Genomic DNA, 72,089 nt, shown 5'->3' on the forward strand with positions numbered 1-72,089 from the left:
GTGTAACATACTGGCCTTTAAGAATACGTGCACAAGTGCTTGTATGAGGCAGAACTGATGTTTTTAAAGATAACACTAATATATGACTTAATATTATGTATTTGAAGAAATGTCTGTTCAGTTATGAGCATATATAATATATTTATGAAAATATGCATTTAATTCTAAATTTATACCAATGTCCAGAAGGTGAGATAAATTCTCTTTTCATGTGGTCCAAAACAGTTCAGTCAAAAATAAGTCCAGCAACTGTACACAAATAGGTTAGTTAACACATTCAACTAAAAAAGAATGAACTTGGAATAATTCTTCAGTATTTCGATGTTAAAGAAATTAAAAGGTAAATGTTTCGTATATTTATTTTCTGTACTAAAGTGCAGAATGGAGAAAAGGGAATAATTTCCAGCTAAGATCTATATTTTACATCATAAGCAGCAAACATTACAGATTTATATCATACTTACATTTTACTAAACGCTTTTGAATCCTAATATAGGCTGAGGCATACTGAAATGTATGCAGAGGGTGATTAAAAATACACATGGGACTTCTATTTTATGGGGATTTGTAGGGAAACTAAAGACAGATGGTATATATACAGGGTGAGTCATAATTATGTACTATAAAGTACTGCACAGTATTCTATACACCAAAATAAACATATTTTGTCATAAAAACGTATAGCTGATCACGGCTGACTTGATGCTCGCTTTGCTTCTTCCTCACTGGCCTTGACAATTCATGTTGATCCCTGTGTTAAAGCTGTAATCGAGAAAATATGAAATTTCCGCTAGATGGCATTAGCTGCCAAGGTTCGCTGAGGAATGTGTGTATGGTTTCTTGTGCGATTATACTAAAATATTGTGCTTCTTTCTACTGGTAAGTGAGTTTATTGTGATGTGATTCAAAATGACGAATTGTTGTGTACCATTGTGTACTTCGAATAGAAAAAAGAGAGGAGGAACAATATCATTCCACGAATTTCCGAGTGATAGAGAAAGATGCGAAAAATGGCTTAAAGTGATTTCACGCCAAGACTTCGTTCCAAACAGCAACTCCCCGTCTTCAGTCGTTTGTAGTCTACATTTCAAGGAAGAAGATTATTCTAATAATGGAAAATTTAGACGATTAAAACCAAATGCTGTGCCAACAATATTCCATCATTATCCTAGGTATAAAGTGACAAATATCAAAAGACCAAGAAGAACGATTACTAAAACTGATGTCCCTCCACAAAAGAAATGCAAATCTTTTAGTAATATTGGTTTTTCACTATTTGAACAAGATGTCCCGAGTGACTCAACATCAGTTAGTGACATTTCCTTCTTGCCAGTTGAAAATGACCATAAAGCCACGCAAACAGACCCTGTCAACATTGACGAGCTAAAAAGAAATATTAACAGATTGCGTGTGAAAATTACACGACTTAATCGGGTGTTACATAAGAAGCAAGATGAGATAACGAAAACAACCGAAAAACTCCAACTAATTGAAAGAGATCTGTTACATAAGGAATTGGAAAATGTAAAGAAAGAGGCAGATGAAGGCAGTATGTTATTATTACTCTTTAATCATTTATTTTAATTCATATTGAGTATTTCTTCTGTGGACACCAGAGCTTGGCAGACAGTGCCTCGTGGTGGAATTGAGAAATTATCCAATTTCAAGAAAATATTACTATTGTCAAGGCCATATACAAAAAAGCGAAGGGAACATCAAGTCGGCCGTGAGCTGATACTACATTGTTATCAAGATATGGCAACATTGCGTTATTTCAAAGCTAGTATACCAATTATCTGTGGCTAAAATCGGAACTAAAACTCGGTGTTGTTTTGTGGTTAAAAAGAAATGTATTCATAGTTGGCCATGTCTTGTATTTATGGTGATGTTTGTTGATTCGAGATTACTGAGTACTGTAATTGAGATTAGTGCTATTTTTACTTTACTGAATTGCATAACGTAACAGTTGGCACTAATACAGAATGGAGGAACCATACACAAACAGTGAAATGACTGATATGATCTTGATTTACGGTGAAGTAAGAAACAATTCTACTGCTGCTGCTTGCATCTACGCTGAACATTTTCCTGCCTGACGACAACCAACTCCAAAAACATTTGTAGCAGTGGAACGTTGCCTTAGGAAAACCAGTTGCTTTGCACCTGTGATGAACAATGCCAGTATCCCCAATTACACCCATCCAGATATTGATGGAGAACTGATGTTGCGAATGTATTTCTTCAATAGCATTTGGATTCTGGTATGCCCAGACATGTTGGTTGTGGCAATTGAAGATACCATATTTGGTGAATGTTGCTTCATCCAGTACCAGCTTTGAAGTAACGCAATGTTGCCATATCTTGATAACAATGCATATCAGTTATATGCAGGGCTGGGCAGTATTTGAAATACATTTGTATTTTGTAATTTGTAAGGATTTTAGAAAGTATTTTGTATTTAAATACATAAAATTGATGTATTTTGTATTTCAAATACTCAAAATACTTTCTTCTTCTTGTCCAAGTTTTGGATTTGAATTTGAAGAATGAGCTTTTGTATTATTTGCCTACACATTTCAGATGTGCTAGCCATACACTTAGTTTTTTTGCCACAACTGATTTCCTTAATGCCATAAAGAAATTTCCAAGAGCATCAAGGATCCATCACCCAACACTTGCTAAATGTTCAGCATTATGGAATGCGTCTAGGAGACACAAATCCTCAGAAATTATATCAGACGTCTTGAAATATTCATTAAAGTTTCCTTGCCCAACTCGATGGAATTCTCTTTATGACTCAATCTCTGAAATATTGGAATTCAAACATGATATAAACAGTATATGTGAAAAACTGGGATTTTCATCCTTCAAAGTTGTTGAATTTCAGTACCTTGAAGAATACTGTGCAGTTCTGAAACCCATTGTCGTAGCCTTTGATTTAATGCAAAATGAGAAGACGTGCTATTACGGCCAACTTTTGCCCACATTAATTTCCCTTAAAAACAGATTACATATTCTGTTATCTAGTAATCTACGCCATCTATTCCAAGTAACTCCAATCCTAATAAGTTCGCTTTCATCAATATTTAAAGCAATGTTTGATCTGAACCCAGAAGCAAATTGAGCTATTTTGGCAGTTTGCTTCCATCCATCATTTAAGATGGATGGCTGGCTACCTGGCACTGCCTTACCAAATGATAAGAAGAGGACACAGAATATGTGCGTGAAATCAGCTGGGCAGTTCTCTGCTAAACCTTTGGTCAGTTCAGATGATGAAAACAATTCTTATGTTTTCAACTCAAGTACAACAGACTTTGAAAAGCAAAAAGAAAAGAACTTGTCTCCTGCAGAGTATGAGCTCACACAATTCTTCAATTGTAAGGGACAACCCTGTGCACTCTGCAGAATTATCCAACGATGAAACAAGCTTTTATAGAGAATAATACAAGTTTGTGGTCTTCTGCACCTGTAGAAAGACTGTTCTGTTTTGCTGGATTTATTCATTCACAAGCAAGGGGATCCTTATCTGATAAACTTTTTGAGACAGTGGTTTTTTGAAAGGGAGCAGTAATTATTCATATATGGCATAATTTCATTGCTGACTGGGAAAAGAAAGAATGTTCAGTTACAGTGTTTATATAAAACTTCGAGGTAAGAATATTTAGATTTCTAGTAATATTCTTATTTCTTTATATATTGTATCGAGTATTTGAAATACAAATGTATTTTGGTTAATTTTTAAAAAGTATTTTGTATTTGTATTTCAAATACTATTCTTTGAAGTATTTTGTATTTGTATTTGAAATACTTAGATGTCAGTATTTTGCCCAGCCCTGGTTATATGTTTATATGACAAAATATATTTGCTTTGGTGTATAGAATACTTTGCAATACTTTATAGTACATAATTATGACTCATCCTGCATACAGAAGAAATTAATATTTGTTTCTTGAAATAAAAGAATGGCTTAAACATTAATGAATTAGTATTTATTTTACTCATAGCCTTTGGAAATTATTCTCAATATCCAGGCCTCAACAATAGGAAATATTAACCACTGCCTCCTTGAGTGTCAATATCATTAGGATGACTTGAAATCCGTGCATTTTTAATTGATGTCTGTGTAAATTCTATTATTCTAAGATGAATACAGCAAGACTTAAACAAATTCTTGTCTTGTATGTAAACAAAGACTGTAGAGTAAAAATACCAATTGGGATTAAAACAATATTAAAAGCAAAAAGTATCCTTTAAATGCACTAAATGTGAAACATATCTCTCTCTTAATCTAAGAATATTCTGGCTAGTTATTTATTCTATAAGATACAAGAACTACTATGACAGCTCCTATGAATGTGAGGATTGATAATAAAATTATCCTAATTGGATTACCCTTACTAATAAATAAATTTCCAGTCTTTGACCTATCTATTTCATTGCAAGATACAATTTACATTGCTGTAGTAACCTTAAAGCCACATTTTTCTGATGTGTCCTTCAGCCACTTCTGAAAGTACACAAAACGAGTCAGCAGTATTCCTGTTTTTGTTGAGAATTTTAATGCTACTCAGGCTAATTTTAAGTGTAATATTTATAAATCGGGCAGTCTAAGTTCATACAAGTGCATCTTTGGCATAAGGCAGGGCAATATAAAATTTCAAACCTTCACATTTACTGGTTAGCCTACTGCTTGTTAACAACGTAGTGGATAACTATCAAGAGTCATTTTCGTGGCAAACACACTTTAAGTTCATTTAAATAGCATACTGTCAGTATAGATAATGAAGAAATAAATACATGTGAAGCCATAGTTTAATAATTTGTAAATGATGCTCCACCACAACTTATCTTTCAGATCTGAGGTGCAGACATTAAGACACAGGTGAAAACTTGGATCCTTTCTGCACATTTGCAGTTATTGCAATTAAAGCATATGGATTATCAGATGAATAAGTGTTTCTGAAGCTGATTTCGTCTGAGCAAAAGTGAATATATCAGGTAAGTTGAGTTCATTATTTCAAGCATAAAAGACTTTTTAGGAAAATCATTATATATATTCTATATTTCTTTTATCGAGGTTCAATTCAAACAGTACAAAGACTTTATGACTATCACAAGCTCTTGTACACATACTCAACAAGACCATGGACAACATCCATTCACATGCTGTTTCAGTAAACATGATTACGAAAGAAATGCTTAAGAAATTATGGTTCAAATTTTCACGAAGTGAAAAAGAAAACTGATGCAACTTAAAAGTTCCATAAATAATACTAAATTAAAGTCATAATTTGGTCATCTTTCTTCCATTTTAGTTAGATGAATTGACCTTAGTAAAGTAATTATCTTCAGTTTACGAGGGAAGAATAACAACCAAATTGATCCTGCTGTCTGCCAGGGAACTTCTTATCAACAGCACAAATTATATCGCCATCCTGCTGATTTTTCGAGACAAATGTCCATCACAACGAGACTCCTCCTTTTCACTCAGATGGTGTGAGATCTTTTTCAGTCTCGCCCTCTGTAAGCAGCTGCAGTAGTAATTCGTACACTGGCTCAAATGCTTTCCGGTAGCCAGAGTTTGTTAGATGAAGATAATCGTGCATATCGTGATGACTAATGGTTCCGTCTTGCTGGATAAATTCCTTGTCAATCGCAACTATCTCACACTTTGGCACTGTAGAAATTTTGGAGTTCACTATTTTATTTACCTGAGCATTACGTTCTCTCAGTGGATTTGGGTGTTGCCCTCTTGGAAGCAATGTCTGTAAAGATGGAAATAACAATACATCAAATTCTGCAGAATGATCACTAGGTTAATGTTTTCACAAAAGAATGCAGCTTGGCTTTTAATGCTCAAACTTCAAAGAACATACATAAGTTTATATCTATAAAAAAAATCAGGGCCAATATTTGTATAAGGGGAAAGGGTACAGCATATAAACTGTGTCATTTCACACAAAACAAATGTTTGTTTCTAACAATATACACTAAAACCCTACTAATCCAGACCAACCGGGACAAAAAGAGGAGTTGAATTGTGAAATAGCATTAGTATTTAGTATTTATTTATTTAACCTGGTAGAGATAAGGCCGTCAGGCCTTCTCTGCCCCTCTACCAGGGGATTACAACTATAATATGAACAATAAAATTACAATTACTATTAAATTTACAATTACAATTACAATAAAAATTAAAGTACGACAAGATTACCTGATTAATGAAAGCTAGACATTTTATCATAGAAGTTAAGAACAAAAAATATTTTTGCATTTACTGAATTACAAATTAAACCTACAATAACAAAAATCTATACTGATGAAATTACCGGATATTGAAATATTTTGTGATAGATTAAGAGAACTATTTACAAGAAACCATGTCTGAACGAGTCTCAATTACTGACCAACTGCCTAGTAAGTTTGCGTTTGAATTGAATTTTATTTCGACAGTCCCTGATGCTAGCAGGTAACGAATTCCAGAATCTTGGCAGGGCTATTGTGAAAGAGGATGAGTATAAGGAGGTGCGATGGGATGGTATTGTTAGTATTGTTTCATGGCGAGAGCGTGTGTTCAGATTGTGGTGGGAAGAAAGGTAAGTGAAGCGAGACGACAGGTATGAAGGAATAGAAGAGTTCAAGATTTCGAAGAGAAGGAGAAGTGAATGTAAATTTCTTTTCTTATCTATTTAAGCCAACCTATTGTTTCCAGGGATGGGGCAATATGATCATATTTACGAACACTGCTTACAAAACGTACACACAAGTTATGAATAGTTATGAAATAGGTGTGGCAGACAGAAAGGGATGGATGGGGTGGAAAGTACAGAGCCTCGAGTGAGTATAGTAATTTCTTTTCAAATTTTCTGTACAGAACACCTGTCCAGATTAAATTAGATCTGCTTTAACGAGGTTTTACGTCTGTATGAACTATTTGGCGATCACTAATCAGGAAACAATGCTTTATGCGTTTTACATACCGGTACTGAGAAGTGAAATCAGTCAGAGTTATCTCTGAAATCTTCTAAGTACGTTGCTGTGAAACAAGTACAGGTTGTAACAGCTAGTCTTCACTCCTGCTCTTGGTTGCATTTCCAGAGCACCCCTACATGTCACTACTGGTTTTTCCCAACATTTCTACGTGCTTTCGCTTTTCCAACTTTGTTTCATCTTGTTTCTCTAAAAAGTGAGACTGTATGAGCTGTCTTTTCACCTACAAACTGTGCTCCATATTTTTCGATAGTAGGCTACATCATCCGTAAAACATGTGATGAAACACATCTATAGTGTATTCTTAAGTCTCGTGCACTGTAAGATCAAATAAACAATGTTTTGAGCTAGTTAGCGCGGAAATTAAGTTGCTCAATTAGTTGTTGAATGCGACCATGCTCAAGAGTACAATACATGTTAAAACATCTGTAAGAGGAATGAAGTTACAGGAGAATGCAGAAAGTTACACAACACACAACTGCATGCATTGTATTCTTCACCTAACATAATCAGGAACATTAAATCCAGACGTTTTGGATGGTCAGGGCATGTAGCATGCATGAGTGAATACAGAAATGCATATAGAATGTTAGTTGGAAGACCTGAGGGAAAAACACCTTTGGGGAGTTGAGTTATCTGTTTGGAACAATTAACTTATTTGTACACATTTTGTTTAATAAATATTTAAGTTTTCGACTCGACTGAGTCATCTTCAGAAATTATGCCAATGAATACATAAATACATCTGTTTAAATATACAGTACATGTGTGCAGGGGCGATTTCTCAGGGCATGCTATGCTTGCTGCGCAAGCACAATATTTTCGTAGGATGTGTATTTCTCAAAATGGGATTACGTACATTAAAATTTTTTAGATTTTTGGATTATTGTATAGGCGTAATACCATCGGCAGGCTGCACACGCAAGTATCGCAATGCTTGCTTGTTTCTCGGAGCTACAGGAAAGACGTAGAAATAGCGAGAATATGATGTGCGCGCAAGTGCCTTCCTCCTTAGTCCGTCCTAGGCGCACATGCTTCTGTTATGTGTTGTTTGAAGCTCTGGTCCGAGAGCTACACCAACGAATGTTTAACGTTACACAGAGCAGTACTGACAGCGGGAATATGCTGTGATTTGCGAGTGCAATGTAATTGTATGAACGGAATGCATGTGTTAGCTACTGCATGTATTATTAATTCTTAAACATTAATTTAAAGTTTTGCAATGAGTTCGGAATTGTGTGTTATTGAAACCTTATTATTAAATCCATTTTCCCGAAAGACTATTGAAGAGAAGACAGACATTACAGAGAATATGTGCGCTCGTTCAGCGCAGCTCAATACAACAATATGCATTGGTTGGCAGGGTCGAAAAAACTAAATAAACTGTTTTGTTGGCCATGTTTGTTATATTATATCGAACTTCTACATCTGATAAGCGAATATGATCCAAGACTCATAATGATTTCATAATTATAAAATAAATTATTTATGTGGGTCTGATTATTTTTATTAATTATGAATTATTATATCCTCCCATCTTCCCCTATGAATAAAAGAGCAAGCCTAACTTTCGTGACTAGCATTCGTCCCTGCATGTGTGTAATCTAATGCAATGTGAAACACTGTTAAAATTGAACGGAGTGCAAACATCTGTTGTGAAACAATACAAATCTGAAATTTATTTATTTTTTTTTTTTTAATTTAACATTGATAAAAATGCATGTATAAACTGTAATATAAGTGAAATAATAAGAAATGAAGTACAAACTACGATGTGTTGTACAGTCTATGGCAGAACATGGAAATTCATATGATTCCAGAGTAGTTGCTTGTATGAAGATTGAACACAAATGGACTGAAGTATAAAATCTTGTCACAAGTTTTTGCGAAGCGAAGTGTGGATGTGGGCACATGAAACAGTTACTGTCTTGAATAAAATGAGCATCATGGTGATGATTCCAATGTCTTCTATGCAAAGCATAGGAAGCCATCTGTCAACCAAGTTCTTAATTTTTTTCTCGTAAGAGCTATAATTTTGCTAGTCAGGGGGTGTAACTCAGTGGTAGAGTGTATGTTCGCATGCAGGAAGTCCTGGGTTCAAATCTCAGCTCTTCCATAATTTTTTATAAATTTGCATTGTTGTGTTGTGCAATAACAGCTCATTGCACAGATTTTTTATTTTTACCTATTATATTCTGGCTGACTTCATCCAGATGTAAATAGCATAAACTTACCGGCAGAACAATGTATGCTTCAGGCTGTTTTTCCCGAATTACTCTTACTATTTCCATAATTCCTTCTGCAATTTGTTCTGCAGTGAATGTAAAATTATTTGTTCCTACTAACACCACAACCACCTGCAAAGAAAAAAAATTACTAAATTAAGAGATTAATTCAAAATATTAATTTTTCACATAAAATATACCTAAGCTTATGTTAATTACCAGACCTCGGATTTTTGGGCACTTAAAAACTAACTTTCAGACACCTAAAACAGGCCTTGAATTTATCAAAATAGGTAGGCCTACTAAAATATAGATTTAGGCAACTAAAACTGTAATTTCAAGTAGCTAAAAATACTATTTTATGCAGATACTACCTATAAAGTGTTTTTTTTTCTTTTGTTAATCACGGTTGTATAGACTATATTAATATCATTTTTACGTAGGCTAGTATCACTTTGACTAGATCTATGCAAAAAAAAAAATCAGAAAGATAAAAATACCTTGGGATTAATATGATCCAACTCTCCATTTTCAATTCTCCATAACACATGCTGAGTTTGGTCCCCGCCTATACCAAAATTGAGTGTGTGCATGGGTGCGAAGTAGTTGTTCCACATTTCAGTGTGGACCAATCTTTGTATTAGAGAATCACCAATGAATAAAACATCGGGTTCCTTTTCTTTTGTTTCCGTCAAGAAACGTTTGTGCTGAAAAACAAAATATTATGTACTGGTACCAGTAACTTAAGTATTTGTCTTCTTCAAATCCAACACAATGTTAGTAAAACTTAAAATGAGGTTAGCACACAAACTAGTTAACATATCAGCTTAATAACCCTTAAAACATGTGTGAAATACAAAATTTATTGTAAGCGTACTATAAAATGTCAAATCTTAGCAAATAATCGAACAAGAGTTTGCTTAAAAATTAAATTCTATAATTCTATAAAGTTCGTGCAAAATTTAACAATATTATGACACATATTAGCCCTAGTCATGAGTATTAAATGTTAGATATAATGATAATATACCGGTAGCGTACAAATTTTAGGTACGGTATGTAATGAGAACAAGAACACAGGAGTGATTACGATTTTAGGTCCCAAATTTTAATTCTTCAATAAAATGTGCCTTCTCTCTTAAAAACAGCAAAGATGAGATGTATCGATGTGTGTTTACATTTTCATTAATAGCTAATTACTAAGATTTTGTGGTTGTGTTAATTCTACGTGAATACACTTTTTATGTCATATTTCCTTGATATAACAATCTTACTCATTAATTACTCACATAGATATACCTACTGTACATCATTATACGGATTAAATACATATTACACAGGATATTGTGTGAACTGAAATATTGCCTATGGTTTTCTTTTCATGATAGAATTCCCTCCACGACATATTTCTCTGAAGTTTAAGATAAATTTATTCTTGCATTTGTAATAATAAGACAATATGATGTTTAAATCATTGCACTTCAACGCTTTAAAAGCCTTACTATCATAGCTAGGTTATATTAACAAAAAATGAAGGGTTGAATACTAATATGACATGTCCGGCAGCTCGTTTCTATTTACATCTTTCGTTTCGTTTGACAACACACATCACTGTAACTATCTTATAACTTTAAATTGAATTTCCTGAAATCTTCAAACACACAATCATACGTGTATTTACACAAAGACTTGATTGAAAGTGAATCGTGCGTCAAATTTCTACAAACAGGTTAGGTTCCAAAATACTAACTATATGGGAATACGTATATTCCTTTACCATACTCATCCATCTCCCATCTCCCTGTATGTCCTCAACGGGAGTTGGTATAGCTGCAGGATTCATATTTGAACAAATTTTAATATAAGAACCCTTCCAATTCGGAATTCTAATTTATGTCACAAATTGAACAAGTTTGTCTATTACCGCATAAGGTCACATCAATGATTTATACTGTGTATGGATCCGCCGGAAATATACAGGCATAGAATGACAAGCGACCAAAGATTATATAGAACTATTTCTACGAAACAAGCATTTCATAGTACAAATAATAGTCTTTGGACATATTGTTCCTCAAGAATTCCATAGATGTCGGGCTATGAAGTCACTATAATGTCAAAGCAAATGGTATTTCATACAGAAACGCGATCCCTTTTGAGGGGGAACTATTTTATAAAGATCATTAACGTAAAATATGATGGGTTGATCTAGTTGAAAGGTAGCATTCCATCATATTATAGATGAGATCACGATATCATCTATGGAATCATGGACGTAGTTCATATCTACACCAGCAGAGTTGATGTGTAAATTAAACACGGGGAGCGGGGATTTTGAACCCTGAAAACCGTCACTCGTGACATGTCCACAGTCCACCCTTCCAATTCGAAATTTTAATTTATGTCACAAATTGAACAAGTTTGTCTATTCTAACGCAATTGACTTAGTTTACAATCATCATTCACGGCAAAATCAAATGTTTCGGATAGGTAATGATTTTTACATTATACAAAAATGCTCAAAAAGAAGAAAAATACCTGCTCTGGGAGACTTAAAAATTAGGGGCAAATACGGGAGATCCCGGGAAATATGGGTGCCCCCCCACCGTTGGCAACCCTAATGAAGATTGTAGCATTGCACTCAGCACACATTGTTCTTAACATCAAGTTATGTTTTCAGCAGAAAATATAATTCATTTCAGGAAATGGATCAGTGGCGGTTCCTCGGGGGAGGGAAGGGAGGAACGTCCTCCTCACATTTTTCTTCTTTTGAAAGTAAATACCAAATAAAATATGTGCCTTGAAATTCAAGGAAGATTCGATAATTTTTAAGTTCACAGCTTTAAGAAAACCTCGGTTGATCGAGTTTTAAACGATGCGCGCTCATGTGTTGCTAGAAAACTGTGAGAAAGATGCGTGATTGTTTGTGTTGAGGAAAGCCAATCCATTCCTCCTTTACTGCAGTTAGCACTCATAGACAACAGCGCACTAGCGGCCAGAGAAAGAAGCAGAGTTTTAAAGCAAGTAAATGAACGGAGAGGGAGGAGATCCTCCTCTGAATCATCGCATGGACGGGAAATAGATACCGACTGGTCGTGCAGCAAGCTCGCTACCGCTGCCATCTAACGATCTTGCATTCAACCAGACTATATAGGAGGAGGCACAATAAAACAGTCTTAACACAACGCTATGAAAGATACCATACAAACTTTTGTTTTAATTATATATAAAAAATTTTATCCATTGCACTTTATATAGGCTACTATTCATGGTTTGAAACTTTCAAGGATATTTGAAAGTTAAAGTCGGGTTTATATAAAACAAAGAGGAAGTGGTTCTACGTTAGTATCGCAGATCTTTTTGGCCCCTGAAATTCACTTCCATTCATTGTGTACTAGACAGGGCAACAGCCAAGTTGTCAGTTTTGTACAAATATATTTGAAATTGAAAGTAGGTACTCCAAACTGCATTATTTTTAACATAAAAAATTAATCGGCCACCGGCAACTTTGAACAATAATGGTAGTATGACTTTACAAGAACTGATATCTCCAAAAGCATGTGATACTAAACTTGTAAAATGTACATGTGGCAACACAGACCACGTGGGTGGGTGCAGTGTTCTCGCTTTCCTCAGATTATTTCCCATTCCCATTTTCGTGGTTCCGATTACGTGTTAGTAGCTGTAGTCTCTTCCAAGACGTGTGATGCTGTAGTGTGCTCGAAAAATGCTGCGAGGTGAATTTCCTTGTAATTGTTAATTTGTGCAGTTATTCAACAATGAATGGAAGTGAAAATATTATGTATTATGGAAAATTTAGGAAACTCAGTTTACAAGAACAGATTATTGCTGCACAGAAGGGAAGGCCAATCCCAACTCTACCTGGTCTCACATGTGTGCATGTTGGCTAATTTGTAGCATGTTTCATTCAAGAAGGTGTCATTTCGTCCTGTTACCTTCTTTCCTCCTCTTAAGAAATACGCAGGAGCCGCCACTGAAATGGATGTTGCAACAAATATGCTAGGTGATAGTTGAGATGTCTTCATGTGAACTTTGGAAGATTCTATGAAGATATCCAATACAAATTTGACAAATGAACTACCTCACAAAACGTGGATAATACAGTTATTTTACTCGTCTCCAGTCAAAATAAAGGAAAAGTGATAATAGCCCCATGTTCGTTTGGTACTGGTGCGAACAAGTCCTTTCACCCTGGTGATTTTTTTTAAACAATGTCCGGACATGTTATGTGAAATACGTACAGTAGGGCCCAAAAGTATTTTGTAGTTAAGGTTTTATGTTGTCAGTAATGTTTACATGCATGCAAAGCACACAGCTGTCATGTTGCTGTGGTTACGTATCTAGGAAACAGGCAAGTTCATAGAATAACAATATATATTTAATGTATAATCCATTAGCTCATAAGTAGTTTGTGGTTTGATTTGGTGGCATGGTATATACTAAATATTGAAAATGGTGTTTAGGTATTTAGACAGTGCTTGTGTATTTGTACAGGCCATTACAAGCATACCAAAACAAAAGGAATACTCTGTGGATGTGAGAAAAGCTGTTTTAAACGCTTTGAAGAAGGGAAAATCGCAGTTTAGCATTGCTAAATATTTTGGTAGGCTATATCACAACAACTCATAAGTGTGTGAAGTCGACGGCAAAAGCAAGAAGGGTCAGTAGACAATAAGCCAACGTCTAGTCGTCCTCGAAAAACAACAGTGAGGGAGGACAGAATCATTTGTAAGCAGTCGGTTGCTGATCCACAAAAATCGGTTCGACAAATTCGGGATGATCTAGAGCAACACCATGGACTGAACCTACATGTCTTTACTGTGAAACGTCGCCTAGTAGCTGGTAATTTAAATGGTAGACAATCATCACAAAAACTATTCATAAATCCAAAGAATAGGAAGGCCAAGTAAGAGTTTGCAAAAATATATCAAACATGGAACACTACAGACTGGTATAAGATGTTATGGAGTAATGAGAGTAATTTAATTTCTGTTGGTCTGCAGTATGTACGTCGACCAAAACACCAAAGAGACAACAAAAAGTACCAGGTACCGACTATTAAGCACAGTGGTGGTAGCATCATGGTGTGGGGATGTTTTTCTAGAAGTGGAGTTGGTCCTCTAGTCCAAATAGAAAGGAATGTGGATCGTTTTTTGTATTGTAACATTTTAGAAAAAAATATGGTTCTGTATGGGAGGAAGAATATGCCACGTAAATGGATTTTTCAGTATGACAATGATCCAAAACACACTTTCAGCCATTTAAAAAATTCTTTGCAGATAAAAAAATCAAACTTTTGGATTGACCAAGCCAGAATCTTATTGAACATCTCTGGGACAAATTGGATCAACGTGTTCGTCGTAGAAATTACTCAAATAAGGACCAGTTCTTTGCTGCCTTATTGGAAGAATGGTCACAACTGCCACACAAGCGAATGCAAAATCTTGTGGATTCAATGTCAAACAGATGTGCTGCTGTGATCAAAGCTCAGGGGTGTGCAACGAAGTACTGATTTTTTTCTCATACTCCAGAATATTTTTGTTGTATTATTACATACTTGGACTTACAAATTACTTTTGATCCAGAAGAATTTTCATTTTTTTTTTTTACGCAAGATAACTCTGTTTAAACTAAATATATTTTCGTACTAAATTGATTAGAAATAAGTACATACTTTTCAATTATCCACTGGCATTTTTTTCTATTCAATACTTATTATCTGTATGTAATTGTGACATATGTTTTCTACAAAATACTTTTGAGTGCTACTGTAGTTAACTAATATGTTAAAACAGTTACGGTAATCTAATATATAAAAGTGAATGTGGGTATATATGTTCTCAGTACAAATCTACACGCTTTGACCGATATGTGCCAAAGTTTACACATTTAACCTTATTATCCAGGAGAAAAACATAGGCTACATTAAAATTGTGCAAATGGACGTTAAATTAATTAAACAATAAAAAATTAAAAATAAGTACGATCAAACATTCATGTTTAATAGGTACTAAATTGCTATCTTCTATAGTCAATTGTTTTTTATTATTGTCTGTTATATTCAACATCGACTTTCACGAGGCCATGGAAATTATAACACGAAATTAAATTACATTGTTGATACAGCATGAAGGCTAAAATCTAGGCAATTCACGCAATAAATATCTTTACGCAGTCCAGGACCATATTATGAATTTCTCGTTGCAGTTGTAGATAGTGAGCAGGCTGTGTTTTAGTCAACTGAATTCTTGAATTCTTTGAGACTACAAGGATTGCTACCATATAATACATTTTTTACTATAATTATTTATTTACTGTGCCACCTTTGCTTATCTTAAAGTTAATAATTTACATTAACGTTTTCGATACATATGTATTATCTTCAGATGTAGAGTGTTAGGTGAACATTTATGATGAAAACCTTGCCTTATGGTATGGAACTTATTATGATTTTCGGATCTTGCTAAAGTGAATTGCTCTAACTTAACCTAAATGTTCACCTAACACTCTACATCTGAAGATGATACATATGTATCGAAAACGTTAATGTAAATTATTAACTTTAAGATAAGTAAAGGTGGCACAGTAAATAAATAATTATAGTCACAACATTAATAGCTTATCGACATACCACAATATGAAACTGTTATAATAAATTGTTTTAATACTTGATATTGAATCACCAATAGAACTATTGCGAAATATTGACCCACCAAAATCATGCAATGGAACAAGAATTGGTGTGAAAAAAGTCATTGGAAACAATATTAACTGGAAAAATGAAACGAGAAGATGTTTTTATCTCACGTATTCCTATGATACCCACTAACATCCCTTTCGATTTTAAGTAATTGCAATTTCAGAGCGACTAGCATTTGTAATGGCCATATTAAAATTATCATCAAGGACAGTCGCTCAAAGTAGCAGACATTAACTTAAAAACGGCGTGTTTTTCACATTCTTAACTATATTTTATATAAAGAAGTAGGGGAAAAAAAGATTTTATACACATCAAAAAGCAATTCAATGATACTTTTGTCATATTGCTAATGTAGTATGTGAATGCACGTAAGGCGACTGAAAATAACACTGTACTAATTCTAAAATATACGTCTCTCAAAATATTGTTGTTCATGTCAAAAAATGTGTTACTACGAAATTCTAACTACATAATTACGTTGCGAATGTAGTATGTTTTGCGTTGTGGAAATAATAATCTCTTAATTTCTAAAAAATAAAAACCGGTATATACATCCCTGAGAATATTAGTCTTTATGTTAAAAAATGACTTATTGCGAATTTATATTGTATCTGTATTCTGTGTATAAAATAAGAATTAATATTATATGTTCTGAATTTGTGAGATATAGTTTCTCAAGTCATATTAAAGAATAGGCGTACAGCGGTTAAGGGTAAAATATCTTTTAATATAAATTAAATTATATACGTATATATTGATTCTTTGGTATGATCGATAGAGAGAAAATTTTGGTTCTCGATGACACCCCAACGAGTTCAGACTGGGAACAAGGGAATTCCCTGTTTATTGTCAGCTGTCTCTGAAATGCAAGTGAAAGCACACACAAACATGAAATTATGTGAAATGTACAGCTTCAGATCAATGTACAGATCTTATAATTATTTTACCTCTGCCTCTGTGCAACGTCACATTTGCGGGGGAGGAAAGGAGACAGCAGAAATATTGTAATGCTTTTTAATACTTTGACTCCCATGACTAAGATAAGCCACTTGAAATTTAACAGTCACTGACCAGCAGAGATAAAATGTAAGATCTGTAGAACATTGATACAATGCTAAGTGTGCCTATAGTGACCGAGGAGTGTATTTTTGTTTTGCTGAACATCAAGACATTGCTAATGCATTTAAAGTTTGTGTGACTGTAGCCTGTATATTATATGTTCGTTTGGTTTTACTTTATGTATAGTTTGGTTTCTTTATTATTTTATTTGTATTTCTGCTGATGTGGAAGAGAAGGCCTGATGGCCTTAATTACGCCAGAATAAATAAATAAACACACACACACATATATACATATATATATGTATACAGTATATATACATACATATTAAAACACATTTGAAAGTAAGGCCAGTGATGAAATGTTTCCTTTCGTTGCCTGATCTGTAGTTGTTTTAAATTGAGCTAATCCTTTGAGGCATTTGGCTAAGAAGTTCATTAATTCATGTTAGTGACGGTATGTAAAGATTGATCTTTATGGACGAGGAAGCTTATTGAAGAGAATTCGTTTTGATTGTCTATAGTTGAGTTTCTGAGATTTCCGAAAAGTCTAACAACCAGTTTAATTAAAAAAAAAGAAGCGAAAAGGACAACCCGGGCAACGCCGGGTGCTTTCAGCTAGTCAGTTATAAAACAAATATAAGTAATTCCTTATTGTAGTTATGTCATTTGAACTCGGCAACAGTCGACCTCGAATGTAACATAAATATGAGTGTAAACAAATAAAAATTAATAAAAACTCAAAACTAAGTGTAGTAATGACAGGGCTCTGACTGAGCATCACATGAGTTTGAGTACTACCCGATAACTCACGAATTCCTTCCTGTCCTCGTGCTTAAAATCAAAGTCTGCGCCTATGGACTTATTGTAACAAAGGAATAATGACTTGAAAATTAAACTTAGAACTGTTAACATTCTCAATTATATAGGATGCGGCATACAAATGCATACTAAGATAATTACATATGTACAGAGTGATTATAAAGTTTTTACATCTTGATTACACAACTTTTAACACTGTATCACTTCGGAATATGTATGATAAGAACTTTCTTGTGTTAAATTTTAACATACCTTGTTAACATGTTTCGATCTATTTTGGGTCATCTTCAGAACTGGTCGTTTTTGGTCTTGGCGCCTCTTGTTTCCTGTGAGGGTACATTCGTAGTGTAGAGTCAAAGAGTGTATGTGTTTTGAAATTGAGTTGTGTGTTGAGAATATCGTTGGGGTGTGTTTTCGTGTGTCTGTATATTTCATATTGTTCTAGTGTGTTGAGTTTCTGGGTTCTTGGTTGGATGTGCAGTATATGCAGAACACATCACAAATGCCAACCACACGTACAGAGACATCAACACAGACATGGAAATACTGCACATCCAACCAAAAAGCCAGAAACTCAACACACTAGAACAATATGAAATATACAGACACACGAAAACACACCCCAACGATATTCTCAACACACAACTCAATTTCAAAACACATACACTCTTTGACTCTACACTACGAACACATTCTCACAGGAAACAAGAGGCGCCAAAACCAACAACGACCAGTTCTGAAGATGACCTAAAATAGGTCGAAACATGTTAACAAGGTATGTTAAAATTTAACACAAGAAAGTTCTTATCATACATATTCCGAATATAAAGTTTTGATACATTTTGAGAAAACGGCTCATTATGTGTTTCTTTTCTCGGTGATACGAAAGATTCAAACTAACAAAGGGAGAATAGCTGTGGTGTGTGTTGTGGGAATTACCCTATCAGGAGGTTCAGACTGACTTCAGACTGCTAAGGGGTCGGGCATGCATTCTTTCTACCTGCATTTAGTGTTAGTTTGTCTTCTGTAAAATCAATTTAATGCTGTTTATTTCCTTACCTTAAGACATAAGATTTCAAAATGACCTCCACCAGCTTCAATACAACGCTCACACCGGCGAAGAAGATGCTAAAATATGCGATCCAATTTCTGCTTTGAAATGCTGGGGATCACAGTCCGTATATTTTTTTGAAGTTCCTCTAATGTATGAGGATTGTTCACATACAATTTATGTTTTAATATATATAATATTAATACAGTCAAACCTCGATAAGACTCGCCCGCTTATTACGCTATTCTGTGTAATACGATTTTTTTGTCTGATCCCTGAACATTTCATATATAATGCCTTTATAAAATACCCCGTTTGTTGCGCTCAAGTCCCGCATAATACGCTGTTTTTGTTGAATATTTTCGATGTAATTTTCAGCAATGTACTGTAACAGCAATGAAACATCTTGGTCATTGAACTCACTGATGCCATTAACCTGAAAAGTATTGGTATTCGACCCTTTACCTGCGCATTTAAACCTTCATACTTCATATCTCACCCTCTTGTTACGCTCTCTTATTCGACTCCTTACCTGCGTGGTTAAAGCCTACATACAGTTACAATACCTCACCCTCTTGCTAACCCTCTCTCTCAAACAGCATTCCTCACTCGGCTGTAACAAAATTCTGGAAATTTTTGCTGGGCAGTTTGTTGTCCTTTAGTGTATTGAAGTGTCTGTGAATGTGATTACAATGAGTGTTAAACAAAAAGCGCTTTCTGTGTCGGAAAAATTGGAAATCTTACGAAAGTACGATGAGAACAGTACTCTTACTCAGAAACAACTCTCTGATTCATTAGGAATCCCATCATTGACATTAAGATTCAATCACTACAGCTGCGATGTCGGGAGGATGTAATCGCAGGAAACTGAAGTGTGGTAAACATGAGGACTTGGAGAACACGCACATGGCAAACAACTATAAATGACTTTTTCCGAAAGAATTAAGTATAGTACATACTGTAAATGTCTTTGACGTACAGTACAGTAATTACATAATGGAGTAATACTGTATTACCTTTCATGAATCATGTATTTCAATAAAGAAAAATGCTAATAGATACTGTATATAAGTCAAAATTAGTACACCCGCCTAATACGTGGTCCTGGTTAATATGCGGTTTACACACAGTCCCTTGAACAGCGTCTTATCGGGTTTTTACTGTAAATATATTGTAACATACCAGTAATAATAATACACAAAATTTAAAATACCGGTAATGACAAAATTCTGCGTACACCACTGTTGGAAACAAACTGTCTCTTATTGTATGGATTCATAATTCTTTTCTACAGAAACTGGCTGGAACTGCTATAGATACATATAATTTAATCTTGTTTTGGTTCTTGTTAGATTGATTGTTAAATATTGCTATTACCTACATGAAAAGTATATTTAAAAAATATTTGTGATTTTTGTGCTTGAAAAGAGTTTAATTCTTATACAAGGCATAAATACATAATTATGCAATAAATAAAAATTGTAGTTCATTCAGTGCAAGTTACAGCAAATCTAAGTAAGATTATTTGTACATAATAAAGATACCTTAATTACTTGGGCTATCAATTTGGCACATTTGATGTCACATTATGACGTATGCTGTTTCGAGCCTAATATAGAACATGATAAGCCTTTGACACAAATCATATTCAATTTGTGAAATATTTGTACAGTATAAAAATTATTACTAATTTCTTTCACCTAACGCTGATAAAAACGCATTTATCTTGTAGGATATCTGTTCTATAAACATAATACACTAGGTAATGATAATTGTCCATTCTCAATTCAACCTCAATCACATTAATACTGATTCAGAGTTATTGTTGTTTTCACTGACAGCTAATCCAATAATGTAAGGAATCATGCTTATGGTCTTGATAGAACTAGCCAACTGCATTGGACCAGTAAAATGCACAACGGATGATGTGTAGAAATGTTACAAAATGTCTGTTAGATTCTGTATGGCCTTCACATCTTGTCTCCTTCAGGTTTAGCTGGTGTTTCTGCCATCGGTTCAGCTGGTGCCTTTTCAGGAACCGCGTCTGATTCCTCCTGGCTAGCGGGTTTGTTAGAATTGTCCTCCACTATGGCTGGAGCCACTTCTGCAGGCTTCTCAGCCTCCATTGTCTGCCCAGCTTCATCACTGCTGGGTTCAGGAGGCATCATCTCCACGGCCGGGGTTTTTACTTCTGAGACAGACACCGATCTGGTTGCGGAGTCAGCTGCAGGTTTCTTGGGATCAGAGTCAGGTTTTGGGTTTGATGTTGGAACGACATCGGGAGCTTCCGCACTTACGTCACAATCCTTGTGTTCAGTCTTCACGAAGAATGAGCGAGGGATGGCGTACTCGTCGAGCACTCCATAAGCTAACTGCATGACAGTTCCAGGAGGGTTTCTCTCTCGAGTCATCAGCCAGGCATTTTCTGCAATTCAAAAGTGTTTAAGTAGTTGTGTGCAGAACATTTCGAGAACTGAACCTCTAAAGAAGGAGAAGAGATGGATGAAGACAATAGAAACAATAAGAACAGGAAGGAGACGAGATGGAGGAAAGGAAAAGGAGAAAAAAGATAAAAATGGATGGAGGAGGTTATAATAATTAAAGATAAATAATAACAAGGAAAAATTGGGATGGATTGGAAAGACAGGAAGCTATTAAGGGCATTTAGTCATGAGTAAAGCTCGGATTTCTAAGCACAATTAAACAGTAAAATAAGCAAGCAAATAAGCACAAAAAATGGTGAAAATAAGCACCAAAATAAACAAAAACGAATACACGGAAACAGTAAAATAAGCACGAAAAATAGTGAAGATAAGCAAAAACGAATCTATACTAATAATAAATCTGTAGACGAAATTTTTCTGGTAATTTTCGATTTTCCAAAAATAATTGGTCCTAACATATATAATTAACCACCCTGAAACCGAAAATCGCTTTTTTGAAATTTTTGTTTGTATGTCTGTCTGTCTGTATATTTGTTACCTTTTCACGCGATAATGGCTGAACGGATTTCGATGAAAATTGGAATATAAATTAAGTTCGTTGTAACTTAGATTTTAGGCTATAAGGGGGCCTGAATTAAATAAATCGAAATATCTCGCTTATTATTGATTTTTGTGAAAAATATTACATAACAAAAGTTTCTTTAAAAATAATTTGCGATAAGTTTTATTCCTTGAAAAATTTTGATAGGACTGATATTTAATGAGATAAATGAGTTTAAAATTAAAATAACTGCCATCTAAGGCCGTGTAATGAATTAAAAAACAAATGACTTCGTCTATAAGGGGCCTTGGAAGCAACAATCGAAAGCTATGAAAGATAGCCTACAGAGAATGTTTCTGTGTTTGTATGAAGTAATATTGGAAGCTAAATTAACCGATTTGTATAATTAATTATTACTTCACCATTGGAAAGTGTAGTTTCTCTAGATGGACATAATGCTATAATGTTATTACAGTAACTTCTGATATAATATAATATAATATAATATAATATAATATAATATAATATAATATAATATAATATAATATAATATAATATAATATGTAATATTATATAATATAATCTAAGTTATTTGAAGGGTTCAGAACCATAGTGGGCCAAGCGCCATTTACTGAATACGTAGAAAACAAGGGTTAAAATTAAGTTATTACCATAATTCAATGGAAACCTATAACAAGTAAAATAAAATATACACATTAAATCTAAATGATGTCAATCTTCATTAAACTATGGTTGCATGTAATAAAAATTAAGAAACATGTTAAAGGAATTGTCATTGCACCAAATGATCGCATTTTAATTATTTGGATACAATTTAAATTAAGTAACATATTAAACGATTTATTCTTCTATCAAACACGAATGTTCCCTGGATTAAATGTCCTATTTTAATTATGTAATTACTTTATATTTATTTCTAACGGGTGCAGCGGAGTGTACGGGTACGGCTAGTAGTTAATATTTTAGGAGAAAAATTCGCTCCGGCACCGGGGATCGGACTCGGGACCTTAGTTTTACGTACCAAGTGCTCTAACCACTAAGCTACGCCGAATTCAATCTACAGCACAGGATCGAATCCTCCCCCTTCGATGTTTTTCTTTTTGGCCTGACTCCAGGTAAGGCATATATGTGTTGACATGTATCCAATGTCAACTGCCATTATACTAGGAGCGCACTCAGCTGAGTGACTTGTTGGCCGGGAATCGAAGGGGGAGGATTCGATCCGGTGCTGTGGATTGAATTCGGCGTAGCTCAGTGGTTAGAGCGCTTGGTATGTAGAACCAAGAACCCGAGTTCGATCCCCGGCTCTGGAGCAAATTTTTCTCCTAAAATATTAAGTGTCAATATTACAGATAAATTCTGTAAGACAAATTAATATATCTATAATAAAAACGAATAGGCCTACACAGAAATATGATGATAAGTTATTTGTTTCATAGAATGCTGATTGAGAGGTTTTTGTGGGTGGCATTCCTTAAGTACAACAGCGAGCAATCACACACACCTAATTGAACAAACGCGTGTTGCACAACTTGCACACTGCAGCTTGAAACTTGGGGATTCACATCCATGCACATGACATCATTCTGATAAGTGCGATAACCGATTGACCTGCCTAGTCACAGAAGCTTGGCGGGGAATCCCAAGGTTCTCTCCTAATTAGAACTACGCAGTATTATTTCACAACATCCTGGGTCATACCCTAGCATTGCTTTCTTACGCATTCGACTGAAGTTAATTTTTTTAGCCCATAAAAAAAAGGGAATCAATGATAAATGAGGGCTAGGAGTGAAGTATGCACTTTTAAAATTACAGTTTTGGGTAAAATATGCCGTTTTAGTTAAAAATCGTAAAATAAGTAAGCAACAGTGGTGGCTCCTGCATATTTCTTCAGAGGAGGAAAGAAGTTAACAGCACGAAATGACACCTTCTTGAATGAAACATGCTATAAATTAGCCTACATGCATACATGTAAGACCAGGTAGTGTTGGGGTTGGCCTTCCCTTCTGTATAGCAATAATCTGTTCTTGTAAACTGAGTTTCCTAAATTGTCCAAAATATATTATGTTTTCACTTCCATTCATTGTTGAATAATTGCGAAAATTAACAATTACAAGGAAATTGACAACTTCGTAGCATTTTTCGTGCACACTACAGCATCACACGTGTTGGAAGAGACTAGCTACTAACTCGTAACTGGAACCGTTTTACGGAAATGGAAATGGGAAATAATCTGAGGAAAGCGAGAACACTGCATCCACCCACGTGTTCTGTGTTGCCACAAGTACATTTTACAAGTTCAGTATCACATGCTTTTGAAGAATGTCAGTTCTTGTAAAGTCATACTATCATTATTGTTCAAAGCTGCCAGTGGCCGATTAATTTTTTATGTTAAAAATGATGTAGTTTGGAGTAACCTACTTTCAGTTTCAAATATATTTGTACAAAACTGACAGCTTGGCTGTTGCCCTGTCTAGTAAACAATGAATAGAAATGAATTTCAGGGGCCAACTACGTAGAACTATTTCCTCTTTGTTTTACATAAACCCGACTTTAACTTTCAAATATCCACGAAAGTTTCAAACCATGAATAGTAGCCTATATAAAGTGCAATGAATAATATTTTTGATTTATAATTAAAAAAAAGTTTACATGGTGTCTTTCATAGCGTTGCGTTAAAACTGTTTTTGTTGTGTCTCCTCCTAGATGTGTTACAGTTCGGTTGAATGCAACATCGTTAGGTGGCAGCGGTAGCGAGCTTGCTGCACGACCAGTTGGTTTCTATTTCCCGCCCATGACTGATTCAGAGGAGGATCTCCTCCCTCTCCGTTCATTTACTTGCTTTAAAACTCTGCTTCTTTCTCTGACCGCTAGTGCGCTGTTGTCTATGTGTGTTAACCGCAGTACAGGAGGAATGGAGTGCCTTTCCTCCACACAGACAATCTCGCATCTTTCTCACAGTTTTCTACAGCACATGAGCGCGCGTCGTTTAAAACTCGATCAACCGAGTTTTTCTTACAGCTGTGAACTTAAAAATTATCGAATATTCCTCGAATTTCAAGGTACATATTTTATTTGATATTTACTTTCAAAAGAAGAAAATGTGAGGAGGACGTTCCTCCCTTCCCTCCCCGAGGAACCGCCACTGGTAAGCAAATACGTTTTCTTGCGAAATAAGCATTTATAAGCACTAACAAACATACTTAAAACTGCTTATCTAGGTGTGTCTTACGAAGTATAACCTTTCTGCTTACCTTTAAAAGTGTGGAAAAGAATATGCATTTGCTTAGAAATCCGGGCTTTAGTCATGAGCATGCAGTGAAATGATGCGAAATCAACAACAGACATTTGTCACTCTAACTACCATAATATTGAAGACAGAATTTTACAAATTTTACTGTGTGAAGTCAAAACCTTACTAATTCAAATTAAAGGCACTTCATTAGATTTAGATTACTAGTTTGTTGAGATATTTTTTTAAATCGAGTCATTTTCCAAGGACTTGCTGAAACATGCCATTACATAGATACCTACACACTACTGTAAAACTACTGATACCAATGTTTCAAAATTTTTACCACTCATTAAATAGGTTCAGACACGACTATAGTACATAATATGTTCATTTCAATAGTCACTAACAATGCCCCTGAATGTTAATTTGGCCTTTTGAATGACATCCAATATTTACTTACTGTTTTTGTTATTATAATACACGAAGAAAAAACAATTTTAACCTATATTACTCTTACTTACTTAGGTCCCTATCCTGAGCAATACCAATCCAGTCTCTATCATCATATCCCACCTCCCTCAAATCCATTTTAATATTATCCTCCCATCTACGTCTCGGCCTCCCCAAAGGTCTTTTTCATTCCGGCCTCCCAACTAACACTCTATATGCATTTCTGGATTCGCCCATACGTGCTACATGCCCAGCCCATCTCAAACGTCTGGATTTAATGTTCCTAATTATGTCAGGTGAAGAATACAATGCATGCAGTTCTGTGTTGTGTAACTTTCTCCATTCTCCTGTAACTTCATCCCTCTTAGCCCCAAATATTTTCCTAAGCACCTTATTCTCAAACACCCTTAACCTATGTTCCTCTCTCAAAGTAAGAGTCCAAGTTTCACACCCATAAAGAACAACCGGTAATATAACTGTTTTATAAATTCTAACTTTCAGATTTTTTGACAGCAGACTGGATGATAAAAGCTTCTCAACCGAATAATTATATTACTCTAGAAAACAAAACTTTGCGACAAGGAAGAAGATGGAAATAAAAACAGAACGAAAGAAACGAAACAATCAAATAAGCATCGAAGGTTTATACTTCAGTTGTTATAAATGCTATTTTACATTAAATAGTGCAATGATTTTTATTTGTTAAGTTTATTTATACACGCTTTAACATCTGTGTTCATAGTATACCAGTAGGCTGTTTTCACTATTGTTGAGTTCCTGTTTCTGTTGTGCGTTATAGTGGCTTGTATTTATGTAACTGATTACCGGTATGGACTTCGATTAATGTTTATGACATTGATGATTAAGGCGGTGATGGATCATGACATGCAAATTTCCAATCTGGTATTTTTCCCCATGGCTAAAAGAAACCATAAAAAACCCCAGTCACATTGGTCGGGACCTCCCAATCTGAGTCTCAAACGCTACTGTCTGAGCCAACTCGCTCTGTTATTTTACATTTTATAATTCTTTATAGATTCATTACTTACGTGCATTAAGGAATCCAATGGACACACAGTTCCAGAGCACTGCGAAGTTATCATAGTCAGTCTTAAGAATATCGTATGTTGTCTCCCAAGGAACTGTAAATAATGAAAATTTATGTTAAAATTTTATGAACTTTCGCCATCCTTGTTATAAATAAATTATATTCTTACAAAACTACCTCAGTTTTTTGTCAATTCATCCTGGTTGAGTTATGAAATAGATGGCATAATTGAATTTGATAGCCAAAATGTGACTACTGAGCAATTTTACATTAAACGTAATAGTATCTAGTTTTTAGAGCTAGACATTATTTACGAATATCAGCAAATGAACCTCGGATTCTTAGGTTTTGTTCCTACATTGTTGATCTCTAATTGATTGAAGTCTTACATATTACGCTTCAAGTTCTAATGGACAAATTATGGGATTTAAATAATTAATACGTAAAGGATTTCATTTGGAGTGTAGGACCCAAAAATCTTCATTTAACTTGTACTTTTTTTTTAATGTTATTTATTGTTTGTGTACCGGTATTTTGTTGTTATTTTTTAAAGAAAACAACTGTGAAATGATTGGTTTGAATTGAGAATGAGGATTTTCACGTTGTGTGAAAAGTATATTGTGATAGGATTAAATACTGTAAAAAATTAAACTATTAAAATGTGAAACTATTAGAAGATAAGGCACAATCATTAAATGCTTTACATATAAAAAGTTTTAAGCCCCGCATGACAATTTCGCAATATCAAAAAAATTAAGTTTCTTATCTTAATCTACAGATGAGTCAGCCAGTAACTGATGAGTAATTTACCTGGAAGTGCATATCTGATGCTAATTTTTCCTTCACTTGCTTTGCCTGCAGCTTTCAGTTCACCTTGCACTACTCGTTTAACACTAGGCCTGTAATAAGAAATATTTTTACATCGGAGTGCAATTAAATCTTTATTATTAATACTTTATTAATAATTATGCAATTTAAATATTTTATTAAGTGTAAAAACAAATATAATAATCACATTTTTGTCATTTTAAGATAGAAATATTATCAGTGACGTTGTGTGTTTAAATATGGTATGTAAACACAGAGTGGCCCAAAGAAAAAGTAGACACTGTTTAATTGCCCATAACTTTCAAATTAATTAACGGAAACGTCTCATTTTTGGTAATTTAATAGTTTAATATTCTGTTGTTAGATGGCAATCACCACATAAGCATTGTTTTGTTTTGTTGTAGGTTAGATAGCAACTGCCGCCATTGTTAATTACATGAGTAAACATGGCTGGTGCAAGGCTGACTTAATGAAAGGAAGGCAGTTTTGATATGGTACATTAAGTACGAAAACATTAATGAGGTTCATTGCCAATGGCGAAATGAGTTTTCAACACAGCCAATGACACGTGTAGCAATTATGCATATTCGAGACAAATTTGAAGCCGAAGGTTTTGTTAAAAATGTGTACAAACAACGTTCTGGAGAAGCTTGTGACATCCATTTTACTTGCCATCCGAGAGCTGTATGCGGATGAAAGGTTTTACTTGCAACAAGATGGTGCCCCATCCCACTACCATAATGTTGTCAGGGGGTATCTCAACGAAAATCTACCCATATGATGGATAGGTCGAAGAAGTGCTGTCGAGTACCCACCACGTTCCCCAGACTTACTTTTACCTATGGGGGACACTAAAGGGCGTCGTTTATCGACAAAAGCCACGCACATTGGTTGAGCTACGAGAATCCACCATATGTTCCTGTGCAGATATCCAACTAGACACGTTACAGTCGGTAGTTCGTTCAGGAGTTTGGCGGCATTGCCTGTGTATGGATGATATTGGTGACCACTTCGAACACCTTCACTGATTTCAATACTTTGAACATTAAGCTACACTTTCACCGAAAATCAGACGTTTCCGTTAATCAATTTTGAAAGTTATTGGCAGCTAAACAGTGTATAGTATAGTCGTCTGCAATAATCTTGTACTGAGGACATGAACAAATTATTGCATCACGAAGAAAAATGAAAGACAACTTTAATTTGTCATATACTTACTTACAAATGGCTTTTAAGGAACCCGAAGGTTCATTGCCGCCCTCACATAAGCCCGCCATCGGTCCCTATCCTGTGCAAGATTAAGCCAGTCTCTATCATCATACCCCACCTCCCTCAAATCCATTTTAATATTATCCTCCCATCTACGTCTCGGCCTCCCTAAAGGTCTTTTTCCCTCCGGTCTCCCAACTAACACTCTATATGCATTTCTGGATTCGCCCATACGTGCTACATGCCCTGCCCATCTCAAACGTCTGGATTTCAAGTTCCTAATCATGTCAGGTGAAGAATACAATGCGTGCAGTTCTGTGTTGTGTAACTTTCTCCATTCTCCTGTAACTTCATCCCGCTTAGCCCCAAATATTTTCCTAAGCACCTTATTCTCAAACACCCTTAACCTATGTTCCTCTCTCAGAGTGAGAGTCCAAGTTTCACAGCCATATAGAAGAACCGGTAATATAACTGTTTTATAAATTCTAACTTTCAGATTTTTGGACAGCAGACTGGATGATAAGAGCTTCTCAACCGAATAATAACACGCATTTCCCATATTTATTCTGCGTTTAATTTCTTCCCGAGTGTCATTTATATTTGTTACTGTTGCTCCAAGATATTTGAATTTTTCTACCTCTTCGAAGGATAAATCTCCAATATTTATATTTCCATTTCGTACAATATTCCCGTCACGAGACATAATCATATACTTTGTCTTTTCGGGATTTACTTCCAAACCGATCGCTTTACTTGCTTCAAGTAAAATTTCCGTGTTTTCCCTAACCGTTTGTGTATTTTCTCCTAACATATTCACGTCATCTGCATAGACAAGAAGCTGATGTAGCCCGTTCAATTCCAAACCCTGCCTGTTATCCTGAACTTTCCTAATGGCATATTCTAAAGCGAAGTTAAAAAGTAAAGGTGATAGTGCATCTCCCTGCTTTAGCCCGCAGTGAATTGGAAAAGCATCAGATAGAAACTGACCTATACGGACTCTGCTGTATGTTTCACTGAGACACATTTTAATTAATCGAACTAGTTTCTTGGGAATACCAAATTCAATAAGAATATCATATAATACTTCCCTCTTAACCGAGTCATAATTTGTAATTTGTCATATACCATGATTATGTAATTGAATAATTTTTGTGCTATAATGAAGTTCCTTGTTGAAAATAATATGGTGATTAATGAATGTAGAACCTTAAGAAACACACACATACACCATAGAAACAAAAAACTTGTACTTTTTGTGTTACATTGAAATGTATAGTTACTTACACGGCTGTCATTATCTCATTCTCAACATGTATCTTGCCATCAGCTGTTTTAGTGTAATTATTTTTCACACAGCTGGCACCAGCTTCGAAGATGTTTAAAGATCTCTCCGCCTCATACCAAACTCCCATAAACTGAAACAAAATAATGTTTTAAGTACTGGTAACTCTTCCATTATGTATCAAAACAGTCAAATAGATACAGATTCTATAATTCTTTTGATGATAATAAGAAATAGTGGCACAAGAGAGCACTCTATTGAATTTGTGTTACAGGAGTTACCAGTTTCATTATAAAGTGTTATGCTCATCATTTACTTCAATTTTAATGGTTATTTATGATACAAATGTTAAAATTCTATTTTATTTTTTTTAGACAGCTGTTTATCCGAGCTCGTATAAAGTTAATTTCCCCGAATTCTCCACTGCTGCATTCTCTCGTTCAAGACTTCCTCCAAAGTTTAATTCCGTATCTGTACATTCATAGTAGGCAACACTATGATGATCTAGGACATCATTCATCTAAAGATGGGATACATACTGCAATCATGTAACATCCTAATGAAAAGAATGGAGCACAATGAATATAACTGCAACATATCCCTTGTGCTCCAAACCAAAGAGCTGACTAGTGAAGTAGTTTTTCTTTACACCTCTATAATGGAGCATCTATTTGAGTAACAAATAAGGGAATAAAGGGAAATTTTGGCTACACTCTCCTATGTTTAACTCAAATATTTTGAAAAGTGTACTTATAACCCTTGTGCTTTAGACCCTATATATATCCACCTGCAACTAGTCATCATCGAAAAGATGTGTCTAAAATTCTTAAATAAAAACTTATGAAATGTTAAATATATATTTGAAAACAAGAATTAATTGTTGAAATCTTATTATTAGATACATCGTCTTCATCATCATCATCATCATCATCATCATCATCATAAACGTGTGTGGATTATGTCCTTTGTGACCTGTTGTCTTATGGCTCTTGAAGATGTGCTTGGCTGTCCATATTTGTTGTGGTTGGTCTGTATCCCTCTTTCCATGGTTGATACCCACATCCATAATAATTTTGATACGGGATTTGAATTAATTCTTTATAACTGCTAGCCACTTTTACTGGTGAATTTGTATCTCTTCTTTAATATTATTCGCTTTAAGTTTTCCTCGAATATCTGAATTTTGTTGTTGATCCATCTAAAAAATATTATCTCTATGCATCTAGTTTTTCTCCATCGCTTTTGTTCAACACCAAACTTTCACTACCATAAGGAAGAGCCGATTTTGATATAATATTATGGCGACGCAAATCTGTTTCAGTTAACATTTGTTTACCAAAATGTAGAGCTAATTTAATCATTTCGTTTATTTTATTGTATTTCTGGAAATTTTACGGTTATGTCTTTTTCGTCATTTGTTATTAGATTTCCCAGATGAGTGAAATTAGAGACTTATTCTATTATCTTGCCATCAATAATAATTTTTACCTATTCCCTGAATATCTTTTCCACATAATCACATTGATTTTTTTTATTTTGAAAATTTCATGTCATATATTTCTTACAGTTTTGTTCAATTCATTAATTGTTATCTGTAGCCTAATTCATCTTCTGATTTTACAGTTTATTAGAATTACATATCAGTACATAAATTCGTAAAAATAAAATGTATCATCTTATTCTTAATATCTGTATCATTATTAGTATTGACTTTTTATACGAAGTATCGTATTTAATTTAAATAAATAATAGCATCACATTCTTACAGACCTTATTTTGTGAATTTAAAAAAGACGGATATGTGTAAGAACATATTACCTACTGTTACTAACAGATTAATATTTTCATTATTCCCCTTGGAGTTTTATTTTTAATTATTTGTTTTGGTTTAATTTTTTGTTAATTAGTTGAAGCCCGAAATCTTCAAAGAAATAGTGTTATACACTGTAATTATTATAAAATATAAAATTACTCACCCTTGACAGGTCAAAGTCTGGCATAGGTGTATTCTTTTCTGGACAGCCTCCAAAGCTCGGCCTTTGGGAATTTACCATCAGTACACAGCCCAGGAACAAGATAAGAATTCTCGACCGATCCATTCTGCAATTTCACAACACCAGTAACGTACTGAAGGTTTCAGAGCCATAGTGGGCCAAGCGCCATTTATTAAAAACGGAGAAAGCAAGGGTTAAAGTTAAGTGAATACCATAGTTTAATAAATATTGACATATTATTTAGTTTTAATGTGTATACTTTATATTACTTGCTACATGTTTCCATTGAATTATGGTAATAACTTAATTTTGACCCTTGTTTTCTACGGTTTTAGTAAATGGCGCTTGGCCCACTATGGTTCTGAGCCCTTCATTTAGTTTAATAATACGTATTTAACAATATTTGCAGAATCTGAAAAGTATAAAGAAATAAATAACTAGGCTATTGTAAACAAAAATGTCATATTTGGTTAGAAGTAAAATTTTTAATTTAAATTATGGTTTATTTAACGACGCTCACAACTGCCGAGGTTATATATCAACGTCGCCGGTGTGCGGGAATTTTGTCTCGCAGAAGTTCTTTTACAGGCCAGTAAATCTACTGACATGAACCTGTCACATTTAAGCACACTTAAATGCCATCGACCTGGGCCAGGATCGAACTCGCAACCTCGACTATGCAAGGCAGGACGACGGTTAGAATTTTTCTATTTACAAGTAAGGATGCTTTTCTTTTATTTCTTGCTATATGAATTGGAACAAAATTGATTTTGAAATTATTATGCACATGTGACAGGAATTTTTGAGGGGTCACTTACAGTACTTATTTATGACGTTTAAGGAACCCAGAGGTTCATCACCGCCCTCACACAAGCCCGTCATTGGTCATAGGGATTAATCCAGTCTCTATCACCATATCCCACAAATCCATTTTAATATTATCCTTCCATCTACGTCTCGGCCTCCCCAAATGTCTTTTTCACTCCGGCCTCCAAACTAACACTCTATATGCATTTCTGGATTCTCCCATACGTGCTACATGCCCTTCCCTCTCAAACGACACGATTTAATGTTCCTAATTATGTCAGGTGAAGAATACAATGCGTGCAGTTTTGCGTTGTGTAACTTTCTCCATTCTCCTGTAACTTCATACCTCTTAGCCACAAATATTTTCCTAAGAACCTTATTCTCAAGCACCCTGAACCTCTGTTCCTCTCTCAAAGTGAGAGTCCAAGCTTCACAACCATACAGAACAACCGGTAATATAACTGTTTTATAAATTCTAATTTTCAGCTTTTTTGAGAACTGACTGGATGACAAAAGCTTCTCAACCGAATAATAATAGGAATTTCCCATATTTATTATGCGTTTAATTTCCACCCGAGTGTCATTTATATTTATTACTGTTGCTCCAAGATATTTGAATTTCTCCACCTCCAATGTTTATATTTCCATTTCGTACAATATTCTGGTCACGAGACATAATCATATACTTTGTCTTTTCGGGATTTACTTCCAAACCTATCGCTTTACTTGCCTCAAGTAAAATTCCCGTGTTTTCTCTAATAGTTTGTGGATTTTCTCCTAACACATTCACTCATCCATATACACAAGCAGCTGATGTAACCCTTTCTGTTATCCTGGACTTTGCTAATGGCATGCTCTAGAGCAGTGGTCGTCAGCACTCGCTGAAATGGATAAAGGGTAAGTGGAGCGACGTGTTGTGCTCCGTCGTGCAGCAGGAAGAGGCAGACAGCATACCTGCCAGCAGCTAAGAATGCACCATAGTGCAGTGTCTTCTCCGTGGGTAAAAGACGCTAGCCCGAGGGTGTAGTGTGCTGAGGATCGCTGCTCTAGAGCAAATTAAAAAAATAAAGGTGATAGTGCATCTCCTTTCTTCAGCCCGCAGTGATTTGAAATTTGTGTGTTAGTGTTATAAATAATTTGTAGCTGTCAGATTCATAGTTACAACGGCTTGGGTATATATAGCATCAGAAACGGTTAAGAAACTATGTTTTCTCTTATTTGTACTATCACTGTAGATCCTATTAATAATAATGGTTTCGCTCATTACTTGTAATCGGATTCGAATTAGTATTATAGTCGAGAGAAGGAATATAGACGGATGATGCCATTTCCCTTCCAGCTATACTAATCCACGGTTTGCCCCTCGTAAAAGATATTGAACACTATTCATTTTCTTCGTAAACGAACACTGGCCACACTCACAGATGAATATATTAAGACTAAAACACCAAAACGACCATTCTTACGTTACCGCCATTGCGTGTCGACTGTCTCACTATTACGTCACTGAACAGCTACGCTCAGCGCAGTGCGCATGCATATGTTTCCCCTGCAGCATTCCCCCCTTACCTTTCGCCCCGAACGAAAGTCCAGAAGCTGGCTCGGCGAGGTTCAGAGAAGAAATTGAACCTCGTAAATATATATTCGATCTCTGCGCTTTATAGGTTGTCATACGACAAAAATACATCGGAGCCCCAAGTAAACTTATTAAAGATGAGGAAAAAACAAAGAATGATAGTGTAAATTATAAATAAATTTATTAAAAAAATTAAATTGTTCTTCCTGGGAGTTCTTTGAACCATTGAACGCATAAGACGCACCGCCATTGATTTTAACACAAAATATTAACACAATAATATTTAGCGAAACTTGTAGTTAGTTTTCTTGTATTTTCTTTCTTTGTTATTATTACTGTGTTGTGATTTTAATATTATTGTTTTACAAATTCTAACTTTAAGGTTTTTTGAGAGTAGACTGGATGAGATAAGCTTCTCAACCGAATAATAGCAGGCGTTTCCCAATTTATTCTGCGTTTAATTTCCTCCCGAGTGTTATTTATGCTTTCTTAAACTGACTGAGCATATTGGAAATTAAATCAATGGCTTTCCCAAAACACGCTATGGAATGTTTCATATAAAACAATTTTTATCTCGAAAATAAATAAAAAAAAACGAGCAAACTTACAGTAAACTTTTTTGTTTGAAATATCTCAAAGAATAACTCTCTGAAATTAATGACATTACTTACATTTCACTTTGTATATATAAATCTTTAACAATAATTGTAAAAGCATGTTCTTATGATCAGCTTTTCAAAAAGCAATAACTTTTCTGCAAAATGTTTAGGCTAGTACAAAAAATGCCGACATCTCGAGAATTCACTGAGAATAGCAGTTGTGGATCCTTCTCCCATTTTAACTTAAACAAATGTTACTTAGATCATTATCTTTGTTAAATGATAATAATTTTATATTGCGGCCCGCGAACCATAGTTCGAGAAACGCTGAACTGTGGGACTTACCTGGAGGTACACCTGGAACTGTCTGGTGCAGTGAATGAAGTGACTGAAGATGGTCATTGCCCTTGTCTTATATATGGGCTTCAAGTTGTTATGGTCCATCCCGGGGTGGGGGGAAGCGGGAGGAGCAGACAGTGAACTCTGTGCGCCGCTTGACTTGCTTCCAGGAGGTCAACCCGCAGTTACGAGAAGACAGGAGAGGATAATGATCGGAAAAAACAGGAATGAATTATCATTAACTAAAGAGTTGTGCGGGAACGCTGTTCACCAAACCTGCTATTGGCTGCCTTGCCACATGCCAGGAATTTTACATAACAGTCGATTTGGTATTTTGATTCGTAAGCAATTCCTAGATACAGTCGATCTTGCGGTCGGATTTTTTAGACTGCGTCTGTAATAACTAGGGACCGGATTTTTATGTAATATCAAGGTGTGAAATATGTACATATTTATGTAAGAAAAATAAGCTGAATATGTACCAAAATATGTAAAATCATGAAAATATTTAATTTCAATATCTGGCAGATAGGCTATAGGATAGGTAAGACTATCCAGTTGTGATTTCATAGAGCACCCGACTTTTTTACGCACACTTGACATATTACTATTTTTCCATCTGTAGTAAAATCTTCGTCCATCGCAATCCACGATTTTATTTTTGTCTTTAGGGTTGAAGATACAGGGGCCAATTTAGTTAGTTAAAATCAGTAGATAAAACTCACTTGCATTTTATATTGTAATTACTAAAACTAGATGAGGGACATATGCATTTTAGCTGCTCCCTGTAAGGAACAAAGTACATACTAAAATCTCAAACTATAGGCATTTACAAACTATTGTTTGCAAAGTGACATTCCTATCTCATTCAGAAGGGTAGGATTATTCCAGTCGAGAACCATACTTAATAATTGCTCGGAAAATCCCATTTCCGTATAGATCTACTAAATTTAAAGTAACTAAGAATGTTATGTTTCATCCCGAAATATGTCCTTTCTTGCGTAAGTAAAGAGGCTTTTTAAATCTGTGTATTTCAAATTGTAAACTTCCCCAGAAGTTTTTTTTTTTTTTTTTTCCTTTTAGAGAAGTAAAAATGAATAAAACCCCTAAATATGTAGATTTATGCAATACCAAGCCATAATATGTAATGTGGGGTAAATATGTAAAAATATGTAGTAGGCCTATCAAATTTTAATATATTAACGGTAATTACAAGATTCGCAAAGATGTGCTACTTATATACGGTTAGGTGGAAAGAAATGTAATATGTAGGTAATTACATAAAAATCCGGTCCCTAGCAATAACATTTTTTTTTCTTTTTTACGGTAGACTCTATTATCCCTCATATTGTCATAGCATGATGTAAAAGGTGAAATTATCCCTATTATAGGTCATGGAGGCCTTCAGAGTTGCGGGAAGTTAAGGCTCCCACATTTTCTAACAATCGGCGTTAGTAACAGTAGGGATATCAGTCCTACGTGTACGCCGCCTTTACCCCAAGGAAGTACCCCTGGTATTCATTTCTGTTAGAGAAGTTGAGTACACCCCAGGGCCATAGTGCGGCTGGAAGGATTAGATCAGCGGAGAAAATCTTTGACCCCATAGGAAATCGAATCCTCGACCTTTCCACTTTACAGCGCAACACCTCCATACTATGAAGTACTAATGTAATACATGGTATAATATGAAGGATTCAGAGCCATAGTGGGGCAAGCGCCATTTATTAAAAACAAGGGTTAAAGTTAAGTGAATACCATAGTTTAATGAAGACTGACATATCATTTAGGGTACGGTAGTTTTAATATATATACTTTATATTACTTGCTATACGTTTCCATTGAATGATGGTAATAACTTCATTTTAACCCTTGTTTTCTACGGTTTTAGGAAATGGCGCTTGGCCCACTATGGTTCTGAACCCTTCATATAATATTCATTCATTCATAGCTTTCTACCCAAGGCCAGGTCCTTCATTGCAAACCCAGCATTCTCCATTCTTTCCTCTTTTCTGCCTTCCTCTTCGTCTCAGTATACGATCCATAATATTTGGTATTTTACCTCAGTGACTAATTCGGCATGATTTATTACCATTTTCAAACTTATGAGATTTTGCACATTCTTCCGGTTTCTTCTTGCTTGTTGTCATGTGGGGATGGATGACGTGTTGGTAATGGTGGAGGTGTGTTTGCAATTGGTAGTTCGAAAAGAGTGTGCGCTCTGAAATTAAGTTAGTATTGATGTGCTCTACTAGTATTTTTTGTGTCTATATATTTCGTATTGTTCTAGTATGGTTATTTTTGGCTTTTGGGTTCAATGTGTAAAATTTTTATCTCTGTTTCTGTATTGTAATCTTAATTGAAGTTGGTGATATGTTCTGCGTTGGTCGATGCGTTGTGTGACTTGGTTATGGCTGCAATGTGTTTGTTGTATCATGTTTGAAAAATCTCCCAGTTTTTCCGATGTAGAAGCCGTTACAATTGTTGCATGTTAATTTATAAACAACTGTTGGGTTGTATTTGTTTGTCTTGTTTGTGTGTTGTGATGGTTATGTAACGTGCTCTGTATGCAATGTTGTACTTTAATTTCCTGAAAGAAGATACAATCTTGCATGTGTTTTTATTCTCATAGGCCTATGTTAGTGTGATCTACTTGTTATTTTGTGCTTGGGTTGTGCTTCTGTGTTTCTTGTTATTAAGGTTAGTATTTTTATGACGTCTATTATTTTGAGGTTACATCCATTCTCTTATGCTGTATATTTGATTGTGTGCACTTCTTCGTTATACAGGGTTAGTAAAAAGTCTCGCACCACCTAAATAACTTCTAAAGTATTTGGTTCAGTGACATGAAACTCGGTGTGTGAGTATAGCCGTAAACTAAGAACTCAATAATGGTATTACCGAGTTTTTCTATTTCCCGGTTTAAGCGGAATTAATTCAAATTCTCTTATTTTAAATGGAATACCCAATATATTTTTATATTTTCGAATAATGCTCATTAAGAGCTTTTCAAAAAGTACCCAGACTAGATACTTCTGTACTAATTTATTATTGCTAAATAAAGAAAACAGAAAAGTGTATCGAATAATTAAATAATAAATACTCGGGAAGTTATGGATCGACACTGGCACTACCCAGGCAGGCCACGCATGCATGGCTAGTGCCCGATCTCGGCCAGGAGCCGAATGGGACGCTTTGTACGTGTTCCGTTATTTAAGAATGATTATATTAAGTAGACATTCGCTGAAGTTAGCAATCCAAAAAGACGAATACAGCACGAATAATGCAAATGCATGTGCCACCATATAGTTTTAATTAATATACTAGCACGTTGGCCAGTCGATGAATTATTTTACAAACGGCTCACGTAGCTAAATAGAACTACGTCGTCACCTTGCTCGCACTTGAACAGTCATTTTTTTTTTCTGTTCTGGTGTTTCCAAATAGGTTATATGACGCTATCGTTGGGCAATGACAATGCAGTGACAGACTCAGGCACTCGAATAACACTCACTTCATCGAATATATGGGATGCTTAACCTTCACAAATGAACTCAGCGTGTGTTCGGAGTGATATAAACACCTTGCAGGTCGTTACTCCTGAAGGGAGCGGTACCAGCTAGAAGTTCTTCAAATTACCGCACATGCAATGCACAAGTCATGAAATGAAGATTGCTTTATGAGAAGTACTGTAATATCTGCCTTCCACTATTGCTTGTTTCCACTGGCTTTCGAACGGGTTATCATATTAGAGACGGAACATAAAATAATATTAAAAAAATAATTTACCGTTTAAAATTTAAGCAAAGTGCCTGCCAGAACAAATTTTATGGCTTCAATGTTAAACATATTAACTGAGTAAGAAACGACAAATCGCGTTATATAGGAAATGCCTATTTTATACAGAAGACCTTTCGAGAATTTTATTGAAAGTAAAATATACAAGAATCACATTCATAACAAACGAAATCTGGCGACCGTTTGTTTATATTGCATATTTTTGCATATTCTTAACATAAAATAATGCCTTGCTTTATTGTGAATTGTATTTTTTTTTCTAACTTTTGACATTAAAATACAGTTCTTTAAATTATAGGTACTGATGTTTAAACTTGAAGTTAAGGATATCCGCCTTATACGTCATGAAGGCGCTTGATGGGCACGGAGGTAGAGCCCCGTGCTTTCATAACCTCGGCACTAAAATGAGGTGGTGTGGTCAGCACCACGCTTCGACGGTCTTTCACCTCCGGAAAGATCCAGTACTCACTCAATTTGATAGGGGGCTGCGTGAATCAGAGCCGTTCTGGATGTTTTGGCAACGAGAAAATTCCATCATCACCTGGTACTGAATCCGGGACCTTCCAGTCCGTAGCCAGTTGCTGTAGGCCTACCAACTGAGCTACTCGATCGCAAAGTAAATTTCAAGAGAGAAAAATATAATAATAATAATAATAATAATAATAATAATAATAATAATAATAATAATAATAATAATAATTACCTTATTTAACCTGGCAGAGTTAAGGCCGTAAGAAAAATGTATATATTATGGTTTCAAATAAGAATGACTAGTCAAGAATTTTTAGGAGAAGTGGAGATCAGACTTTTTCCAATACCGGTAACTATGTTTAAATCAGGTAACAAAGTTCGCCAAATTCTACCTAGTAACAAATCTAAATCGAATTCATGGATACTAGGGACTGAATTTGCAACATCCCTTGTGGAAGTAGTCTAAAAGTCGCAGTGCTACAGCCTGTCGTCTAGCTGATCAATGTGCACTCCTCGTAACAGCCACTCTTACTCGCTCAAAGTTCTCTGGCGTTCGTACACTTCGAACGTGTCCTAGTGGTTTCTTCTTGCAAGCTGATGCTGATAATCGAAAGTTTTGTATCCATCTCAATATGGTATTGCGAGCTGGAACGGCTCCGTGGCGGCCAACATTAATTTGGAGACGAAAGGCGCGCTGAATTTCCACAACTGAATCACCATTCTTGAAAAATTTCTCGATAACGAAAGCACGATGCTTCGAGCTCCATACTTCCATGATTACACAAAATGGCATCAAAAATGCTAACAAACGACGGTCGATCAATATCCATAACCCCTCATGTTGGTCAGTAAACAGCCTTCTGAATCCGTCCGATTCCTTTGCTGCACCTTATAGAAGGTCGCAAACAAATTTATTGCACAAAAATGGGTTGTGCTTTCAAAAAGTTTGAGAGTCACTGCTTTATGTAGAAGTAGGGTGACCAGACATCCTCTTTTGTCCGGACATGTCCTCCTTTTTAGGCCTTTGTCCGGGGTCCGGCCGGATTTTTGAAAACAAATCAAGAAATGTCCTCTTTTTCGTAACTTGTATGCCTGATAGTTTGAAATTATCTCATTTGACGCCTCTTTCAAGTAATTTGCCTGTAGGTGGCAGCATCGACGGAATATACTCTTTGCCAACATCATAACTCTTTTTACTCCTTGTTATGGTCGTTGCTCACAATCGAGATGTGAATGTAAGTTCGTTTCCGCATTCTCACCTCGCAATCTGTCCATTCTGCACATTTTCTGTCCTCTTTAATAATTATATAGTCGCGACGCTGTTATTCCCGGCGTGACTCCTCCTCTTTGTTTACAACTTAGGAAGTGAAGGCTCTATAAAGTCTAGGTAGGTAGTATCGTTCGCCATTTTTGTTGTTTTTTTTTTTTTCGTTGCCGAGCTACCAGACGAGGAATTTATTTGCCGCACCGTTAAACATTATCATGTCGTAGCTCCTATGGTAATAAATCAAACGCACTGTAATTCAGCAAATAATTGAGCGGCAAATAACGTCATGTGCTTTCTGCGAACGCCAACAAAAGAGCATAACGTCATCATCAGCGAATCACAAGACGCACACGTTTGAATGTAGCCGACCTGCAACGTGATTGGCTGCCGGAAATAAGAGCGACAGGACTATAGTTCCCGTGACTTTCATGCTAACTGTAAAATAATTATTAATTTAAGTTTTATCTTAATTATTTTGTAATAAAATAGATATTGACGTAATTTAAAGTAGCTATAATATATGCCTAAGCCTAAATCTACGTGCATATTTTCTGTCCTCTTTTTTTCGAAGGATGTCCTCCTTTTTGAAGCTTTATGTCCTCTTTTGTATCGATGTGAATCTTATCACCCTATGTAGAAGGATGATAGAGGCGGTGGTGGACAGTCTTTTGCCCACCCTGTATATTGTTCACTTGTAGTTAGTGTGTTCATGTCATGATAATATACTGTAGTCAATAATGCATGTAGTCCACTTGTTTGGCATCATTTCAAATAATCCCAGTCTGCAGCATTAAGATACACAATTAACTTGTACTGTATACTTGTTATGCAGTCTTGTTTATCTCACCCAGTTACATTGCCATCGATACTGTCTTAATTAAACCAGGTGGACAGTTAACATCTTGGCAAATGTAGTAAACAGCAAAAAAACATTACAGCTTGTTGGTACGTATATGCATTGGATAATGTGCAACATCAGTGAAGCATGGAAGAAGGCACGGCCATGTGTAGAAATCTCGCCAAGGGCAAGAATGTTTGTGATCAATGTAATTCGCTATGTTGTCTCAAGTAGAGGCCAGATGTTGTGGTGGTCTCATTGTACGGCATACCCACTTTGTGTATGTTTAAAAAGTGTCTGAAACAAACAAGTTTAGATATGATTAATAAGAGGGGACATGAATTTCACTTAAGCTACACGTGAACATGGAATGTAGTGGAGTTTCGGCAGGGGAGCAGTACGACAAAGCACTGAGGCCTTTGAAGATATATTGCGATAACCCCCAAGCATTCCCAAAACCACACCGGCTGACTACACTAAGGTTCGCTGTGTGTCCAGGTTTCGAGCAGGCAACCCCACTCGTCCCTAGGCCAGCCCCCTCCGTGCGTCGCCAGCCGGCGTTCGGAGAATGCTATGGAATTATGACGAAATGGAGAAATGTTGACGGAATGATGTAGATGCCTAATATGGGGAAACGCCGCAAGTGTCACTATGGGGTTTTCAATGGAAAATCTCAGGCCTGACCAGGACTCGAACCCGGGCTGCCTGCATGACAGCCTGAAGGTCTGAGCACTCAGCCACCACAGGTCCTACACACAGACATAATTATGTGTTTGTTTTAATCTTCTTTCCCATTTAGGACAGTCCGTCATTAACAGGGTAAAAAATTGCAACTTCTTTATTTGCTTATATTAAAGGGCGTTCTTTTGTGAATAATTATATGTACGATATATTCCGAGAATATTTGTATTCAATAAATGTACTTATTCATATCGTGGCGTCCTAATGACCAATTTGAGCTACATTGTGAAATAGTGAGGATGTCTCACCAGATGTATAATAATGCTACCTTATCAGATTTATTGAAATATAGCTATGTATTAAAATTATTCTGACGTGCATTTTGTTATATAAGAAAAAATACAATTTTAAGTAATTAAAAATTTAAATATACTCCAGGACCACAATATTTAAAATCTGAAATTTATCGAAAGAGAAAATTGTACCAATGCATGTGCATGTATTGTAAATATTAATTAAAAACATAAAATTACTTAGTCATACGTTAAAAATTTTCACACTTCTTAATGCATGACTAAGTAATTTTATGTTTTTAACAAACAAAGTGTTAACGTGAACTTTAATCAATATATTAATTAAAACTTAATTATTAATATTTTCCAAGAAGTAAAGCAGTGTATCAGAACTTCTTGAACATATTTAAAGAGCAGAAAGAAGATATAATAAGCAAAAAAATAAAAATAAATGAAAAATCGAGTAGTTGTGAATATTAGAACTTAAGCCATGACAAAATAAAATGTAGTTAGGGGAGAGTCGGGTAGTATCGGACATCGGGTAGTATCGGACAGTGCGTTTCTTTCATCTACCATCATATGGTAGTACCTGAATGACATGGTTACGTTTCTCTATGCGACATCACAGAAACGTAACCATGTCAATCAGGTACTATCATCGTGTGGTAGATGAAAGAAACTCACTGTCCGATATTACCCGATGTCCGATACTACCCGACTCTCCCCTATATTTTCACAACTTTCACATTTCTTAGCAACCAACTCTCCGTAATGCGGTTATGTCCATTTTTCGGCTTTTCCTCTTTTAAAAATATCTCTAGGTTCCTTCAAAGGAACGACGACAAATAGAGTGAGACAAAAGTGGCTTACCTGCTTTGAGATCACAAAGTTTCTCTCCCATAGCCCCAAATTCCCTTGCAATAGAACTTTCACGCATATGTTTTAATTGTTTTTTCTCCCTTTTCCCATTTCATTCATTCATTCATTCATTCATTCATTCATTCATTCATTCATTCATTCATTCATTCACATTTGACGTTCAGTCCTGGGGAATAGCTCTTAGTAACAGATCAACTAATAGATTCCCTATTTCTTTTCCTTGTCTAATCACTAGTGCTGAAAAAAAGTAAGTTATTGGTTATAGGCTACGCTGCATCGTACGTAGAGCTCTGTGTTTACAAAATGCTTGTGTGCACACTCGACTAGTTACGGTAGCGGCTGCTTGTACAGTCCGCTCCGTATGAATGAATTCATAACAGAATTTACATTTACAGGATTACTTGTGTTTCAAATTGATTAACTCGGAACAAATATATTAAATTTGCAAAAAATATCATTATTATCAATTAGGCCTAAGTTAAACACATTTTCCCCATGTTCTGAATTCAGTCGCCTTATTATCTGTTCATTGTTGGATTTTTGTTTCGGAATTCTGATACAACCTCACGTCACTTCATCACGTCATTTTTGAGGAGTGTCGAATGTTCACTCTCTCTGCTCCTTACAGACAGCAGAGATACTCTGCAACGGGACGCATTTTGCAGACAACGTATATAGAAATTATTTACTATCCTGATACCAATACTTTTCTTCAGCCCGACAGTAGGGTCTAATCACTACGGAGCGGATGTTGATGAAAATTCATCTTCTTATTTTTCACATTAGGACGATGCCTATTAATGTAGAAATCCTTTCTATGTTAATATCAACGTAAAAAATAATTTCTTATATTGCATTTTTTGACGTTTTTGAACTAATAGGTCATTTTTATATTTTTGTCGGCATTTTTGGTCATTTTTAATACTTTGAAGAACCTTTAGATCATTTGGAATGCATTTTACTTTCTTCTTTAGCGATAGATCTATTAAATCATTTTCTAAGCAATTGGGTCAGTAGTAATTACCTACTGAAGTTTGAGTTTTATAGTTTGGAACAAACTCTGAAGTCCATCCCTCATTCCAATGAAGACTTCACTTCACACAACGGAAGTAATATAAAATGCTTGACAACAGCTTAGTTTAAGTGAGGGCTTTCACTGACCACCCCTGATTGAAACACATTGTAAACCCTCATTAAAATATATAGTTTTCCCTTAAAACCTTCATTTTGTTGCATGTTCTTTTCCTTTATCTTAGCCAAATTCCAGGACGTTGTCTCCTCTCTCCGAGATTTGCAGGGCAGTCATTGAAACAAGGTGACTAATTTTTAAGAAGTTGTGGTGCGAGTACGGTGGATAATATTTAAATGTCATTTTCTTTTAATTTCATATCATTTTTCCATTAGTTTAAGGGCATTTTAATGATCATTTGAGTAGATTTTTAGGTCATCAACATCCGCCCCCTAGTAATCACGTATCGGACGTGTAGTTCCGGAACATTGGATGTCTCTACATCTATGACAAGGTGTAAATATCCAAAATCCTCGCTCTAAGTACAGCAATGTTAAACGGCATTCTTTACTTTAATGAAATGAAATATTTATCTTTATATAAACCTTATTTTAAACATTTCAGCTATTTCAAAGGTGTTCTGACTTCTTGAATAATTCTAATATAAACTTATACAGATACAAATGCAAACATCTCTGCTTGAGAGGCTGTGGTATATCTTCCAAGACTTAAGCTAATATTAGTCTTGGAGGAGTTTCCGCAAATTATTCCTACACTTATTTGAGAGTTCATTTGCAAGCCATTCGTGTAGAATGCTAATATTTAGCCACATCAGGAAGTAGCTTGTCATTGCAATCAGATCTTTCCGCGATACCAAATATGGAGTTAGAACATGGCCCAATATCAGTCTGCAGAGTCATAGAAAAGGAGGGCGAAGACAAGAAAAAAAAACAGTTTCTTCATCTGTAACACATTCAGGAAACGCGGTAGGCTCAAACTCAAGACTATGGTATCGATTAGTTAACTCGTAGTATTTTGATTAACGCCGCTTTCACAAATAAAGCCATCTTAAAAATTAAAAATAACATTTATAATATCGGTTTAGGTTGGTTATGGAATAACTTAGCAACTAGTAACAGCGCAGCCATTTTAAATTTAATAAAATCAAGATGTAAAAATATAACAAGACAAAATGACTTTAGCAGTATTAATGAAATGCGACCACTAATATTTTTTAATGACTATAAAAAGTTTGGGAACGGAGTGCATATATTGATAATATGAAAATGAAAGAAAGATTCGGACTAGCTTGGTTCAGACTTGGGATTTGGAGGTTAAGAAATAAAAGAGGTAATCTACCTCAAGGTATATGCCCTTTATGTGGAAAAAGATAAGATGGCATTCATATTATTCTTGAATGTCATTTTACTAAAGAAATTCGAGAGAAATTTATAAAGGAAAAAATCGTATTAATGAATAAAGAAATAGCAATTAAAACACTACTGATTAATAATAATAATAATAATAATAATAATAATAATAATAATAATAATAATAATAATAATAATAATAATTTACAAAAAAACAGGTAGGTCTTTATCTTGTTTAGTTACAAATAAAAGAAATGTAAGAATTAATGAAAAACCGGAAATGAATGAGTAAATCTTAGATAAGAAAGATTGATTGTCATAAGATTTAATAAGTGTTATACAAATAATGATTACGCTTGTTCTTGTTATAGATTTAGAATTGTGCAATGAAGAAAGAATCAAGTGTTGCAGTATGGAGAAATTGGAGGCAAGCCAGCATCTTTTTATAATGAACAGATATACAGAAACAAAAATCCCGGATAAAATAGCTAAAATAAAAAGTAAAAGAAAGGAGTTATTAAATGAGAGTAAAGTCACAGAATTAACAAACAAATTCAAATTTGGCAGATATGCATTTTCAAGACTTACTGATAATAACATTTTGGACTTAGTTAGAAACTACTTAGCTATCTTTTTTATTTCTAAATTTAATAGTTTTGAAGGAATGTCAAAGGAATACTGTGAAATTAAATTAAGAAATGAAGGCCAACCAGAGAGAGCTTATACGAACTGTATAAATATTTCTGTTGAGAAAGAGGAATGGGCGATAGTAACATAATGAATTATTTAAATATATTGGGTGCACATTGTAGAGTTAAACGAAAATTACAACTTAGGCAAGTAAATGAATATTAAGGATTATAATATACTAGAGTGGTTGAGTCTTGCACTAAAATTAGACGTAAGTGCAAGATAAGACAACTTGTATTAAATATTTAATTTTACAAAGTGTGTTAAAAATTGTATAGCCTATTTATTGTGTAAAATTACTAATTGTGTATATGTTAGTTTTAATTATTAAGTTTATGTACTATTTTGTGAACTATTAATAAATCAATAACGTCGCTTTCAATTGCAGATGTTATTCAGCGTTGAAATTTAAAGTGGCCGAGAAATGGCAGACAAATTTTGTCTAGAGCGAAGTAAGTATTAGTAAAAAGTAATATAGTCTAGGCCTACTTCTTGCCCAGCTTGTAACTCCATTAAAAGAAATGGTTATAATTGAAAATGTAGGCCTACAGCTACTACAGACATAAATAAATCGAGAAAGACGAGGTTCGGTAGTGCACCTCTTGCAATAAATTTATTTATGTAGCAATAATGTGGTTGCCATGGAGTCGTGACTAGATTTAAAAATAAACAAACTGTTAATTCTATAAAGCTAGGAGAAATATCGTGTGTACTTCGCTTAGCAAAAACAAAGTTTGTTATGCATTTATAGCGCCGGTTTCGTCGGGAGTTCAATCTACGAAGACACGATCCCATTCCTGGCTATAAGAAAGTAATGACTTGGGATACGAAATTTAAGAGACATATTGGTCCGACAAGTTAACATATAAATAAGTATAGAGATCCTTCGAATAACTGTCTTATTTAACCTAAGAGATAATACAAATAAATTGCATTAGGTCATTATACAATTAAAAAATAAAACAAAAAAACATGACAAGCGCTTTCGCCAAATCATCAGGTCAAAAGACATATGATAGTGGTATTGTGAGCATAAAGACAAGAATAATATTGCAAAAAGATTTGATAAAATGCATAGTGATTGTAAATAAGATGGGTTAAAGCATATTACATAAATGACTGTACGAAAATATTGGACTAAAAGCGTGCAAAAATAGTCATTCAATAATGATTGTAGTAATTAATGGGATACAAAGTTCAAGGAAATAGAAAGTTTGTTGCCGAAAACCGTAAGCATCACAAGCGAAAAGTGTCAGAAGACGAAAGAAGACATTGAACGGATTCCAACCTGATTTACAGAAAATAAATTGAGCGAGCAAGTTTTGCAACCCCAACTTCCTCGCAGTGCGATTCATAATGTTTTGCACAAAAGAGTATGTCTGCGAAGATGTAACATTGAGATAACATAGCGGATCATGCCTAAGTTCAAGTTTTGCTGAGAGTGTCTTGTCAAAATTTGGCGAAGACAACTTGTACTTGGGTCATGTGTATTTCTCTGACGAAGCAACTTTGTTTCTGCTAAGCAAAGAAAAAACGAGATTTTCTCCTTAAGCGTCCACATGACTGTAGCTATATAGAATTAACAGTTTGTTTATTTTTCAATCTAATTACGACTTCATGACAACCACATCATTGTTAAATACATTATTGCAAGAGGCCCAAACTATCTTGGTAGATTTATCTCTATTTGTCGTATGACTGCTATTCTTGCTTCACATGAAGATCCATCAACAGCATCTGAAAACCTGAAGAATGAATTGAAAGAAACAGAAGACTGGCTAATTAAATGGAGAATACAAGCGAGTGAAAACAAATCAGTTCATGTTACTTTTGGAACCAGAACTGAAAACTGTCCTCCTGTAACACTGTACAACAAAGAACTTCCTGAAGCAGACGATGTTAAATATTTAGGTATGCACTTAGATCGCCGCTTAACATGGCGTATAAACATATTGAAACTAAACGTAAAGAATTAAATTTTAAAACATCAAAACTCTATTGGTTATTGGGACCTAAATCAAAACTGTCATTAGAAAATAAACTTCTTGCTTATAAAGTCATACTAAAACCAATCTGGACATACGGCATCCAACTGTGGGGAACTGCTAGCAACTCAAACATTGAAATACTGCAGAGGTATCCGTCCAAAACTTTACGTTCCATTGTCACTGCACCATGGTATGTACGTAATGATGTCATTCATCATTATCTAAACATTTCAACTGTAAAAGAAGAGATCTCTAAGTTCAGCAAAAAATACCTGCACCGATTAAATCCACATCCGAATCATCATGCATTAAATTTGCTGGATAATAGTCAAACAATAAGAAGACTTAAAAGGACCAATGCTCTTGACCTTCCATTCATTTTTACTACAGCTATTTAAAACATTGTTATTTTTCTTTTGGAGTGTTATCATGGGATAACATCTCCACTCATGTCATATTCTTTTATAATATTTACTTATTGTCTATTGTAGACAGATTGTAAATGTGGCATAAGTGTTATTAAAAAAAATTGTCGTATGCATTTTCATTAATTAATTAATTAATTAATTAATTCATTCATTCATTGCCCCCCTCCTTAAATTAAATTCAAAGCCATCTCGGCTCCTGTATTATGAAATTCCAAATACTAGGCATCGGCAACTTGCTTTGTAATTCGTTTGTCATTTGATCTCCTTGCAGCCAGTCTCTTGAGAAGAGGCTGACTTATAAACAGTGATAAAATGAGATAGCTTAACTATTTTTGTTTCATATTGTATAGCAATGTTATAGACTCAATGTGTGCCAATGCAGTTTCTAACATGATTTTTATTGCTTCCATGACAAGAAAACTATAAAATTTAGACATTCCAGGATAGACACCGTACTAATCAAAAAAATAAATCCATGACGCTACAGCCCATCAAGGGCTAAGACCGACCAGCCGGCTGCTGGCCTCACGTCCACATACCAAAACTGAGGTGGACGATCATCCAACCACAATGGAGGTATCGTGTGGTTAGCATGATGATCCCCCCAGCCGTTATAACTGGTTTGCGAAATCGGATTTTCGCTACCTATCGTAGCTCCCCAAGTCCGATATACTGGCCGAAATTTCATGAGAAAATTTCTTCCCCCATGAGGACTCGAACCAGCGCGCATTCCGTAACGCGAGTCCTAGGCAAGATACCTTAGACCACGACGCCACGGCGCTGGACACCATACTAATCAAGCCTACTGTCAATTGTGGGAAAGTGACTCATGTCCGTTCTTGGTTCTCATAAACTGCTATTTGCTATGCTTGACGTATTGTTACTGCCTGACACAACTGGACACGAAGCGTTAAGTGACCCACTGACCCCGACCTCGTACCTGGGAAGCATTCATTTGCTGTCAAATCCACCGTGTCTGCCCGCAGCCGTTTGTGCTTTACTAAAAAGTATCATTGTATACGTATAGAGTATATACATATATACTTTTGAAGTTAAAATTTGAATAAAAATTAGTGTCAAGAAAATAAGGCACACATACACATTACACATTACACATAGGTACAACCTTACTTAATTTGCATTGTACTAAGAAGACTTTTTTCTTAACCTAAAATGTAAAATAGCTACTTAGATTATAAACTTTAAAATATAATAATAATAATAATAATAATAATAATAATAATAATAATAATAATATTATTATTATTATTATTATATTTTAAAGTTAATAATAATAATATTATTATTATTATTATTATTATTATTATTATTATTATTATTATTAGTCATGTATTGTGGGTCCCTATCATCATGGAATGGCGCGTTCTCAGGTTGCGAATAGAAGAAAGGCCTCCAGATATGGAGGGTAGCTGCGAATATATTGAATAAGCAGTCGCGGACAGCCGATTGGGGGTGGTCCTCCAGCTTGGGGGTTGGGCGAAGGGCTAATAACCCATCACCGTAAAAAAACAGCTTCTTACGAAACCACACAATAAGCCTCGGAATGGGACTGATTCTCTGGCACGATCGCAGCAAAGGAATAAAGTTATGAAATTTGGTACTTGGAATGTTACAAGTCTATAGAACAGGAGGGGTAACATTAGTAGCAAAAGAACTAGCTAGATACAGAATAGACTTTGTGGGACTACAGGAGGTTAGATTAGATGGGAGTGGCATATCACAAATAGAAGATTATTTGTTGTCTTATGTGGAAGGAAACAATAATCACAAATAACTAGGAACAGGATTCTTTGCTCATAAAATAATAAAATCAGCAGTAAAAAAGGTCGAATTTATCAGTGATAGGTTTTCGTATTTAGTACTTAAGGGTAGATGGTGCGATATCGTAGTTATAAATTACAGGAAAATGGAGAAAGTTACATAACGCAGAACTGCACGCATTGTATTCTTCACCTGATATAATTACGACGTTTGAGATGAGCAGGGCATGTAGCACGTATGGGCGAATCCATAAATGCATATAGAGTGTTAGTTGGAAGACCGGAGGGAAAAAGACCTTTTGGGGAGGCCGAGACGTGGATGGGAGGATAATATTATTAAAATGGATTTGAGGGAGGTGGGATATGATTGTAGAGATTGGATTAATTTTGTTCAGGATAGAGACCAATGGCGGGCTTATGTGAGGCGGCAATGAGCCTCCGGCTTTCTTAAAAGGCAATTGACGATTTGTAGGTATACATGAATATTTGTGATGTTTTGACGACGTGTATTCGTGTATACATATAATACAATCATGTTTTCTTGTAAGTTAAAACTTCTATATGTAGTTGTTTCGTATTTTGCAGATGCGTGTTTGCCAGGTGATTCCTAAATGTACTACAACAACTCAATTCCCTACGCACTCTCCACAAGTACGCCAATTCGAATATGCCTATATTAACTAATACAGATCTTATTCAAAAGAGTGCAGACTGCCTGAGTAGACTCCACCTTCTACCGGACAACACCTTATTTAATCTTAAAGAGGGTTTCCTCGATGCACAGAAAGGTCAAGATTACGAGATCTGGAATTCAAGAAATGGTGTGAACTACCCCACAAAGGAAAGGGCGTTGAACTCTTCGCGGAACATTCCCCTGCTAATCGCTGGATAACTCATCATAAAGGCCTAACATGCAGCGAATGGCGAGACGCTTTGAAGATAGCTGGTGACGTAGCAGCAATTCGTGCCATACTTGGAAGGACCATAGACAACAACCGCTGCCGTCATTGCGGCAGCGAGATAGAAACTCTCCCACACGTCCTCGGTTCTTGCCCGCATGGCGAGGCTTTGCGCAATACCAGACACCACAAAGTAAGAAGCGCCATTATTCAAGAACTACGTACTACGGGGTTTACTGTTTTCGAAGAGGTTCATGGTCTATCAACCACCGGCACTACCCGTAGGATAGTTATGATCGCTTTCCAGGACCATCGGAGAGGTTTTATAATTGACCCTACATTTCGTTTCGAGACTTGCAAGAGCCAACCGCAAGATATCCATAAGGAGAAATAATTCATCTATGAACCAACAATCAAGAGAAATATCAATTCCATTAGATAGAAATAACAGGCTTGATGGTCGGAGCAAGAGGATCCATCCCGAAGCAGTTTGTTGATTTTTGCAAGGGTTTTCATTTGCCATCATCTATGATTACCAATGTTTGTTTACTTGCGTTGAAAGGTTCGATTGCATTGTTAAGAAATCACCTCAGATAAGACATTGCACCACAGTCTAGTATATACAGTCACGAAGCTCAATACGTAGTAAATATGCATCCATAGATAGTTGCTAACCACTAGGATCGCTACTATCGCCTCATCACAGACAATGCGAAATAGTACTGACACAGACTACTGTTCCTAGTACCCTCATAAACTCAAGCTTCATGACTGAATATACTAGACTGTGATTGCACTGTAATTTATTTCTTTCTCTTTCTTGCATTGGTTTTTTATATTAATAACAAATTATCCATGTAATATGTACCATTCAAATTTTTGTTTTGTAAATGGTATACTTTGTCTTCTAGGCAATCCCTGTTTAGGGGAAGTGTTTGATAATAAATGTGCGATGGATACGTGCAGTGGTCCCCTCATATTGATATGTTGTAAAAGGAATAAGCTAGTTATGATGTTGGTTATTTTAGCTGTATATGTATAAGACGAATTCGTATTGTAGTCTGCTCACGTTAATACGTTTGAAGGAATGGAATCAATTACGACGAGGTTATGTTGTTCTGTAAGTGTATGTGTGCATTGATATACAGCTAAGAAACAAAGGTCCTATTAATACTTACTTACTTACAAATGGCTTTTAAGGAACTCGAAGGTTCATTGCCGCCCTCACATAAGCCCGCCATCGGTCCCTATCCTGTGCAAGATTAATCCACTCTCTATCATCATATCCCATCTCCCTCAAATCCATTTTAATATTATCCTCCCATCTACGTCTCGGCCTCTCCAAAGGTCTTTTTCCCTCTGGCCTCCCAACTAATACTCTACATGCATTTCTGGATTCGCCCATACGTGCTACATGCCCTGCCCATCTCAAACGTCTGGATTTAATGTTCCTGATTATGTCAGGTGAAGGATACAATGCGTGCAGTTCTGCGTTGTGTAACTTTTTCCATTCTCCTGTAACTTCATCCCTCTTAGCCCCAAATACTTTCCTAAGAACCTTATTCTCAAACACTCTTAACCTATGTTCCTCCCTCAAAGTAAGAGTCCAAGTTTCACAACCATACAGAACAACCGGTAATATAACTGTTTTATAAATTCTAACTTTCAAATTTTTTGACAGCAGACTGGATGACAAAAGCTTCTCAACCGAATAATAACACGCATTTCCCATATTTATTCTGCGTCTAATTTCCTCCCTAGTGTCATTTATATTTGTTACTGTTGCTCCAAGATATTTGAATTTTTCCACCTCTTCGAAAGTTAAATCTCCAATTTTTATATTTCCATTTCGTACATTATTCTGGTCACGAGACATAATCATATACTTAGTCTTTTCAGGATTTACTTCCAAGCCTATCGCTTTACTTGCTTCAAGTAAAATTTCTGTGTTTTCCCTAATCGTTTGTGGATTTTCTCCTAACATATTCACGTCATCCACATAGACAAGAAGCTGATGTAACCCGTTCAATTCCAAACCCTGTCTATTATCCTGAACTTTGGTCCTATTAATATGATTCATAATAATGATGATGATTGTATACTCTAAATTTTGTTTTATATTGAATCGAGTTCAAACATTACAATGTTTTCAATAATTTTGATGATATCTATTATACTGTATAATATTTTAATAACTTACTGAGTTTGAAGTAGTGGGGTTTTTACTTCTACAATAAAATGAAGTGTACTTGAATACAAAATAATGTTGACTCGTGTCATCGACATTTCCTTGTTATTAATGAACGACCGTTACGAAGTGCCCCATCACCATCTCGTAACAAGCAGCTCTTAACAATTACACATCGTGTAAGAACCAATCGATATAGGCCTACTCGTGGCAGTCTGAAGTCGTGATGCTAGTAAATACGAGAACCGCTATCTCGATACGTCCGGGTCACTATCGGACGTTGACTTCTTCTTGAGGGCAGGAAATTCCTTGGAACCAACGTCTCAATGCTTGAAAAATCTCCGGCTCCATTCTTCCTGACAACCTTCTTCATCCGTTCTACCCCTCTGCTCCATGTTTACTACGACGAGTCGAGACCTCTCCAGTCATTCAAGTTTCAAGAGCACCAATTACTTTCCTTCTTTCTATGCCCCGAGGCTCTCTAGTCTTTGTATAACGAAAGAGAAACACGATCGTCGAGATATGAATGCATGAATAAGTCTGTAACTTTACAGTGTGATTATGCGGCTCATGTCTTTTAATTTGAATGAAATAAGCTCAAAAACTTCCGCGTGAAGACAGCCACTAAGGTTAATAGATTCATCAAGAATGATGCAAAACTTAAAATAGCCCTATGAAGTGTATGAATGCTCAGTGAAAAATCTCTTCCATTTTTCAGGCACTAGAAGGCCGTACTGCTTTCATTAGTCAATTGTTCCGTTCATTAATTTTATTCGTTCTTTCGTTCATTAGTCAATTACTCATTCATTTGTTTATTCATTAATTCTTTAATTCGTTCGCTATTTCATTCATTCCTCCATTAGTCCGTTCAGTTCATTCGTCCCTACATTTTTAGTTCAGTCATTCATTCTTTAATTCATTGACTAGCAGTACCCGTGCGCTCCGCTGCACCCTTAGAAATAAATATAAAGTAATTACATAATTAAAATAGGACGTTTGATCCAGGGAACATTCGTGTTTGATAGGAGGATAAATCGTTTAATATGTCACTTAATTTAAATTGTATCCAAATAATTAAAATGCGATCATTTTGGTCCAGAGACCACTCATTGGTGCAATGACAATTCCTTTAATATGTTTCTAATTTTTATTACATGCAACCATAGTTTAATGAACATTGACATCATTTAGATTTAATGTGTAGGGGAGAGTCGGGTAGTATCGGACATCGAGTAATATCGGACAGTGCGTTTCTTTCATCTACCACCATATGGTAGTATCTGAATGACATGGTTACGTTTCTCTATGCGACATCACAGAAACGTAACCATGTCAATCAGGTACTATCATCGTGTGGTAGATGAAAGAAACTCACTGTCCGATATTACCCGCTGTCCGATACTACCCGACTCTCCCCTATACTTTATTTTACTTGTTATAGGTTTCCATTGGATTATGCTAATAACTTAATTTTAACCCTTGTTTTCTACGTATTCAGTAAATGGCGTTTGGCCCACTATGGTTCTGAACCCTTCAAATAACTTAAATTATATTATATTATATTATATTATATTATATTATATTATATTATATCAGAAGTTACTGTAATAACATTATAGCATTATGTCCATCTAGAGAAACTACACTTTCCAATGGTGAAATAATAATTAATTAATTATACAAATCGGTTAATTTAGCTTCCGATATTACTTCATACAAACACAGAAACATTCTCTGTAGGCTATTATTCATAGCTTTCGATTGTTGTTGACCAAGGCCCCTTATAGACGAATTCATTTGTTTATTTCATTACACTACCTTAGATGGCAGTTATTTTAATTTTAAAACTCATTTATCTCATTAAATATTAGTCCTATCAAAATTTTTCAAGGAATAAAACTTATCGCAAATTATTTTTAAAGAAACTTTTGTTATATATGTCATTTTTCACAAAAATCAATAATAAGCGAGATATTTTGATTTATTTAATTCAGACCCCCTTATAACCCCCCTTTTAAATAATGTATTTTGAATGCCATATAGCCTAAAATCTAAGTTACAACGAACTTAATTTATATTCCAATTTTCATCGAAATCCGTTCAGCCATTATCGCGTGAAAAGGTAACAAACATACAGACAGACAGACAAAAATGTCAAAAAAGCGATTTTCGGTTTCAGGGTGGTTAATTATATATGTTAGGACCAATTATTTTTGGAAAATCGAAAATTACCAGAAAAATTTCGGCTACAGATTTATTATTAGTATAGATTAGTCCAGTGGCGGCTCGCGAACTTGTGGATTGGGGGAGCTGCAGTAGATTTTGGTACATACAAATTTCACTTCTTGATATCATTACTAATAAGTATAAGACAAAAATAAATGCACTACATATCGAAAAATCAAAACTTCCTGACTTAGTTGGGAGATGTCTGTGGCATCATTTGCCATAATCGCTCAAAAAAACTGATACCATCGATTTCAGTCTGAATTTCAAATCGGCAGACACTCAACATGCAATCTACCAGTTCATCCTGAATTGTTTTAGAATTACCTTTAAACAGTGGCATGTTCCAAATGATTTGTGAGAGACTCGTTTAGATTACTCACGAAATACACCAGAGTTCTTCGAATCGTTTTTTCATCATGTACCCTAAGAGGAAGTTCATATTGGCCACAAATTTTGATACAATCAATATTTTTTTAAAATAATTTCACGATTTTTTCTCATTTCTTGATTATGTTTGAGAATGTTTGTTCTGTTCATTTCACTTAGTTGCGCAGCAATATTAGTTTTTCCTAACATAGCCAATGAAACAACATTTTTCAGGTGAGACTGCGAATTTTCGTGCTTTTTAATTTTTAGGGGCAAATGTCCTAAATCTGTCACACCACTCCTAGTCCATGCAGTATCATCACCGAAGAGGAGGCAAGGAAAACAAAATACAGAATTTTTTTGTTCACATCCACGTAACCACAAATGCTTAGCGTAAATTTCATTGTTATACTTCCTTACATATATACACTATTTCGGCGGATGAAGCTTGAGTAAGATTTAAGTCGGGTAACGGACGACCCTTTAATTTCACTTCATTACATCAATCTTCTCCGCGGGGGAAAGTTGAGAAAAATAAAATTAATATTCTGTAATTCACACACTCTCATGCTTGCACATTTGCACTGGTTAAGTTACGATACTAAGACGTCACACCAAAGCAACACTCAGATATACTGATGGTCAACAATTTTCTAAAACTGGAAAAGAAGTCTCTTTCGTATTTTACGTGCTATATCAAAAGGATTCTACTCGTGCAATCATTTTGAGTTAAGGCAAATCCTAAGGTTCTACTGGATACTGGATATATACGTAATAATAAGGTAATAGACAATATTAATTTCGTTATATTAACTCGATAAGATTCTATAACAATAAGTATGTGAAGAGAAAATAAAAATGTTGTCATTAAGTTTCAAGGGAATAGAGAATCCATTTGACGTAGCATCACAATAGCGACGTGGGAGTGGAGGAAAGATCTTCCCTTACGGCCTGGCTCTGCAAGCCACTGCAGCGAAATATGGGTTTTAACAGCGGTAGTTTCCCTCTGCTTCCCTTCACCTCTCTACCCCCTGACCAAGCAAGACAGCTGCCCACCCTGCAGATCCCAGGACGACTTTGAATCCAGTGTCAATTCCAATACAGTCGACGCGCAAAAAGATTATGCATAAGATAATAGTACATATTCCCGGCCAGATGAAATATAAAGCAATTTACCAATAAAAGCTGTAACAATTCTTCTACAAATTAAAACAAATATTATTATTAGGGGAGATAGGGGCTAGTTGTTATACGGGGCAAGTTGTTATATTACGATTTTAAATCAACCGCTGGTTGTTATTCCTTTCTCCTCCACCAGGAGGTAGCACATATTGGGCTTACTCTTCCCTCCATCACTGGTCTGTCTACATTGAGTCTCGAGGCGTTGGTGTGAGCAGATGTGTTTTCTTTCCCTCCGAGTAATTTTTTTGTTCAGTGAATATTCTTTCGTAGCTACAAGAATTCTGAAGATTTCAATTCAAGATTTATACCAAATAAAACCTTTGGCATTCAGGTACGTAACAATGGACATGAAATCTTCAAACGAATATATTAGGTTATTCTTACTTAAGATGAAATAAAATGGCGTAACACGGGGCAAATTGTTACATTGAGCTAGGAGCAAGTTGTTACACTCTAACAACTTGCCCCGAAGTATTTTTATTCATATATAATTACAACTTGCAGGAATTATGAGAAATTATAAAAAGAAGGCAGACAGAGGCAATACGCCTAAGGAAACATACATTGAAGCGGCAAAGGAAGTGCTAATTGGTTCATGCTCTCTACGGAAAGCGGCTCGGAAATACAATATAAATTTCATACAGAATCTCTGAGAGAATCTCAAACTATTACGCCTAAGCATAATAGAGTAAATAAATATAGGATTCATTAGTTGAATGAATGAATTAAAAAATAACATAACATTCATTGGTTGAATTAATGAATTAAAAAATAAATAAGTAGATAAATTGAAAAATAAGTAAATATGTTTTCACGTTTTAAATAACGTAACCAATACTAAAATATACTTTATTTTATATTTACTTAACATAACATGATTTTCTTGCAATTAAATTAATATTCAAATTAATAAAATTAAATGTTCTTTTATTTTCAGAATCAGAACAGACATTTGTTCCAACTGTTGGTTATAAGCGACCACGTCAAGTTTTCTCTGATGAACAGGAGACGGAGCTTCAACAATACATCGAGAAAGCTTCGAAATTATATTATGGTCTGTCAACAAAAGAGGTGAGAATCTGGCATATCAGTATGCGGTGATGAATAATATTAATTTCCCAAGTGGTTGGAGTGATACAGAACATGCATCTAGTGACTGGCCATCAGGATTTCTCAAAAGAAAGAACACTCTTTCTATCCGGACACCGCAAGCCGCAAGTCTAAGCAGAGCGACGAGCTTCAACAGGCACAATGTGGAAACATTTTTCTCTCATCTGAGTGAAGTGTACGACAGATTTAAATTCCAGTGTCAAGACGTGTATAATGTGGACGAGACTGCGGTTACAATAGCGCAAACTCCTACCAAAATTATAGCGAGGAAAGGCGTGAAACAGGTTGGTGCTGTAACCTCTGCTAGTAACTATGGCAGTGGCTGTAAGTGCGAGTGGAAACTCAATACCGCCGTTTTTTGTGTTTCCTAGAAAAAATTTCAGGGATTACTTTATTGCAAATGGGCCAGAAGGGAGTGCAGGGTCTGCAAACAAGTCAGGATGGATGACAGGTCAAGATTTCCAATCATTCATGAAATATTTCATTCGCCATTCTAGGGCTACTAGAGAAAGACCAGTTCTCCTCCTTCTAGATAATCATCAGTCACACCTTGACATCCAGGTATTGGATCTAGCCAAAGAAAGTGGTGTAGTGTTTCTGTCTTTCCCACCACACACGTCCCGCAAATTACAACCCTTGGACAAATATGTGTTTGGTCCCTTTAAGAAATTTGTTAACAGTTCTTCTGATGCCTGGATGAAAAACAATGCAGGAAAAACCATGACCATTTATGACATTCCATCCATAGTGCGTCAGGCATTACCTAACGCAGTCACGCCAAAAAACATCAAAGCTGGATTTCTAGTGACTGGAATATGACTATTTAATAGAGACATCTTCACAGAAGAAGATTTCATGCCTTCTGCTGTAACTGATCGTCCATACAGAGAAGACGAAGCTGCATGTTCTGCGGGAACTGAACTTCAAGGATCAACTTCAAGTAATGACACGTGGAGCAGACCTTCAACTTCAAGACATTCCGATGAAACAGAGCCACTAGAGTCCCCTACCGACACAGAAGTTTGCAGTGCACCTTCTACATCAAGTGTTGCTGAAGGTCAAACAACTCCGAAGAAAAACATTCGTGTGAGTCCGGAAATATTAATACCTTTTCCAAAAGCCTCTGCTCGTAAGACTACTCACAAAAGGAAGACGAGGGTGAGTGCTGTACTAACTGACACTCCCGTCAAAGCAGCGTTAGAAGCTGAGGCAGATAAACGTAAGAAACCTGCAAAACGGTGTCAATTATTGCCTCAGGGACGTAGTAGTAAGAAAACAAGAAAAGCCAAAGAGGACGATTCATCTGAGGAAGATGATGACTGTTTTTGTATTGAGTGTGCTGAGCCCTACTCCGATTCCAGACCACCAACTAAATGGCTTCAATGTACTAGGTGTCGCGAATGGGCTCACGATCATTGTGCCAAGTATAACAAATTTTATGTTTGCACAAACTGTAACTCCGATGATGAATACCATGATTCCTCATCAGAGTAGATCTAGATGCCAGAATTGTATCATTAATGTATCACTACTCAATAAATATCCATAAAATGACCATGTCTGTAGTGTATTATTGTATTGAAAACCATGTAACAACTAATCCCATAGAGTGTAACAACATGCCCGCGTTGGGGTAAGTTGTTGCACTATACACATTGAAAGATATACTAACGTATTCATTAATTATATGATTTCACATCTAGGATAAAATTGTGTTGTTGTACCTTATACGTAACACTAACTTTTGACGTATTTATATATAGAAAACTTGCAATGTGTTAAGAAATAAAAAATTTGTAACAACTAGCCCCGGTCTCCTGTCAGCTCTTATGGACGAGCCGCCCCTGGATTAGACCAGTGATCATCAACTCGCGTATGAACGGGCACGGGCAGTGCTTGGCTCATGCATGCTTACTGTACCGGGCAGAGACCGGTTTGTAACGTTGCGTTGTAGTGAACAGAGGCGGTTCTTACCATCCATTCAAACAAGAGATGTGAGAAGCAGAAAACACTTCAAAACGTAAGCCACACTCAAGAAATACAATTTAAAGATACATTATACAACTCACAGTAACGAATATGGCAGATACGAAGAGAAGAGCGTGTAGCATTAATTCAACAATTGAAGGAAAATGAGCTAGAAGTTGTTTAAGATCGCAATGTTAGTAAACCGGCTGTGCGACTCAGTTATAAAATTTCACTTGTAACAGTACGATATTATAAACCTTTTAAAGATTGAAAATTTGAAGACTGTTTAATTACAACTGAAGAACTTTTCTCAAGTGTAGGAGTTTGAGTCTATCAGTTTGTCTCCTTCCACCGTGATGCATCCCATCCGAGGTCTAGCCGAGGACGTTCAGGTGCAACTAGTAATTATTTGTCGGTCTGTCATTTGTTGTTCTTTGGCAGTAGATGAAAATACTTATGTAAGCGATAATCCCCAACTGGTGATTTTTGTAAGAGGCGTTATTGAAAACCTTCAGATTAAGGAGAGCTCATATATTTTTCTCATAAAGGATACTACTATTGGTTCCGATATTTTCATGTAGAGGCTGTAGAAATTATTTTGGACTTACTTGGAATAAACTTATATCCTTGGCAACCAATGGTTGGAAGTAAAACTGGTGCAATAAGGAATCTAAGGGACGAAGTGAAAAGCGTTAATGTATCCCATGAAGTTGTTTCTATTCACTGCATTATACACCAACAGAATTCATGTGCAAAAGAAATCAAAATGATGTTATAGATGTAGCCCAGTTGGAAAAACCACCAACACAATTATATCGAAAAGTCTGGCTCATTGTCAATTTAAGTATTCTTGATGAATGCAATAGCGAGTATGGCGATTTGTCATATTATAGTAAAGTACGGTGACTAAGTCGTGGCAAATTATTGAATATGTTCTTTGAACTGAGGGAGGAAACATCATCGTTCACGGAGAAAGAAGAAAAATCTGTATCATAAGTGAAAAATGAAAAAATGGATTTGTGAACTTGCCTTCTTAATGGAATTATCTGAATGCTTTAAATTCTTTTATGCTCGACCATGCCGAAATATAATTATACACCTGGTAGCAGTCCTTTAATGCATGTCATTAAAGTACACTTACTCATTAAAGTACAGGTGTTCAGCCAATGACAACTCAGCTTACAGGTGTTCAGCCAATAACAAGTCAGCTTTGTACCGTTATAAAACCGCAAGTATCGATTATTCTCGGATATGCAATCGAAAGAGAATTAGCGAAAAGTCACGGAGGCTGGAAATCCAATACTGTCACAGAAGGTTATGTTCTGTTACTATAATAATTAGCGTTAATTGTAAATAATATTCAAATAAATTCAATTTGTCATCTCGTTTTTCAATGTCGAATTCAATAATCAAGGTTATATCAAGTTTAACGGGATTACATCAAGGTCAATGACATTATTGTTCCTCGGAAAAAATCAATACTTTCGCGTCTGCGCACATCTCACAATTCACGACCTAAAACAAGGTCACTTCCGATCTTGTCAGATACAAATAAAATGTATACATCTGAATAATTTCAAGTTATAAATATGGCCGAGCATAAAAAGTCGTATGAAACTTGCCTATAATGGTAATTAAGACGCAAGTATGGATATTATGAAACTCGCTTGCGCTCGTTTCATAAATATCCATACTTGCGTCTTAATTACTATCATTATAGATTCGTTGCATAATGTATTATTCTACAAGATAACAACAATATTATTACACAGTAATATGACAGAGTGAAGGCGTTTAATTTGAAACCACCTCTAATTATGGAACGTTAGCTTAACTAAAAGGATAAGTTACAGCACGTTTTTCAAAATTAACAACGATATAGGTATACTAGTTTCTTAAGACTTTGGATTTCGAAGAATATATTCACACATCATGACGATCTGCGCCAGGAATTTGATTTGAGATTTAAAGACTAGGAAAATTTTGATTTGATTTTCGATTATTATTTGTAATTAGAACTTATTGATTTACTTTACGATAGTGAATTGAAGAACAAATATCAAAACAAAAGAAGTTATCTGACTTTTATATGAACTTTCCATGTCTTAGATTTCCCCGATTGTACAGACATCCATTTTCGGATTCACATATCTGTGCGAACAGTAATTGTTTTCCTATGATGAAGATAAACAAGCCATGTCATGGAAGCCAAGTATCGATCACAACTTAAAATATGCTGTCACATTATGCACTATACAAACAATAGTTCCAAACGTTGAGAAATTGCTGAGGGAAAAGAGAATTAAACAAATCCCGAAAAATCAGTGCTAATGCCAGTGTTGAGTGAACTGAATGGAGTTAAATTTCTGCATTACTATTCCTAGGGTTTTTATGTGTTTTGTTCAACATTTTCCTTAACAGAAGCAGTTTACACATTTACAGTAATTGTCATGCATTGCCCGAATAATTAACATGAAATGTGTATTACATTTCTAAAAGTAATTATAAATTTATTAACTTCTAACTTTGTTGAAAATAGGCTACGTTTTTTTTTTTTTTTTTCAAATTGTTTAAGATAGTTTATTTAGTTATTTCTATTCAGTCCGTATCATTTTTCATCAGAAAACAATCATAAACCTATGCATAAATTCATATTGTGGTCCCGCCCTGTTACGACTTTCCGCGGGCGAGCGGGCAATGCTTGATGACGACACAATGCTCTGAGTTGGGGACCACTGGATTAGACTATCTTTCTGTTCTTTTATTTGTTAATTTCTCTGTCCATTCGCCTGTTTACTCATGATTCATTTGTCCAGCCATTCATATTGTCTTTTTTTCGTTTATTTATTCCTTAGTTTATTAGTTCGTATCTAATTATTTTCTGTGTTTATTTATTCATTAGTCAATTCGTTTGTTTATTTATTACATCTCTGTCTACTTATTAATTTAATTTGTTTGTTTATTCATTAATTCTTTCGTTCATTTATTCGTTAGTTCATTAGTTTGTGTATTCATTACTTTCTTTGTTTTTTTAACATTTGTTTATTCGTTTGTTTATTAATTAATTTCCTTAGTTTATTTGTTAGTTCATTACTTCCATTGATTATTTATTAATTTCTTTATTCGCTTCTTTATTAATTAATTTCTGTAGTTTATTTATTTATTAGTTCATTAGTCTGCTTATTCATTAGTTTCTTTAATCACAGTTCGTTCGTTTGTTTATCCACTTGTTAGTTCATTTGTTTATTATTAATTAGTTAATTTATTTGTTTAGTCATATTTTTTGTTTATTTATCCGTTAGTTCTATAGTTCCTTGTTTACTTATTCATTACTTTCTGTGTTAATTCGTTTCTTTATTAATTAACTTCTTTGTTTATATATTTATTAGTTCGTTAGTTAGTTTGTTAATTAATTTCTTTCGTCATTTTTTATTAGTTCGTACGTTTGTTAATTCATTTATTAGTTGATTTGTTCATTATTAATTAGTTAATTCATTTGTTAATTCATAATTATTTGTTTCTTGATAAATAGTTCAGTAGTTTCTTTGTTTATTTATTCATTAGTTAATTATTTTGTTTATTTATCCATTATATCATTCTTTTGATCATTAGTTCATTCTTTTGTTTATTCATCAGTGTTTTTGTGTATTTATTAATTAGTTCATTCGTTTGTTTAATTTTTAGTTAGGATTGTAGTAACATCAGAAGGCCACCGCTATGGAGTAACGATTAGCTTGTCTGACCGTGAAAGGAGCGGGCCCGGGTTCAAATCCTGGTTGGGATTTTTTTCGACGTTTCCCCCTTTACCATTCGAAGCAGAATTGCTGGGTGACTTTCGGCGTTGAACCTCGGACTCATATCGCCTTCATTAGTATCATTTCATTAATCATCTTTAATAGTTACAGGTTGTATGTCTGCGGAAGCTGTACAATGTACAGTGTACATACCCCAGAGAAGCCGCAGGAGCTTCAATAAGCGGGCTGCGGTTTAACGGGGGAGTGTAGCTCCCTCGGATAGATGGCGTCTTGGTGAATTTCACTAAATTTTTGCAGGCCAATGGTATACCTCCTCCTTAAGTAACCTCAGAAGCTCGACTGTATTATACCTTCTCTGTAAGGAGTGGTTTTCCACGTCAATTTAAAACTGGATTTGTATGGGAGGAAAGGGATTACTATTTCTTCCTTTTGGTAGAGTTAGATTTACTGTTTGGTTGACCACAATATAACTTGTTGCACGAATGATTGCCGATTTCGAGAGATGCATTGGCGCTGCGTTATACGATACGATCCAGTGTTTATGCTTTAGTTCGCCTACAGGCCGCCGGCAATCATTCGTGCAACGAGTAGGGTACGTACATGTTGGAGCGACGATAAACGATAAAAAAAAAAAGCAGCGATGCTATATCAGAGAGAATTGAAGCATGCATTGTCACTGAGGTGTGCATATTGGAGTAACGATAAGAGCGAATATACAAGATAAAAGCGACGAAAAATAAAAATTCCATTTTCTTCGCTCTTGTCGTTCATATGATCTCTGATTAAGACAATATTAATCTGTATAATGACCGGTGGTTATCAATAAGTTCGTTCCAACAAGCAGTTCATGGATCAGTTCATGTACGGTTCCTGTACCATCTTATGCGCATGCGCTAGTTGAGCATCTGCTATGGGATTGAAACTGGACTGGACGCTGTTGGAACGCTTTCGCGGATCGTTATGTACTAAATCCAGAGATGCTATAACTGTGATCATCTTTGCTAAGAACGGGATGCTTATTATTATCGTTTTGCAGTTAATTCTAATTGCAGAAAATAGAATTTCGATCATTTTCTATAAAAAGATGACAAAAAATATGGAAGGCAAGAATTCCGCTAATTCAATGTCGTGTACTGGGGGACTCTCATCTAAAAAAAAGTTATTTTTTTTAATTATTAATGTATGTACGTTATTTATTATACTTTTAATCAAATCTGCATGTTGAAATTGTAATTAACTATTTCAATACCCAAATAATTTCCATTCCCTTTCTTTTTGGCGAAAATTTAAATTAAATCTCTAGTTTTATTATTCGTCTGCACTGTCACTTTTCATCTTTAACTCATTGATGTGAACAGTCGATCATGTCTTTCTTCAGTATCCAGAAGACGTTGGTGAGCTTATGCGCATGCGCGTCTCTCGTACTCTTCCGTACATGCCTCAATCCACGGACTATTTCTGACCGTTCCGAACCCGTGTCAAAAGCTTGTTGGAACGCCCGACTGCAGTACATGTTTCCGGTTCAGGACTGGTTCGGATTGTGTTGGAACGCTTTTTCTGTACTGCGCATGCTCACGATGGTTACGGATGGTTCCTGACTGCTGTTGGAACGAACCTAATATATCCGAATATTAATCGATTTATTATTATTTCAGCATATTAAATTAATTATCATAGATATTGGCAAATTGATCAGATGTGTATTTAATCGTGATCACAACACAATGAATTTATGCTAGCTTTGAGATGAGAAACGGATTCAATTTTGTAGGTACATATTTAAGTTATATTAACCTTGAACTTGGCAGCTGGTATTTCCTATATACTATATCTTCTTTCATTAAGTGGATGCATAGAATATCCTCTACTGATAAATCACAATGTTCGCTTCCCGCGTCCTCGTTGCTCCGATATGAACACTTCATTCTTTGATAATAGGCCTACCAAAGCGTCGCTAGGTCCTTTCTTTTATCGTTTATCGTTGCTCCAACGTATACGTGCCCTAATACACCACACTTATAAGTGTGTATAAAACTTATTTAAAACAATTACATTGCACAATGCACAGAAACTTAAAGGCTCTCTTCCACGTATCGGACTTGAACTGAATCGAAACGAAACGTCTGCTGCCTTTCACATCGATCTGAACCGATGCATGTTGCAGTGTAAAATGGATCACATAATAGTTTTAGCACAGTCTAGTACAGTTTAAGGTATGTATTCATGTACTTTTTCAATCATAACCAGACTGTGCTATCTTTATGTCCGCAGTGTGCCCAGTACCGAGTGTGTAAAAGCTATATTCAATGCTTGCGTACATTGATTGCTAAAGTATCCCGGTTCCACCCTCTACTTATTAAGCTATAATGGAGTGCATAACATTTTTTTCCGTATCTACTGTAGGTTTAATTATTACCACATAGCTGGGCTGCCGTACAACTAGAACTACACGTGGAGTCCAAATCTTTTGACGTTTCTCGAGAGCCAATAATGGGTAGCTAAGCGCGACGTTGTCAAACCTACAGAGCGGGTGATGCGTGCTCCACCGAATTCGTCTGTCGGTAGGAATGGGCGACTGGTGAAAACAGAATCGGTTCTCAATAACAAAACAGTGTAATGCAGTAATAAATTAACTATTCATACAATAATAATGTATTAAGAAATCATACCATTAAATTGCTGCTTGGAGTTCCACGAGGAAAGCCAATGGTGTGTTTTCGAAGTCGTTTAAATTCGTCACTCCTTTAGGTTTATTAAAGTTTTTTAGGCGAGGCAAACAATTTCTTAACATCCTGCTTTTCTGCTTTTTGCACTTCTCTGCATACACGTGACACGGTTGATACATTTATTGAACACACCTCGGCAGTTCTTGGCACTTAGAAAAGTTAAGATTTTACAGTTTTCTTCGGATGAATATTTTCTGAAGAAATTGTAGTATGTTATTAAATATAATTTTCCGAATTTTGCTATTATATCTACTGGATCTATTACTTTCACTACCAGTAATATTGACCTTCTGAGTGCCCAATTCTAGAGACACGGAATCCATTACGGAGCTGCCAAAATTCGGCTACTTTCCGCTGCGGATGTGTGTATTGAATAAATACGGTGCAATCAGAACACAATCAGAAAGTAACTATATATCGTCATTTATCAGAAATGTGTCAAGAGTTCACAGGAATAAGCTTTATTGTGTTTTCTGACGTAATTTATATTGTTTGAAAATCAAAGCTGTCAATTATATTCATTTTATTTTATTCGCAAATGCTTAAACTTAATAAAGACGTATTTTGTAAAGAGAAATACAAATCAGGCCTATTGATATTTTATTTAAAATTATTTATTTTATAGACAAGTCTGAAAGCAAGTTGCTTTCCTTATTTTTCTTTCTGTAATAAAACCTTAAAAAGTTTAATGTTGTTATATTATTATGTAATGTTACTCAAAGTTGGAATACATGCAGGACTCTATAAGCCAGTGGCGGCTCCTGCATATTTCTTAAGAGGAGGAAAGAAGTTAACAGCGCAAAATGACACATTCTTGAGAGAAACAAGCTACAAATTAGCCTTCTCTTTTGTATAGCAATAATCTGTTCTTGTAAACTGAGTTTCCTAAATTGTCCAAAATATGTTTTCACTTCCATTCGTTGTTGGATAATTGCACAAATTAACAATTACAAGGAACTTCACAAACTCGCAGCATTTTTCGCGCACATGGGAATGGGAAATAATCTGTTAGGAAAGCGAGAACACTGCACCCACTCACGTGTCTGTGTTGCCACATGTACATTTTACAAGTTCAGTATCACATGCTTTTGAAGAATGTCAGTTCTTGTAAAGTCATACCGCTCTGGTCATACTATCATTATTGTTCAAAACTGCAGATGACCGATTAATCTTATGTTAAAAATAATGTAGTTTGGAGTACCTGCTTTCAATTTCAAATATATTTGTACAAAACTGACAACTTGGCTGTTGTCCTGTCTAGTAGACAATGAATGGAAGTGAATTTCATGGGCCAAAAAGATCTGCGATACTAACGTAGAAGTACTTCCTCTTTGTTTTATACAGTATAAATCTAACTTCAACTTTCAGATATCCTCGAAAGTTTCAAACCATGAATAGTAGCTTATATAAAGTACAATGAATAATATATTTTGTTTTATAATAAAAAAAAAGTTTATATGGTATCTTTCATAGCTTTGCGTTAAAACTGTTTTTATTGTGCCTCCTCCTAGATGTGTTATAGTCTGGTTGAATGCATCATCGATAGATGGCAGCGGTAGCGACCTTGCTGAACAACCAGGCGGTTTCTATATTTCCCGCCCATGCGCTGATTCAGAGGAGGAGCTCCTCCCTCTCCGTTCATTTACTTGTTTTAAAACTCTGCTTCTGTCTCTCGCCGCTAGTGCGCTGTTGTCTATGTGTGTTAACTACAGTAAAGGAGGAATGGATTGGCTTTCCTCCACACAAACAATCTCGCATCTTTTTCACAGTTTTCTAGCAACACATGATTGCGCGTCGTTTAAAATTCGATCAACCGAGGTTTTCTTATAGCCGTGAACTTAAAAATTATCGAATCTTCCTCGAATTTCAAGGCACGTATTTCATTTGGTATTTACTTTCAAAAGAAGAAAAATGTGAGGAGGACGTTCCTCCCTTCCCTCCCCGAGAAACCGCCACTGCTAGAAGCATATGCTAAAATGTATTTCTCTGCTTATGGTAGCCTAGATTACACGGTGCATATTAAATTATTTTTTATGTTACTTAAGCACGTGGCTATACTTCTGAAAAATTGTTAATGTGCTGTGCCTGTAACTATAATTATGTTTTAATGTAGGCATTATAAAAGTTCATCAGATTCGTCCCCCTCATGTGAATCCTGTTAAGTTGATAGATAACTCTTATCATACATTTGTTAGTTGAACCTCCTGATATGATTATAATCTATTTTTGTAGGTCTCTCAGCATACATTTTTACTTTCGAGATCTGATTGCATTCTCAGTAAAACACTTACGATGACAGGTGACCGTCAACTTCTTTGCTACAGTTGGGAAAGTAGTGATATTTTAATTTCTACATGTGATTACAAACAATAATGCAATCTTTCAGGGAACAGTAGTTATGCAAAATCTATAAAAAAAATATTTATTCATGAAGTTTCAGAGAAAATATACAAATTTCACCTTCTAAAATGATTATCTTCTAATTCCGCTAAATTTCGGGAAGATATCGATTATCATCGCTACGTCTCCCAAAACTCCAAACTCCGCTATGCTTAATGGAATTCCGCTACAGTTGAGTACATTGCTGACCTTGCTGAATGGCATAATTGAATTTCATACCACTAATAATCAAATAAAGTAATTAACTGATAAGAACACACAGAAAATGTATATTACAAACGAATTATTGATTTCACTGACAGACACAAAGGACGTCGAATATCTACACACAACGCAAACTCAAATCGAGCTGGTATTTTCGGTTCTCGCTACTTTTATGTAATGTTTATGTCGCTGAATGGATAGTTTACAGTTAAAATAGTCTTCGTGCTTCGAAAGGCTTTCTTATCGGCACGCAGTTGTTGAACATCAATCGTGGAAGACCATAAAAACCGTGACCCCAGCTAAGACGCATAAAATGCGAACTACTTGGCGTAGAAATGAGATTCTTGTTTCTATATATTCAAAAGAAGAATGTCTGTCAATCCTATCATGAAGAACTTGCCCGAGCGCAAGTATTATTTTTACAAGCGGCTTCAACGAATACCCGTACGCGGCAACGCAGCACTGTTGTTACTGGCTATTGCTGTACAAGTAAATACGCCGCAAACGTCTGGAGATTTGGTCAGCACTGTAGTCTGTGAAAAGAAGTTCGCCTAAATGCCTAACCCTGAGTACCTAAGTATTTAGTTTCCCTACGGTCGGTGCACACTTTCCCAATGCGTAAAATTCGTTCACTGTCCTCCTTCTTAAGGTGCGTACATACTTAGCGAACGAACAACGAACGAACGACAAACGATTGCAATCGTTGATTGAAATCGGTACGTGTGTACGACGCAGCAAAGGCAAACCGATCGTTTGATTTGCCTTCGGAAGTGATCCGTCGCTTGTCTGTACATCAAAGGAAGTTGGTATTCATTGTGGACGGGATTTGCCACTAGCTTGTAGTTCGTAGCAGAACGCAGCGCTTAGTTCAATTTCACCAACAGGATGTCGAAACTGGAGTGGATGGAAGACGCTGTTATAAATCTTATTAATGCATATAGGGAGCAGGAAACTTCATGGAATCCCAAGCATCCTACTTACCACAATAAAGTAAGAAAACATGATGTTTGGGAACCTATTGGAAAGATGTTCAGTAGGCGAGTCAAACACGTGCAAAATTTGAAAATTATTTTTGTTTATTTATTTTCGATGGATACATGTTTTTTGTTTATTGTAGGGAGCAGAAGTCAAAAAGAAAATTGAAAACTGAGTCCCTACTGACATCATTCCGGAGGGAAAGACAGAAGTCCACAAAAAGACCTGGAATGGGGAGTGATGACGTGTACGAGTCAACTTGGTTCGCGTATAAACATATGTCGTTCCTTTTGGACAAATTCACGCCCAGAAAAAAAAACAAAGTTCCAACCTTGTGCACACAAAATAAATTATTGGCACTGAAAAGTGTCTTTTCTTAAGCATGATGCGCATTCGACAAACACAGACAAATCTCTCTTTTTAGTATTTTAAGATAATTACTGTCAGTGAGATATCCGTGTACTGAAACTTTCCCCTGTCTTGCAGTCGTACCTTAATAAAATCTTCCAGTTCCTCAATTATAGCTGTACATACTTCTGGAACAATCCTGATAATTAACTGTTTCGACACTTTGAATAAATACATTAAACTTGTATACGAATTTCTTGTAGCGAGATATCGAAGTGTTAATGCTAGTCTTTCCTGAATAGGTATTGCTTCTCGCCAGCCTGTGTCTTTCTTGGAAATTTTTGGCCCTATTTTGCACAATAATATTTCGAAGTCTGTTTCTGAAACGCGACAGAAGTTGCGAAACTGTCCCGATTCCATTCGACGTAAATCATGAAGCAAGTAAGTGCCTCTATATTGATTGCGACTTTCGTAGAGTGGCGTCTGCCACCATCGCCTTTTGTTTTTTAACTTTCTTTTTGTTAAACTGCCTATAATATCAACGGCTGCACTTGCTGTAATTATATTTTCGTCTGCCTTTATTGCGGATAATCAGCGAATGTGAATGTTTTCTGACAATTTGCTGATGATTTGTACGTTGCTCCAAACAGCGAACGAACAACGAAGTTTTGCTTCATCATTCGTTCGTTGTTCGTTCGCTAAGTGTGTACGCACCTTTACACACTGGTCAAAATCTTCTAAGTTCGTAACAGTCTTCCGACGTTTCCGATTTTCATCTGGTGTTGTGAACGAACTGGCTTCTCCTTTCTCAATGGCGGATAGTTCTTGTTTCATCACACGCACCGTTCTCTCTGATATGCCTGTGGCAGCCGCTGTCCTCTCTTGTGATTTAATGACAAATATGAAGCCACCATTATCTGATTCATTCTTCATAAACTTTAATACATTGGCCACCAGCTCCCGACTTTGACCACTCAGGTTTTTGTTTTTGACTTTGGACATGATCGG

General features: G+C 35.5%; 2 protein-coding genes across 3 annotated transcripts; both read right to left on the reverse strand.

Annotated features, from left to right (window-relative positions):
- Positions 1-3,818: 3,818 nt before the first annotated feature.
- On the reverse strand, positions 3,819-11,198 carry Paf-AHalpha (Platelet-activating factor acetylhydrolase alpha). Its single transcript, XM_069818975.1, has 4 exons — positions 10,994-11,198; positions 9,717-9,923; positions 9,226-9,348; positions 3,819-5,766 (listed from the first exon to the last, which is right to left on the reverse strand). The coding sequence occupies exons 1-4, from the start codon at positions 11,057-11,059 to the stop codon at positions 5,485-5,487; spliced, it is 678 nt and encodes a 225-aa protein (XP_069675076.1). The 5' UTR covers positions 11,060-11,198; the 3' UTR covers positions 3,819-5,484.
- A 9,074-nt stretch (positions 11,199-20,272) lies between these two features.
- Positions 20,273-35,356, reverse strand: LOC138694852 (apolipoprotein D-like). 2 transcript variants are annotated; one of them, XM_069818976.1, is made up of 6 exons: positions 35,248-35,356; positions 31,903-32,026; positions 29,929-30,059; positions 27,418-27,506; positions 26,609-26,701; positions 20,273-21,293 (listed from the first exon to the last, which is right to left on the reverse strand). In XM_069818976.1, the coding sequence occupies exons 2-6, from the start codon at positions 32,023-32,025 to the stop codon at positions 20,839-20,841; spliced, it is 891 nt and encodes a 296-aa protein (XP_069675077.1). In that variant the 5' UTR covers position 32,026; positions 35,248-35,356; the 3' UTR covers positions 20,273-20,838. The 2 variants fall into 2 exon arrangements, with proteins under 2 accessions (XP_069675077.1, XP_069675078.1); XM_069818977.1 differs by lacking the exon at positions 35,248-35,356 and adding an exon at positions 33,682-33,766.
- Between the last annotated feature and the right edge of the window lie 36,733 nt (positions 35,357-72,089).

Source organism: Periplaneta americana, chromosome 2 (assembly GCF_040183065.1).
Source record: "Periplaneta americana isolate PAMFEO1 chromosome 2, P.americana_PAMFEO1_priV1, whole genome shotgun sequence".
NCBI lineage: Eukaryota > Metazoa > Arthropoda > Insecta > Blattodea > Blattidae > Periplaneta > Periplaneta americana.

Coding starts and splice junctions, on each gene's coding strand:
- Paf-AHalpha (XM_069818975.1), bottom strand. CDS start 11,059: ATGAATCCTGCAGCTATACCAACTCCCGTTGAGGACATACAGGGAGAT. Junction 9,924..10,993: donor ATGGGAGATGGATGAGTATG/GTAAAGGAATAT, acceptor TTTGTTTTTCAG/CACAAACGTTTCTTGACGGA. Junction 9,349..9,716: donor TGGATCATATTAATCCCAAG/GTATTTTTATCT, acceptor TTTTCTTTGCAG/GTGGTTGTGGTGTTAGTAGG.
- LOC138694852 (XM_069818976.1), bottom strand. CDS start 32,025: ATGGATCGGTCGAGAATTCTTATCTTGTTCCTGGGCTGTGTACTGATG. Junction 30,060..31,902: donor CAGACTTTGACCTGTCAAGG/GTGAGTAATTTT, acceptor ATTTTGTTTCAG/TTTATGGGAGTTTGGTATGA. Junction 21,294..26,608: donor CATTGGATTCCTTAATGCAC/GTAAGTAATGAA, acceptor TTTGAATTGCAG/AAAATGCCTGGCTGATGACT.